Raw genomic sequence first — 72,089 nt, 5'->3', positions numbered from 1 at the left:
CACATCGAGATGCTTGATGACCTCACCACTGATGCCTTCATAAACGCCCTACCTGCATTCATCTCTATCAGAGGCGCAGTCCGCCAGATAAGATGTGATCGAGGCACAAATTTCATTGGTGCAAGAAATGAGTTTGTTGAAGCACTCAAAGAAATGGATCAAGGTAAGCTTGGAAACCTGGAAATTGAGTTTCTCATTAACACTCCTTCGTCAAGTCATATGGGTGGTGTCTGGGAAAGACAAATTTGCACTATAAGAAGTGTGCTAACTTCAATCTTGGAGCAATCAGCCAAACAACTTGACAGCTCCTCGCTAAGGACATTCCTGTATGAAGTCATGGCAGTGATAAACAGCAGGCCACTGACCACAGACCAACTTTGTGATCCATCAAGCCCGGAACCTTTGACGCCGAATCACATACTGACCATGAAATCCACAATCATTTCCCCACCCCCAGGAAAGTTTGTGCAGGAAGATCTTTATCTCCGCAAAAGGTGGCGTCGTGTTCAATTCCTCACCAATACATTCTGGACAAGGTGGAAAAGGGAGTATTTGTTGAATCTACAAGGCAGACAAAGGTGGATAAAGGAACATAGAAATGCCAAGATCAATGATATTGTTCTCCTACAAGATGAGATAGCCTCACGGAACCAGTGGAAGTTGGCAAAAATTATTGACGTGTATCCTGGAAAGGATGGAAAGGTGAGGAAAGTGAAGCTGCTTGTGAGTGCTGCAAACCTGGATGAAAAGGGAAAACGGATCTCCAAACCTGTTCATCTGGAGAGACCCATTCATAAGATGGTTGTTCTGTTAGAAGCTGATTAAAGATGCCCAACTTCACTGCCAAAATATAGGAATAAATAGTTCATATCTAATTTACTCATTTACTCAACTTAAAAACATAAAAGTTTAATTCATAAGCCATTCACTAGTTCATAAATAATAATTTGTTCTTTAAAAATCACAAGTGATTTGGTGGGAGTGTAACAGTCTATCTTTCTTTCCTTTACTTTTGTGCTATTAAGTGTTAAGGTAGACGGAACAATTATGTACATATTTTTTGGTTCCGCCCGACCCTTAATTGGCTGCGCACCAAGTTAGAAGAGGCGGCAACAGTGGCACCTGTAGCAGTTCTACAGATCTAATTCAGAGCAAGGAAGAACATTTAGTCCCTCGTGGATGTCAGCTCACGAGGTTTGTCCAAGTTTATTTGTGTACTTTCTATTTTATTGTTTTATTATTTCACAATGTTATGTTTTTGTTTTTTTTCCCAACATTATCTTTATTGAGTTTTCACAATTTTTCAATTACATAAATATACAGAAATAAGAGTGCCCTCACATCAAGAAAGACATCAGGGGTAGTTAAATTATTGTCCAGCATTTAAATTGTCCTTCCTTACAAGTCAGGTATTTATGAGGTAACACAGAGCAACACTTAAGTGAAAGTGTAAAGACAAAAGAAAAAAAAAAGGGATAACAACAACAACCCAAACAATGAAAACAATAAAAGTAAAAGTTTCTCTGCCTTATCAAGAGTTAGCCCAGGTTATTTCACTGTTGTGCGTGGATCAGACATACAGACTTAGAATACATTAGAAATCAAATATCAAAAAAAAAAAAAAATATTTTGGATCACTGCAAAGGACTACCAACAACTCCGCCTAATCAGCTTCATTCTCCACATTACTTAAATCCATACTCTCCATATATTCCATAAATTGACCCCAAATGTTTTGAAATAGTGGTAGTTTTCCTTTTATAATGTAAGTTATCTTCTCTATTGGTAAGGTTGTGGATATTTCCTTAACCCAGTTGATGAATTTTGGTTTACTGGTACTCCTCCATGAGAGTGCTATGACTCTTTTTGCAAGCAGTAAACATAAATCCAGGGCAGTGATTATTTTCCTAGACATGTGATGTCTATCAGGATATAACCCTAGAATAATTAATTTAGGGTCAAGTGCTAGTTTTATACCCAGTATAGTCTCTAAAGTTTGTTTAATCTCCCGCCAAAACTGTTGGACTTTACTGCATTCCCAAACAAAGTGAAAGAACGTCCCCTTCTCCTCTCCACACCTGAAACACAGGTCTGGCATAGTATCGTTATACTTACTAAGTTTTTCTGGTGTCACATATGTCCTCATTAACAAATTATATTGGAGTACTTTGAGACGAGTATTAGAAGTTTGTATTTGTGCTTCAGCACACACTTTTTCCCAGTCCTTGGAGGGCAAGTACTCCCGTAGATCTTCCCTCCAGGCATCAAGTTTCCTTAAAGAAGACTCAGGGGATCCCTCCGCAAACATGTTATACAATCTGTAGATAATTCCCTTTTCGCAGCACTCTTTTTTCATTTCCATTTCCAAAGTAGACAACGGAGGGATCGACAGACACTGGTTCTGAGATGATCTAATAAAGTTTCTCACCTGCAGATATTTAAAATGATGTTTGTTTGGGATATCATACCTGGTAATCAACTCTTCAAATGACATCAAAATCCCACCATCTGATCCCATGAGGTCCCTTATTATTTTTAAACCTTTTTCAGCCCATTTCCTAAAACCAGGGTCTGCTCTGCCTGAAGGGAAAAACTGGTTACCCCATATCGGACTGAAAAGTGACAGAGAGGGGGGTTCACCTAAATACTTCTTGACCTGATACCAAATTATAATCATATTTCTGAGTATAGGATTTTTTGTCTTTTTTTTCAAGATTTCGGCTTTTGCTGAGTAAATGTACTGAGGGAGAGGGAGAGGAACTGAGCAGTTTTCAATAGTCATCCAAGGTGGAGGGGGCTTATCTGTAAAATAATACATCATAGTCCTCAGTTGAGCTGCCCAATAATACCAAAGTGGATTGGGGCACTTGAGGCCTCCTCGATCATATGGTAGGTACAGGAGTGATAAACGTAGTCTCGGTCGTTATTATTCCACAAAAAGTGTACAAAATTTTTTTTTAAGAGTGGGAATAAATTAACAGGAGGTGGCAATGGGATGTTCTGAAACAGATACAGAAGTTTGGGCATTATATTTAATTTAAGAACATTAAATTAAATATAATTTAATTGAGGTGTCGAGAGGTCTGAGAGGAGGTGTCGAGAGGTCTGAGATGTGGTAGTATCGCGAGACTGCGCGAGATTGTGCAACCAAACCAAAACATGGCGGCGCGCGTCTAGCCCAAACATTGCCACACAGTATACTATCAAGAAGGAAAAATAAAGGAAAAAACTACTTGTCAGTCACATCTCCCTTTCTGCACGTGAAGAGGGCAAATACGGGAGATCTGGAGGACTACATCGACGAGTACTTTGAACGAGTCGTAATGGGGAAACCTAAACAACCAGCGGTTACCCCCTCCTCCAAACGCAGTCGCCCGGAAGACTCACCTGGAGCAGCCTCATCAGCTGACAGCGACTTCACGGAGATTCTTACCTCCATCAACGCGAAGCTGGACACCTTTGATGGCCGACTCTCTCTGGTAGAGATTCTGCACAAGGAATTCCAATCGCTGCGAGAATCTCTTGAGTTCAGCCAGCAACAGGTATCCCAGCTCGCGGCGGAAAATAACACACTTCAAGGGTCGGTTAAAACGCTCACTGAGGAAACGAGGCGCCTCAGAGAAGAAAATACTCACATAAAGAACTCAATTACTGATCTACAGGCACGCAGTATGAGAGACAATTTAGTTTTCTCTGGGATCCCGGAAAAAAACGAAGAAGACGCAGAAGCGACAGTTAAGAACTTCATTATAAAACAACTCAAACTCCCGGCAGACACTGTCAAAAACATTCCATTCCACCGGGCCCATCGTCTAGGAGGGAGATGACAGGAAGGTGACAGGAAGGCCAGAGACCACGTCCGATTGTTGTCAAATTCGAACAGTTTAAACAAAAGGAGTTGGTCAAGAGCCGAGGCAGGGAGCTGCGAGGAACGGACTTCAGCGCAAACGACCAGTTCCCGAAAGAAATCCTGGAGCGACGCAGGAGACTGTTCCCGGTGAGAAGAAAGTTTATTGACGGCGGATCCCGGGCAGTAATAGCAGTAGACAAGCTCTACGTCAACGGTCAGTTATACCGGGACAAAGAGGTAACCCCCTGGCTCTACTAAACACACGGTAAACCGATATATCGCTCACATTAAATCAATACAATAAAACCATAATTAAATCCACACTCACATTATTCCTTCGCTCCTTCATTTAATCCGCCACTAAATTCACAATCACTGCACATCTCTGTAGCGTACACCAAGGTAAAAAAGAAGACGGTAAGAATATTGTTGGACTTTGGTTGGTTATTTCTATCACTGTATCCCTCTATGTGTTTTTCATGTTTATGTTTTTATGTTTTTCTATGTTCATGTATTTCTAGAGTATACTATGTCACAATCGACAACATGTATCCTGTAATTAATGACCACATCAAAACGAGGCCCCTGCATACAACAGCACAAACGCATGCACTCTCTCTCTCACACACGCACATATACATGCATACACATGCTGAACACGTAAACTCACGCACATATGTACATCCACATACAAGCTGTAGTATTGCAGTTTATCAGACAGACAGACGCACACACATGCACATAATACACACACAAACACGTTACAAGCACGTAGACACATACACACACATCCACATACAGGCTGTAGTTTCGCACATAGGCTGTCAGACAAGCACACATGCACACACACACATGCATACACGCACACCCTATCCTAGACAACAGCACTCACACATAGGCGGTCAGACAGGCACACACACACACATACTTACATGGGAACACACACACCCTGTGTTGAACATCAGCTTGTGCACATGCACAGAAAACACACACAGGCTACACTAGATAAATAAATATGGTTAATAAGATGAATACACTCAGGCTTGTCACTTGGAATGTGCATGGAATTGGCTCGAAACATAAAAAACTTAAAGTCCTCAACCACCTAAATAGTCTCCAAGCGGACATTGTCTTACTACAAGAGACTCACTTAGCTAAGTCAGATTGCCAGCTCACCTCATCACAATTTCCCCACATATACACAGCAAGCTACAACTCTAGACAGAGAGGAGTCGCCATCATGATTAATAGAAAATTAAACTTCATACATAAGAACACTATGATAGACCCAGAAGGTAGATTTATAATACTTCACTAATTAATCAATAATACAAACTTCTGTATATCTAACATATATGGTCCTAATGTTGATGACCCCTCCTTTTTTCACACGTTCTTCTCCTCACTGTCCACTCACTTAGACACAACACTGATAATAGGAGGGGACTTCAACATGGTACTCAACCCAGAACTTGATAGGCTCAGTAAGGCAGGAACAACACGGAACTGGCAATCAACAGAAACACTTAAACAATACATGAGTGATTATGGTCTTTGTGATGCTTGGCGCTCCTGTCATCCAGCTGATAAAGAATACACCTTCTTCTCACCTGTACACAATTCCTACTCTAGAATTGACTTCTTTCTCACCAACAGCTCAATTCTATCAAACGTCACAGACACTTTGATTCACCCTATCACCATTAGTGACCATGCACCAGTTTCACTAAAGATAACTAATAAGGCCATCACACCACCAATCAGAAACTGGAGATTTAATACATCATTACTAGATGATCCAAATTTCATCAAATACTTTGAAAAAGAGTGGTTAATTTTTCTAGAAACAAACGACCTGCCAGAAACACAACCAGATGTCCTCTGGGAGGCAGCAAAAGCAGTTATGAGGGGTAGAATAATCTCATACTCCTCATTTAAAAAGAAGAAAGAAAACCTACTGGAATTAGAACTACAACATAAAATAAAAACATTAGAGACTGCCTATGCTGCATCCCAAGATGAGAACCTGCTGAATAATATAAGAAAATTAAAACTTGAATTAAACAAAATAATAGAAAGGAAAACGCAGTTCCAACTGGAGAGATTACGCTTGGAAAACTTTGAACATAACAATAAATCCAGTAAATACCTAGCTAACCAACTTAAATTAAACAAAGAAAAAACAACTATCCACTCTATAAAAGACCCAGACGGTAAACTAACCCATGCACCGGAAGAAATAAACAAAATTTTTAGAGATTTCTATAAAAACTTATACTCATCAAACAATAACTCATCAAGTACAGACATAAACACATTTTTAAACTCCATAGATCTATCAAAACTTAATAATTAACAGGTTCATTCTATGGAGTCCCATATCACAATAGCTGAACTAAATGACACCATATGCCAAACAGGAAAGCCCCAGGACCAGACGGATTCCCAGTGGAATTCTACAAAACATTCTGGTCCATACTAGCACCAACATTCTATAAAATGATAATAAAAATCAAGGAAACTAACACTCTCCCCACACACATAAATACAGCACATATCTGTCTCCACCTCAAACCTGAGAAAGACCAGTCACTCCCATCCAGCTATCGCCCCATCTCACTCATAAATGCAGATCTTAAAATCATCTGCAAAGCCTTAGCAAGGAGACTGGAAAAAATCACCCCCTTCATAATTCACCCAGATCAGACAGGATTCATTAAGGATAGACATTCAACTAATAATACACGCAGATTAGTAAATGTAATAGACTACTGCACAATCAATAAATTTAGAGCAGCAGTGGTTTCACTAGATGCAGAAAAAGCATTTGATAGAGTAAACTGGAAATTCCTAATTGCCACAATGGAAAAATTTGGATTCGGAGAAGAACTCATCTCCTGGATCAAAATTTTATACAGTTCTCCCATTGCCTCTGTCAGAACAAATGATCAAACTTCTCCAAGCTTCACTCTCCAGAGAGGCACCAGACAAGGCTGTCCACTCTCCCCATCGCTTTTTGCCATCTTTATCGAACCACTCGCAGCGGCTATTCGCACAAACAAAAATATCAAAGGTATTCAAACAACAAAACTACATCACAAAATAAGCCTCTATGCTGATGATGTATTACTTTTCCTCCAAAACTCACAAAGCTCTCTCTCTGAGACTATTACACTTCTTAATAAATTCTCAGCCATATCAGATTACTCGATAAACTGGGCAAAATCGATCATCCTACCAATCAACCACGACTTCAAATCATCACCATCCTGTCCTCTGAAATCTGGAAACATTAGATATTTGGGTGTAAATTTTTCCTCCAGGCTGTCAGATCTAGCACAATTAAACTATACCCCACTACTTAAATCAATAGAGGATGACCTCCTACGATGGAATTCCTTACCTATATCACTTATGGGAAGAGTTAACACCATGAAAATGATGATTTTACCAAAAATCAATTACCTGTTCTCAATGATTCCAACTAAACCCTCACCAATCTGGTTTAAATCCTTAGACTCTGCCACCACAAAATTCCTCTGGAAAACCAAACCAGCACGCATCAGTTTAAAAACACTCCAAAAAGCAAAAGCCTATGGTGGTCTGGAACTTCCAAACTTCCACAACTACTTTCTTGCAAATAGGCTTCACTATGTCCAAAAATGGTTTCAACCCAAACCACTGGACAGTCTGTGGCTAGACATCGAACAAACACTCTGTAATGAAATTAAAATCTCTGATCTACCATTTATAAGCAAAACCATTAAACGGCATCAGTGCTTTAAAAGCATAAATATAAATACCTCCTTGTCAGCCTGGTGGGAATTTATCAAACTCACTGGGTCCTCGCATATCCCATGTAAATATACCCCAATCTGGAATAATCCAGACATACTACGGAATAAAACAACACTAAAACTCAAATCATGGCAAGAAAAAGGTATAAGGCACCTGGAACAAATTCTTCAAGATAACAAATTCATCCCATTTCATAACTTAGTGGAACAATATGGCATTAACAGCAACACGTCCTTTGATTATCTACAAATAAAATCTGTAATCCAGACGAGGTTTAAAACCAGTAAATTGGATCTAGAACTACCTCCAATGATCAAACAATTTCTAAACCTTATGTCTCCCAAAATGGTGTCTAAAACACATGCACTATTGACTAAAAATGATTGCATAATCTCTTTACCAACCACAAAATGGGAGGCGGACCTATCCATCAGCCTAGATGAAAATTTCTGGTTACAGATATCATCTAACACATTCAAATTGATAAAAAATCCAGACCTACAACTAATACAATACAAAATCTTACACAGAACACACTACACAGGACAAAGGATGTTCAGAATGGGGCTCTCACAATCAAATATCTGCACAAACTGCAACGAAAACACAGCAGATAACTACATGCATGCTATATGGCTATGCACACCGGTGTATAACTTCTGGTGTAGGGTATGCGAGGACCTCTCAGCATGTCTCGAATACACCATACCACCTTCCCCCACGCTATGCATACTGGGTGATTTAAACGTAATACATATAAACATGGAAAAATCGCATGTATTAATCAATAGCCTAAGCATCGCCAAGAAAACTATCCTCTTGAACTGGAAAAACAAGAAAAACTTAAGTTTAAACCAATACAGAAATTTAATTTTAGATCACATCTCTATGGAGAGAATGTCTGCTTCCATAAAGAAACAATTACCTATATTTGATTTGACCTGGACACCTCTAATTGATTATATTTCCTAGGGCGGGTTGGTGACTGTGTCTTCCCTGGTCGGTCCGTGGTGTTGCGGGCCGTGCATCTGGGGTACTGGGGATGTCTGGTGGTCTGTATGGGTTGGTGGCCCTGGGTCTACCGTCCCTCGGTGGCTGTGGGTCTGCCCTACGGGGGTCGGGGTGGATTTGTGGGGGGGCTGCCACCTTGGCCTGGGGGGCCCGTGGGGGTTGGGGGTGGTGGGCCGTGGGCTGGGGCTGGGCTGGCGCCGCACTGCGGGTGGGGGTAGGGGGTCTGGGTCTCTGTACGCTGGGGCCTGCGGGGCGCTGGGGGGTGGGGTTGGCCCATAGTGGGGGGGGGGTGATCCTCCCTGGGTTCTGCCCTCCGGGGTGGCGGGGCGGTACACGCTGCTGTGCTCCTGCTGCGCTCTGGAGCGGACTTGTGCGTCCTCCGTCCCTTGGGGGGGGCATGGTGGGGGGCACGCGGGGGGGCGCCTTGCTTTGGGGACCCTTGGGGTGGGAGATGGGGTGGAGCGTGGGCCTGGTCTGGACTGTTCCTGGGCTGTGGGCGGGGCCGGGGTCTGAGGATTGCTGCCGTCAGTAGTGCCGTGATGGCCTGGGTGTGGGTGCTGCCTCGTCGGGGCTGGTGTGCTCACCGGGGTCCTACCTTCTGGTCGGGTGTGGGGGTATCTGGTCCTCCGCCTCGGCGGCGCTCATGGGTGCCATGGCGTGTCCCTGGCCTGGACGGGTTGCTCACTTCTAGGCCAGGGGTGGGTGGGATTGGGGCATATGGCCCTGCCAGTCAGGAAGCTGGCACCCTACTTGGGGGGGCACTCTTGCCCACCCCCTACGCCCCCCCCCACCGCAGATGATACATCTAAACACACACATCTAGGGCACCGGGGGGTGTGTGGCTGAGATGGTGGGGAGTCGGGGGGTGGGACCATCACATGATGGGGCCACTCTCCGTTCCCCCGATGATCTGCCACCCTTCCCCAAATTTTATCGCATGTTAGACATTAGGGCCTGGTGGGCGAGAGACACGTCGACGGTTCCACTGTCTGCCAACAGTGGGACGCCCGTGCCACATCTCCCATTTTAACTACACCCCAGATACCAACATACATCGTATCACACACCACACACATGCACACACCTCCAAATCAATCACCTGGCTGGGGTGGGGGGGGTGGTCGTAGGTGCACTCCTGAGCGCTCGATTCCTGCCCACCCCCTGGCCGTGTTGGGACTGGCGGTCTGGGTGGGGGCAGCAGTGGTGTCCATGAGGCGTCGCTGGACGTGGGGGATCGGGTCCCCTGCGCTCGGTCTGGGGGGTGTCCGGGAGGCATGGTTGTGGCTCATCATGACGCACCTCCCTGAAGGTGCGGTGGTGGGCGGCAGTCTGCCTACCCGGCGGGGGTCGTCGGCGGGCGCAGATGCTCCTGGATGTTGGGGGACCCCTCTCCGGGGCACCGCGGGGTTGGGTGCGGCGGGTCCTTGGACCATTGGCCCTGCCTCTACCTGGGGGGTCTGGACCGGCTCAGGAGTCTGCCTCTCTTCTGTCTCTGGGGGCCCCCTTGGCTGGTGGCCCTACGTGGACCTCCGCCTGTCCCTCCCTGGGCTGGGGGGCGTGCGGTCGGCTTCTGGGGGGCGGTGGGGGTGACGGTGGTGGGTATCTGGCCGTGCCTCCCTGGTGAGTCTATCGTGGGATTGTAGTTAGCCTCAACAATGTCTCTTATACATGGTACTATTTTAATCCCCAGATATGTAAAACAATCTACCTTTTTGAATTGAAAAGAGTTTTCGATATTATTCCTTTCTTCCGAGTTAAGTAACATTAATGAAGATTTGTCTTTGTTTACTTTATAACCTGATATCCTTCCGAATGTGTTTATTAGGTCTAACAAGGCTGGAATAGAATTTTTCAGTTTTTCCAAGAAGAGAATGACGTCATCAGCAAATAAGGCAATTCTATGTTCCTGTTGGCTTACTGATATACCAGTTATATATTCATGAGACCGCACCGCAATGGCTAACGGTTCAATTGCTAAAATAAATAACAAGGGGGACAAAGGACACCCTTGCCTACATCCCCGTTTGATTTTAAATGATTTAGATATCACTCCATTTGTTATTATTTCAGCATATGGTTCATTATATAAAAGTTTAACCCACCGACAGAAATGATCTCCACAGCCAAATCTTTTTAGTATTTCGAATTAATAAGGCCACTCAACTCTATGAAAGGCCTTTTCGGCATCCAATGATAGCAAAGCAGTATCTGGTTTTCCTTCTCGATTATGAAGAATATCTAACACGCGTCTCACATTATGAAATCCCTGTCTACCCACAATAAACCCATTCTGGTCACAGGCAATTATGTTTGGTAAAATTTGCTCCAGCCTTCTAGCCAAAATTTTGCAAAGTATTTTTAAATCAACATTAAGAAGACTTATTGGTCTCAGATTTCCACATTTGTTGCAAGATTTACCAGGTTTGGGTAGTAGAGTTATCAGAGCTCCTCTTAGTGAAACGGGGAGAATTTCTTTTTCAAATGAGTCCAAAAACATGTCAAAAAGAGGGGAGAGCAATTTGTCTTTAAATTTTTTATAAATTTCTATTGGCAGCCCATCTGGGCCAGGGGTTTTGCCTGTTTTCAAATGATCTATTGCTATAGATATTTCCTCCTTAGTTATAGCTGCCCCCAGATCTGCACTTATTAATCCTGGAATGTTGGGTATTTGGAGATTGTCTAAGAAAGTATTTTGTTCTTTTCCGATGTGCGTTATGTCTGAGCTATATAATTTCTCAAAAAATACCTTAAAAGTTTCACTGATTTCTAGTGGGTCAACAATAATCTGTTCGTCACTATTTTCAACTGAGGTAATGTTTTTCTCATTTTGTAATTGTTTGAGTCGCCAGGCCAAGAGTTTCCCGGGCTTCTCCCCCTGGTCATAAAATGCCTGCTTAAGACGCAAAAGATGTGAGGCTGCTTTAGAGGCAGAGAATTCGTTATACTGTGTTCTTAGTAGCAGAAGTTTTCGATGAGTGTTTGGACATAACTGTGGTGGTGGGGCTTGGTTAGAGCGACGGCTGCTGGAGGGAAGGAAGGAGTGGCTCAGCCGGTGATCAGACAGCTGGACAGAATCAGGTAATTAGTCAGCTATATAAGCATGTTGGTAACCTGGTTCTGGTCTCTTGCAGTAGGCTGGGTCCACATGGAGACACACAGAGAGAGAGACGGAGAGACACAGACAGTCAGAGCAGCGCAGCGCAGCAGAGCGCTGACATCGCAGCCACAGCTGACTCCTTTTGTTTTGTTTGCTTGATTGTTTTCATTGGTCAATAAACCGGTATATTTGCTCCCTCAACGCCGCCTCCTCGTCCTTCCCGAACCCCAGTGAGTGGGAAAAGCTCACAGTGGCACCTGAATAGAGACACATGGAGGGACAAACTCCGCTGTCGCTGGCCCTTCAGCACCTCGCTGCGATGCAGGAGAGCACCACCACGCTGCAGCAGCAGCAGTCCCAGCTTAAAATAAATTTCCAGAGCCACCACCGGATAATCGTGAATATCCCCATGCACACACCTCACCCTCACCCACGATGCCTCTAACAATGCCCCCGGTCGAACCAAGCGCTGATGGATCATGGTCTGTTTACAACCAGAATCCAGCAGAGCTTGATGTGTACCCCCTTGTATACATACCGGTATACGGTACGTCCCTTCCGAACCGGGGGAGGGGGCCGGCGGCCCGGCAACCCGAACCACTTGCCCCACTTCCATGAGCGGGCACTCCGCTCTGATGTGGCCGGGCTGCCCACACCGCCAGCACACCTGCCCTGGCGTCTGAGGAGCCCCCCGGGGTGCCAGGTGATCAGACGTGTAGGCTGGGCCCTGAGGGAAAGACGGCAGAGGGTAATTAGACGACCGGAGCGATGCATGCTCCGGCTGTGTGTGTGTGTGTGTGTGTGGGTGTGGTGCAGGAGCCGATGCCACTGGGAACCTCCTCCTCGGGGCTGGAGTGGGACGGCTGGCAGGGATCGTCGCTGGCCTGGTCTCCTCCCTCATGCTCCGCCGGGGAAGAGAGAGATGGTCCTCCGCGAGGACGATCGCTGCCTCGATGTTGGCCGGGCGGTGGCACTGGACCCAATTGGCTGTGGACGATGGTAACCCAGCGATGAACTGCTCCAGCGCCACCTGTCCAACGACGTCCTCAGCGGAGTGGGTCACCGGCTGGAGCCAGCGCCTTGCTGCGTCCAGGAGCGTATGCAAAGGGGGCGCCCGGCTTCTTCAAAGGAGAGCCCCCTGAACCGCCGCCGGTGTCCCTCCGACATACTGCCCAGCCGGTCCAGGATGACTCTCCTGGACCGGCAGGGGAAGAAGCCGAAGTGCTCTCTCCTCCACCACACGCCTCTGCCGTGCCCTCGAAGATGTCCAGGTATGCCTCCGGGTCATCTTCCGCGGTCATCCGCTGCAGGGCGACGGGCGGAGACCGTCCTCGACCGGGCTCCGGGTCGGCGCCGTGGGCAGCCGGGCGTTGCAGCAGCAGCAGTCCCAGCTCCTCGCGGACATTGCGGCGTCACAGCGGGACGATCGTGCTCTCCTGCGGGACCCGGAGGCATACCTGGACATCTTCGAGGGCACGGCAGAGGCGTGTGGTGGAGGAGAGAGCACTTCGGCTTCTTCCCCTGCTCACCGGCGTGGCGCAGCTGGCCGCGCACAGCCTGAGGAGAGTCATCCTGGACCGGCTGGGCAGTATGTCGGAGGGACACCGGCACCGTATACCGGTATGTATACAAGGGGGTACACATCAAGCTCTGCTGGATTCTGGTTGTGAACAGACCATGATCCATCAGCGCTTGGTTCGACCGGGGGCATTGTTAGAGGCATCGTGGGTGAGGGTGAGGTGTGTGCATGGGGATATTCACGATTATCCGGTGGTGGCTCTGGAAATTTATTTTAAAGGGAAAAAACATAGAGTAAAGGCTGGAGTTAGTACTCGCCTCACGCACCCTGTAATTTTGGTAACAAATTGGCCGGGGTTTACGAGCTTAGCAGGGGAAACCATGAGGGTGCGGTCACGTAAGTCAGGGAAATGTGAGTTATGTGCTGTCCTTAGTGGTGAGGCGGAGGTGCCGCATCCCGACGCTGCTGGGGGGGGGGCACAGATGGCGCCCATGGAAGATTTTCCCCTAGCACAGTCTCGGGATGAGACCCTCCGCCACGCCTTTGACCAAGTGATGGAAATTGATGGTTGTCCGGTTCACCCTAATGCAGCACTCTCTCACCCCTACTTTGTTGTCGTTAAAGACCGTGTATACAGAGTGAGTCGTGACGCTCGAACAGGGGAAGAGCTCTCCCAGTTGTTAGTCCCAAAAAGCCGCCGAGAAACGATTTTCCAGGCGGCTCACCACAACCCCATGGCGGGTCACCTCGGATATGATAAGACACTGAACCGGATCATGGCCCGATTTTACTGGCCGGGCATTCGGGCGGATGTAAGTCGGTGGTGTGCATCCTGCCGCGAATGTCAATTAGTCAACCCTCCGGCCACCCCAAAAGCGCCCTTGCGCCAATTACCATTAATGGAGGTCCCTTTTGATAGGCTTGCCATGGACCTCATCGGGCCATTAGACCGGAGCGCACGGGGATATCGCTTTGTATTAGTTCTAGTGGACTATGCAACGCGATATTCCGAGGCAGTACCCTTGCGCAACATCTCGGCGAAGAGTGTTGCACAGGCACTGTTTCAGGTCATCTCCCGAGTTGGGATCCCGAAAGAGATCCTGACTGACCAGGGCACATCGTTTATGTCACGTACACTACGCGAGCTATACGAATTACTGGACGTCCGCTCAATCCGGACTAGTGTGTACCATCCCCAGACTGATTGCCTGGTGGAGCGGTTTAACAAACGCTAAAGAACATGATTCGTAAGTTCGTACACGAGGATAGTCGTAATTGGGATAAATGGTTGGACCCTCTGTTGTTTGCAGTGCGGGAGGTGCCCCAGGCCTCCACGGGTTTTTCGCCGTTTGAACTCCTGTTCGGCAGGAAACCTCGGGGTGTCTTGGACCTGGTTAAGGAAAACTGGGAGGCGGGTCCAAGCACCAGTAAAAATGAGGTACAGCACGTACTGGACCTGCGAGCAAAACTCCATTCACTGGGTCAGTTATCACGGCAGAATTTGCTCCAGGCCCAGGAACGTCAACAGCGGCTGTACAACAGAGGGGCTAAACTTAGACAGTTTTCACCGGGAGATAAAGTGCTTCTATTGCTACCATCGTCTAGCTCCAAATTACTCGCCAAGTGGCAAGGACCCTTTGTGGTCACACGGCGAGTGGGGGATGTTGACTATGAGGTTGTGCGTTCTGACAGGGGTGGAGCAACACAGATTTACCACCTTAACCTCCTCAAAGCCTGGAGGGAGGTGGCGTCTGTTTCTCTGGCCACCACGGTGATCGAGAGAGATGAGCTGGGACCGGAGGTGACTAAATTAAACAGGTCGACGCCGGTCCCCGTTGACGATCATCTCTCGCCAGGCCAGAGAGCAGACGTGGCCTCGTTGCAGCGGCAGTTTGCCGACGTGTTCTCTCCCCTGCCGGGACGCACAAACCTCATACACCACCACATAGAAACTTCCCCGGGTGTGACAGTGCGTTCACGATCCTATCGCCTGCCGGAACATAAGAGGAAAACTGTTCAGGCTATGTTAGAGATGGGAGTAATAGAAGAGTTTCCCATCATTTGGAGGGAGAAGCAAGAGAAGAGATCAAGTTTCGCTCGGCTGCAGAGCGAGGAGACCCAAGTAGGGTATTCGCGATCTTACAGGAACTGTATGGCTGTGTTCAGCCTTATGTAACTTTGCAGCAGGCTTTCTTTTCTCGGCACCAACTTGAGGGGGAGACATTGCATGAATTTTCCTTAGCCCTTATGGCTTTAATGGCACAGGTCAAGCAGTGTGCACCTGATGGGGTACCAAATGCCGATGTCCTCCTTCGTGATCAATTTATTGAGCATGTACTTGACTGTTCTCTTCGGCGGGAGCTGAAACAATTTGTCCGCCGCTGGCCGACTGCCACCCTGTTGGAGCTACGCAGTGAGGCCATTCGATGGGAGAGGGAGGGTCTTCCAGGGGGTGCTAGGGGGCGTAGTGCTTCTCTGCCAGCAGCTTATGGCCTACAGTATAGGGTACAGGGCCACACCCAACCTACTGCTAATATCACACCACTTGGACCAGATCTCAGTGATCTGATGAATCTCTTGAAGAGACAGCAGGAGCAGCTTGATCAGTTGACTCATACTGTAGCCTCCCTGCAGGCCCCTCATTCCCAAGGTCAAAATTCACGTAGTGGCCCTTTAATCTGCAGAAGGTGCCAGCAGCCTGGCCATTTTGCTCGAGAATGTGATGGCGTACGGGCCTCCCATCGACGCCGTGCTAATTCACTAGCTGGTTTGAACCAAACACTCATTCTTCTCACCCGTCGGAAAACTGAAGCCCACTGAGCTGCTGAGCCACAGTTCAGTTGGGGAGTCCATAGGCTCACAGGGAGGTGCAGCGGTTGGCTTAATTGCTCCTTGCCTGAACATTGATGCCTCCGTGGGGGGAGTCTCTGTGTCATGCTTGGTGGACACTGGTTCCATGGTGTCCACCATTACGGAAAGTTTCTTCTTGGAGCAGTTTGCACCTTGGGGCTATGATCGCCTTCGTTCTTGTCACTGGCTACAGCTGCGAGCGGCTAATGGCTTAGCGATTCCATATATCAGCTATGTAGAGCTTGATGTGGAACTCTGTGGGAAGGTGATGCCCCACTGTGGGATCCTTGTTGTTAAGGACCCCCCTGGCATTGAGTCTTCTGTCCCGGGGATCCTTGGGATGAATGTGATTCGTCGATGCTACCGCGAACTGTTCGGTGCATATGGTCCTTCTCTTTTTGATTCTCCTTTCATTTCACAAGCACCTGGTCCGGTCGTTGCAGCCTTACAGAGGTGTCACCAGTCGTCCACTCATGGTCCTGGGGGCCCTACTGGCAGGGTGAGGGTGAGGGGAAAGCAGGTCGTGCGCATTCCTGGTGGGGTGATGAAGCTGGTTACTAGCACCTGCTCCCAGCAGTTTTCCGGTCAGAGTGTGTTATTCGAGCCCTCTGAGTCAGGTCTGCCAGCTGGGCTGTTAGTCTCTCCTTGCCTGGTACAGGTTGCTCAGGGTACTGCATATGTCCCTGTGGTCAATGTCGGGACAACTTAGGTCCTCCTTCACCCACGCACCAGCCTTGGCATCCTGAGCACTGCCCAAGTCGTCAGCCTACCTGCTGGTGTGACTGAAGTGGAGCCTACTTTGGTGACTATCTCTTCCCAAGCAGCTGCTCCTTCAGTACCAAGTAGGATCGAGTCTTTTGATTTGTCCACATTGCCTGAGCAAGAGCAGGCAGACGTAAAGTCTCTGCTGTACAAGTACCAGTCAGTCTTTTCAGCCCATGATGGTGACTTGGGCTGTACCAACCTAATTTCCCACGATATACCGCTCCTTGATGATGTCCCAGTCAGGCAGAGATATCGACGCATCCCTCCATCCGAGTACGAGGCAGTGAAGGCGCATATCAATCAGCTTCTTGAGTCTCAGGTCATTAGGGAGAGCTGTAGTCCCTACGCGGCTCCCATTGTCTTGGTGCGAAAAAAGGATGGGAGTTTGCGTATGTGTGTGGACTACCGCCCCCTAAATAGCAAGACAAGGAAGGACTCCTTCCCTTTGCCTCGCATTGAGGAGAGCTTAGATTCGCTTTTTGGGGCCCGCTGGTTCTCCACAATTGATCTGGCCAGTGGCTACAATCAGGTTCCGGTGGTGGAGAAGGACCGGCCCAAAACCGCCTTCTGTACACCGTTTGGCCTTTTCGAGTTTAATCGCATGCCTTTCGGTTTGTGTAATGCCCCAAGCACCTTCCAGCGGCTTATGCAGAGGATGTTTGGTGATCAGCAAGGTCAGTCCTTACTGCTCTATCTGGACGACATTGTTGTCTACTCCTCTTCTGTTGAGCAACATCTTCAGCGGCTGGAAATGGTGCTTGATCGGCTCCAAAAAGAGGGCCTTAAGGCAAAACTCGAGAAGTGTGTTTTTTTCAACAAGAGGTTGGTTATTTGGGCATGTCATTTCAAACCAGGGAGTTGCCACGGACCCCAAGAAGATTGAGCCTGTGGCTAACTGGCGGCGCCCCACTCACGTTTCTGAGTTGCGTTCCTTTCTGGGTTTTGCCAGCTACTACCGGCGTTTTGTAAGTGGCTTTGCTAAGCTGGCGGGTCCTCTGCATCAGCTGGTGGCTAAGTTAGCAGGCACAAGGTCAATGAAAGGGCCAGGCTCGGCTCTGGGTGCTGCATGGACCCCTCAGTGTGAGGAGAGCTTTGAGGCTTTGAAATCAAGGTTGGTCTCAGCTCCAGTGCTAACCTATGCTGACTTTTCACGGCCTTTTATTCTGGAAATTGATGCCAGCCATAGTGGCCTAGGGGCTGTCCTCTCACAGGAGACGGACAGCGGTGTGAGACCGGTGGCCTATGCCAGCAGAGGTCTTCGGCCCACTGAGCGCAATATGTCCAACTACAGCTCTATGAAGCTGGAATTTCTCGCGTTCAAGTGGGCCATGACAGAAAAGTTCAGAGAGTATCTGTTGGGGCATAAGTGTGTTGTCTTTACTGACAATAACCCATTAAGCTATCTTCAGTCTGCCAAACTGGGAGCCACTGAACACAGATGGGCTGCCCAACTTGCCGCTTTTGACTTTGATCTCAAGTATCGTTCAGGTCGCAGCAACAGAAATGCGGATGCACTGTCGCGGCAGTATGCACCCGGTTCCCACCAACTTTCAAACTCTTTGCTGGGTACTTTGGTCCCCAGCAGCCTCCAGCAGGATCCACCTCCAGCTCTTTTGGCATCAGCTACCCAGTCTGTGGTCTCAGTTCTCCCCCTCCAGTCTGCGGCTGACCTTCATTCATTGCAGGAGGCTGACCCCCTCCTGAAAGATGTACTTGTGTTCTGGCGGCGGAAGGCTCTACCCACCTCTGTGGAAAGGCGCCAGCTTCCCAAGTCAGCTTTGGCACTTTTCCGGCAGTGTGATCGCCTAGTAGAGAAAGATGGTGTTCTCTTTCATAGGGTTTTCCGTTCAGATGGGGGTGAAGAGGCTCTCCAGCTCATCTTGCCTGCCGCCCTTAAGCAGGAAACTTTGCGTCAGCTTCATCAAGAACATGGCCACCAGGGCATAGAGCGGACCACAGAGCTGGTCCGGCAACGTTGCTATTGGTCAGGAATGTCTTCGGACATAAAGCAGTGGGTGCCAGCGCTATCAAGTCGCTAAGGACTCTGGGCACGGGTCACATAGCTTTATGGGCCACTTGCTTGCTTCCCGACCTAACGAGATCTTGGCGATTGACTTCACGTTGTTGGAGCCCTCTCGGAATGGGTATGAGAACGTCCTGGTCATGACGGATGTGTTCAGCAAATTTACGATGGCCATCCCCACTCGGGATCAACGGGCTTCCACCGTGGCTCAGGTCTTGATCTCTGAATGGTTTTATAAGTTTGGTGTCCCGAGCCGCTTGCACTCAGACCAAGGAAGGAGTTTTGAGAGCTTGCTGATTCACCAGCTTTGCCTTTTGTATGGGGTTGTTAAATCCCGTACCACCCCGTACCATCCAGTGGGTAATGGTCAGTGCGAGCGGTTTAATCGAACTCTGCCTAACCTTCTTCGGACCATTCCGGCCTCCCGGAAACGGGATTGGGCTGCCTGCTTGCCACAGGTGCTCTATTGTTATAACACAACCCCTCATCAGGGCACAGGCGAGTCGCCATTCTTGCTTATGTTCGGCCAGGAACCTCGTCTTCCAATTGACTTTCTCCTGGGACGTGTCCAGGACCCAGTACCAGGCCAGGTGCAGGACTGGGTGGCTGAGCACCAGGCCAGACTCAGAGTTGCTTTTGAGGGTGCTCGTGAGAGGGTGTTGGCTGCTGCTGGCCGACGAAAAGAGCGGCATGATCAGCAGGTCCGGGAGGCTCCACTTTCAGTGGGGCAGCTGGTGTACTCGAGGGACCACAGTGTGAGGGGGTGCCAGAAAATACAAGATCTCTGGAGTTCGGTGGCCTATCAAGTTGTGAAGGCCCCTGCTGGTGAAGGAGCAGTTTATGCTGTGGCTCCTGTGAGTGATTTGCATAAAGTTCGTAATGTGCATCGGGACATGCTAAAGGCTATAATTCAGCCCGAAGCTGCTGACCCTCTATCAAAGATGTCCTCTCTGCCTGCCCTGGCAGCACTGGATGGTGAGTCCTCCAGTGACAGTGAACTGTGGTTCTTGGTTTCTGATTCGGCTTGTCCACCACCTGTAACTACTCCAGGTGCCTCCTGTTCTACAGGCCCTCTTGTTGTGACCCCTAGGGTGGTCAGTCTTGTTCCAGCAACATCTTCAGCACATGAAGGCGCTTCACCATCAGCCTCATTACTGTCCCCAACTGACCAGCCAAGTACCATTCAGCAAGCATTGCGTAGAACAGCCCGTGTTACAGCTGGCCACCATGCTAATGTCCATCATCTCCCTCAGCCTGCTAGCCGAAGTAATATTGCTAACAGAGGCCCAGCTCTTGTGTCAAATGCCCAGGTTGCCATTTTCAGGCCATGGAGTTAGTTCTCGTAGGTTTATTTTTCCTTTTCCATCGTCGAGCCGACGATGCAAAAGTGGGGGGTAGATGTGACAGGTCGTCTCCTTCCTTGCCACTATATGGCACTATGCCAACGCAAACGGCATACTGATTGAGGCACGGGGGAATGCGTCCTTATATATAGAGGTGCAGACACACCTGCCCCTCCTCTCTCTCTTCCGTTTCCCTCCGGTGATTGTGGCCTGTTCGGCGTGCTGGCGAGGCCGTTGTGGGCGCACAATCTTTGCCATTCAGCGCGATCGGCTGCTGGGGCTGTGGGAAACGCATCGCTCCACCAGAAGCATTTCCTGGATGCGCTTGCCCGCTTTCTTTCGCTGGGTGATTGGCACGCAGCACAGATAAATACTCCTCTGTCTCTCTGGGGCGTTACTGCAGATTGTTAGGTGCTGTGGCCCAGAGGCGGCAGTCTCGTCCTTGGTGGTGGTCCCCTTCACGATTTCCTTTTGCTTTGATGTGTGAGTGGAGTGTCACAGGTGTTTTAAATAACGGACCCTTCCACTTTTGATTTTTCCCTGCCGTCTGGTAAGCTCCAGCCCTTTCCCTTGATTTTTATTCTTGCTTGGTGCTTATTTTATGTGATTATTATTCTCATTATTATTGTTACTGACATGTTGGAACTTTGGTTAATTACTTATTTTGGTTTAATAAAGTATTTCTTTAAATTGAGACCATCTCTTGCCCCTGTGGTATTTTTGAACCTGTGTGTCTTATTGATGAACATTAAGTGTTTGAAGTTTAGAATTTCCTGCGGGTGAAACTACCGCGGGTGGCGTTGTCGCAACATCCCACCACACCACTGCCACAAAGGCAACATTAGAAATGAAGGGTTACCATACCAGTTTATTGAAATGTCCAGTAGTAGAAAATACAGCCAGTAAGTTGTGTGACACACAGTTGATGTGTGGGAGCTTCTGTTAAGCAGACCAAACTCCCCAGTGAATGGGAGCTCTGTCCCTTATATACAAGATATCCCACCAGAATACAGACACTTTACATTTACATATCCATTGTGATTTACTCAGGAATGCCATTTCCATCTGAGGACCTTTAATCACCATGGGGTATTTTCACATGACAGTTGAGCCACCTTGACTTGTCTACTTCCTGCACTGAGAACATCAGACCTACACACTTCAAATGAGACAGTGTTTACACTTCAGAGTGGTGGGACTGTCCCCAACTGATGAGGTTTGAACCTAGTTGATTAATTCATTTACCGATAATCAAAGAGCAGAATATACAGTGATGACGTTTCGTCTATTGTCTCCAGGGTGTGGTCTCACTGTCTTACATAACCATTGATGACATGTATAGCCGCATGTCGTCATTCAATCGCTGGCTGTCGAGGTGGTGTCCAGAAAACAACATTGGGTTTTTAGATAACTGGCAAAACTTCTGGGGGAAACCTGGTCTCCCCTCAGGAGAGACGGCGTCCATCTTATCTAGCAGTTTAGGGCATTTTATTAGAAACCCATGACAATCCTGAGTTGAGACCAGGACACAGAGTTGCAGTCTTTCATGCTTCTCTGTGCTTCTTTTCGAGCAGTCACCTATTAAAAACCCCATTGAGACTGTGTCTGCCCCTCGACCTACTGAAGTAAAAACTAAAGTAAATAAATCAATAACAAAGTTATATAGGAGTGGGATATTCTAACTTAGGGCCACACGGTGGTATAGTGGTTAGCACTCTCGCCTTGCAGTGAGAAGACCCGGGTTCGAGCCCCGGTTGGAACAAGGGCCTTTCTGCATGGAGTTTGCATGTTCTCCCCGTGTGTGTGTGGGTTCTCTCCGGGTACTCCGGCTTCCTCCCACAGTCCAAAAACATGCAATGTGGGGATTAGGTAAATTGGACACCAATTGACCATAGGAGTGAGTGTGAGAGTGAATGCTTGTTTGTCTCTAGTTGTGTGTGGCCCTGCGATGGACCGGCGAACTGTCCAGGGTGTACCCTGCCTATCGCCCGATGTAGCTGAGATTGGCACAGCACCCCCCGCGACCCTCTGGTGGAGGATAAAGCGGTTAGATGGATGACTGACTGACATTCTAACTTAATGAAGATTAATACCAACAATAAAATAGAGTCAAATAATACCACTTTCAAATGTGGACTATTAAATATAAGGTCTCTCTCCTCATAATCTGTTTTAATAAATGATCTTATCTCTGACAATTGTATTGATTTATTCTGTGTAACTGAAACTTGGTTACATGAAGACGATTACGTCAGTCTAAATGAGTCAACTCCACCCACTCATGCTAATACCCATATTCCTAGATGCTCAGGCCGAGGAGGAGGAGTAGCAGCCATTTTTAATACTAGATTATTAATCAAACCCAAACCAGGATATTCATCGTTTGAAAGCCTTATTCTTAATCTATCTCATCCAAGTTGTAAATCACAGAAACCAATTATGATAGTCACAGTTTCGTCCACCTGCACCTTATTCAGAGTTCCTATCAGAGTTCTCTGAGTTCTTATCTGAATTAGTGCTTAAAACAGATAAAATTGTAATTGTAGGGGATTTCAACATCCATGTAGATGTTGACCGTGATAGTCTTCGCTGCGCATTTAACTCGCTGTTGGAATCAATAGGTTTTATTCAACACGTTACTAAACCAACTCATTGCCTTAATCACACCCTCGACCTTGTTTTAACTTATGGTATTGATATTGATAACTTAAACATAGTTTCTCAAAACCCTCTCCTTACTGATCATTATTTACTCACATTTAATTGTACAATAATGAACTACAATAACATAAATAAGAAATACAGCTACAGCCGGTGCCTGTCTGATAATAATATTTATACATTCAAAGAGACAGTGCAACCTTTATTTAACTTGGTGCCATATGTCAGTACATCTGAAGGTACCTTTTGTGATTTTACTCCCATCCTCATAGATAATCTTGTTAATAGTACAGCAGCCTCACTGCGTACTACATTAGATTGTGAAAAAGAAAGTGGTGAATCAGATGAGACGAGCGCCATGGTTTAACTCCAATACGCGTGCTCTTAAACAGACGTTACGTAGATTAGAAAGAAAATGGCGTTCCAGTAACCTAGAGGAATTTCATATAGCCTGGAAAGATGGTTTTGTAGCTTACAAAAAAGCCCTACACAAAGCTAGAGTTGCCTATTATTCTTCTCTAATTGAAGAAAATAAGAATAATCATAGATTTCTTTTCAGCACTGTAGCCAAGCTGACACAGAGCCACACCTCCACTGAACCATCTATTCATTTAACACTGAGCAGTGATGACTTTATGAACTTTTTTGTGAATAAAATAACATCAATTAGAGAAAAAATTGATCAACTCCTCCCTCATATTGGGACTGACTCATCTTCTAGCACAAGAGCTTTAGAAGCACCAGGTGCACAGTTAGACAGTTTCTCCCCTATAGATCTCCCTGATTAAACATCATTAGTTTCATCATCTAAGCCATCAACCTGTCAGTTAGATCCTATCCCCACCAAACTGTTTAAAGATGTGTTTCCTTTAATTAACAACTCTATATTGACTCAAATTAATCTATCCTTTATTAACTGGATGTGCCCCAAACGTTTAAAGTAGCAGTTATTAAACCCCTTGACCCAGATATTTTAGGTAATTACCGACCTATATCTAATCTTCCCTTTGTCTCTAAAATCTTAGAAAAGGCAGTTGCTAATCAATTATGTGAATCTTTGCGCATTAATGGCCTGTTTAGATTTTCAGTCAGGTTTTAGATTAAACCATAGCACAGAAACAGCACTAGTTAAAGTTAGTAACGATCTTCTCTTGGCGTCAGATAATGGTCTAGTTTCTTTACTTGTCCTGTTAGATCTTAGTGCTGCATTTGACACAATTGATCATGATATTCTACTGCAGAGATTGGAGCAGACTCTTGGTATCACAGGTGCTGCCCTCTGCTGCTTTAAATCATACTTATCTGATAGATTCCATTTGTTCACGTTAATGATAAAGCCTCACTACAAACAAAAGTTAATTGTGGAGTTCCACAAGGCTCAGTGCTTGGGCCTATACTTTTTACCTTATATATGCTTCCTCTAGGGAACATTATTAGAAAGCACAACATACACTTTCATTGTTATGCAGATGACACACAGCTATATTTATCGATGAGGCCGGAGGAAATAAATCAGGTTGTTCAACTCCAGGAATGTCTCAGAGACATTAAGTCCTGGAAGACCTGAAACGTTCTACTTTTAAACTCAGAAAAAACTGAGGTCATTATACTTGGCCCTAAACACCTCAGAGAAAAACTTTCCGATCACATTGTCACTTTAGATGACATCACCCTGGCTTCCAGTTCCACTGTGAGGAACCTTGGAGTTACTTTTGACCAGGAAATGTCTTTTGATTCACACATAAAACTAATTTCCAGAACAGCCTTCTTCCACCTGCGGAACATTATGAAAATTAGAAACATTCTGTCTTTACAGGATGCTGAACAACTAGTTCATGCTTTTGTTTCCATCTAGATTAGATTACTGTAACTCCTTTCAGGATGTTTCAACAAGTCTGTTAGAACCCTTCAGTTAATTCAAAATGCTGCAGCACGAACTAGAAAGAGAGACCACATAACTCCAGTGTTAGCTTCTCTACACTGGCTCCCCGTACAGTTTAGAATTAAATTTAAAATCCTCCTCCTCACGTACAAAGCACTTAATGGTCAGGCCCCTTCATACCTGAAAGACCTAGTCTTACCCTATCACCCTAATAGATCACTTAGGTCACAAAATACAGGTTTACTTGTGGTTCCCAGAGTCTGTAAGAGTAGAATGGGAGGCAGATCCTTTAGTTACCAGGCTCCTCCTCTCCTGTGGAACCAGCTTCCAATGATAGTTCGGGAGGCGGACACTCTCTCTGTATTTAAAGTTAAACTTGAAACTTTCCTTTTTGATAAAGCTTATAGTTAGAGCTGGTTCATGGGAAACCTGGACCATCTCTTAGTTATGCTGCTATAGACCTAGACTGCTGGGGGATTTTCCTGTGGTACACGCACATTCACTCTCTCACACTCAGGATATGATTATGACTTTTTATATGTCATTAGCCTTGTCTCTTCCTAGTTTGTGTCTTTCCTTCCTTCCCTCTCTCTCTCTCTGTATTCTCATCATGCAGGTTGCAGGATCAAGATCCAGTTTTCGAGGCTACGCTTATCATCTCCATTATTATTATGTTATAATTAAAAAGTCGATATCAGTAACTGTATAAACTTGTAACCTGATACAGTTGTTGTGTATCTGCTGCTGGTCTCCCTCTCTCTCTTCTGTCTCTACCTCATCTCCCTCTTGTCCTTTCTCTCCCCCCATTTTCTGTCCCCCACCTCTCCACTGTCCCCCATTTTTCCTTTCACCCCAAATCGGTTGAGGCAGATGACTGCACATCTCTGAGCTGGGTTCTGTCAGAGATTTCTTCCTGTTAAGAGGGAGTTTTTTTCTCTCCACTGATGCCTAGTGCTTGCTCATTGTGTGAACTGTTGGGGTTCTCTGCCCTCTTTGATGTTGTCTATGTACAGTGCCTTGAGATAATGTATGTTATGATTTGACGCTATACAAATAAAATTGAATTGAATTGAATTGAAGGTACACAGTGGTGTAGTGGTTAGCACTCTCACCTTGCAGCGAGAAGACCCGGGTTCGAGCCCCGGTTGGAACAAGGGCCTTTCTGCATGGAGTTTGCATGTTCTCCCCGTGTGTGTGTGGGTTCTCTCCGGGTTCTCCGGCTTCCTCCCACAGTCCAAAAACATGCAATGTGGGGATAAGGTAAATTTGACACTCTAAATTGACCATAGGAGTGTGTTGGGGATCAGCTCATTCAAGATGGAGTCACATGCATCTTGGATGGAGAACACATGGCCCCTTGCTCAAAGACAAAGAGTGTCATAAAACTTGGTCAATAAAGATCCCTTATCTTCCACACATCAGTGGGAAACCCACCTCAGTGGTCACTTTGTGACATGTGACCCCATGTAACAGGCAATACAAAAGCCAGGTTTCCCCGCCTTCTTTCTCTTCTCTTCGCTCTTCTCTTCTCCACCTCACCGGAGGACACAGGCTCCTCTGCTCTCCCCTGCCCTTTTGGGGTGCAGGAAGGACACAGACGTCAGCTCTTCGACTGAAGACCCTTCAGCACAGAGCTTAACAAGCTTCCAGCAGTAAGAGACCCTCTCTGCTGATCTTCGAGCAGGCCCGCTCACAGCAGCCTGCTATCCTCCCATCAGAGGCAGCGACACCAGAGCCTGCCTAAGGATCAACCAAGGATCCAGAACCAAGTTAGCTCCAACTAGCTAACTTGTGAGGAGGAACCTGAGCCACAGACACCAGAAACACAGTCAACCATCTACTGTTCCTGGACCAACAGACAGCACCTCAAAAAGACACTTTTGCATCTTTTAAGGACTTGGTAACGTAACTGGGCCTAGCATAGCATTACACTACTTGGCTAAGCATAGATGAAATGTTGTACCGAGCTTACTTGCTCACACAAAGTGTTGTTGTAATGTCTAGATTTAGGTTAATATGATGTTAGTGATGTCCTTAGCTTTCAGCTCTAGATGTGCATGCTTCTAACCTCTCATCTAACCTGACATCTCACTTTGCAAAAGTAGTTAACCAAGAAACACAGCAGCCATGCGGTCAAGAAGCCATCTTTGATTCCGCCATCTTGTAGTTTCTTTGTCAACCGCCATCTTGAGTTGTAGTCTAACTCTATCTGACTTGACCATTGGACCTGCACACACACAGACGCTCTCTCTTTCACACACACACACTGTATATAGTTACATTTAGTAGATATTCTTGTTCAAATCTTTGATGTCTTTTTAATAAATGTTTTATAATATATACAGTCTGGTCTGATTAATATTGCATAAGTGTGTATATTGCCAACCTCTTCCCTGTAGAACTCCAATCCTTCAATTCACCTAACTATTGATGTAGTATTGTGATTTATCAATTATTAAGTTAATTATTAATCATAATCCAAATTGGTAGTCGGCTTAATTTATGAGACTGTTTTTGGAGGTTATGAATTAATGGTTCATTCAGAACCGATTGTTCTCCTCTGTTTGAGAGGAGTGGTGCCCCGATTTGAGTTTTACTCAACTTTTATAAGAAATTAATTATTCCATAATTAATTAATTATTAATATTCTAAATTCATAACCAATCACGCCCCTAATCCCAACAAGTGAGTGTGAGAGTGAATGGTTGTTTGTCTCTCGCTGTGTGTGGACCTGTGATGGACTGGTGAACTGTCCATGGTGTACCCCGCCTATCGCCCGATGTAGCTGAGATTAGCACAGCACCCCCCGTGACCCTCTGGTGGAGGATAAAGCGGTTAGATGATGACTGACTGACTGACTGAATTGAATTGAATTGAATGCGTAGAGCAGCATGTTTGGCCACGGGTGAGCCGAGAGGTGCAGTGATGTCCGACAGGGAAAAAAACGGTGGACAGCGGGTGTTTTCCCACGAGGCGGAGAGATCTACGATGGCTCGGCCGTATCTCTTCCAAATCTGGTCCACAACCTGTAGGTGCAGAGCCCATTCTCCGTACAGAGGATTCCCAAGAGACATCAAGTCCGCCCCTCTGTTCAGAACTCCCAGCATATGTGTTGCCCTGAGTGATAGGAGCCTGGTGCTGCTCCACAGTATCATCTCCCGAGCCAACTTGTGTAACCGTAGTGAGTGCCTCCCTGACGGTTGACATACCATAGTGGAGTTGTCTGTTTTCACCAGAACATGACAGCCTCAGAGAAATTGCAGGAAATGTTTCAGAGCTAGAAACACTGCCCAGAGCTCCAAAACATTTATGTGAATCTGGGCCATTTCTGGACCCCAGGAGCCATTCACTGCTCTGCCTGACATCATTGCTCCCCACCCTGACAGGGAAGCGTCCGTTGTCATGGTAACCCTGGACGTCACCGTCCCCAGCGGGACCCCCGTGATGAACGCCCCTGCATTCCTCCACTGATGGAGAGACTTCACACACGTCTGAGTCACTTTCACTCTGCGGTTGAGGTGACGGCACGGGCACAGGTGCAAAGCTGCAACCCACCGCTTAAAATCTCTCATCATCAACAGACCTAAATGCACTACGCCTATCACTGATGCCATCAGGCCGAACAGACGTAGGCATAGCCGGAACGACACCACTCTCCCCATCTGAAAGAGGGAGAGACACTGTGTGAGATATTTTATTCTCCCGTCTGATAGTGTGACGCGATATGACAGGGAGTTTATTTTTAGACCCAGATACTCTGTACACTGTACGGGCTCTATCTGACTTTTCGTCCAGTTTATTCTGAACTCAAGATCCCTGAGATGATTTATCACCACAGCGGAATCCATGACCGCCTGCTCGTGCGAGCCAGCGCATATCAGATAATCGTCTATGTACGAGAACATTCTGATGCCTTTGCATTGCCATTCTTGAACCACACATGACAGGGTCCTGGTGTCCCCCTCCATGACTCTTAACTTGACCCGGAGGGGGAGTGGGTGAAGCTGGGGTTGTTAGGACGCCAGCTTCTTCTTTCCGTCAGTTGGGTGAGACAGGCGGTTCTTTGCTGCCACTGCTGCAAAGGAGTGTTTGCCCCACGGTCTCTGGGCGTCAGACCTGGGCTGCTGGTTGCCCTGCTGACCAGTCTGCCTCTGAGGGCGGGCACTGACCTGACGTCTCCTCACTGCAGCAGCTGAGGCTGCAAAGGTGGGCTTGGCAGCCTAAGGGGGGCGAGGGGCTTGTCTCTTGGGCAGACAGAGATCAAACGCTTCTCCCTCCTGCTTTCTGAGGGTGCTGGTTTCCCTCATCCTCTCCAGAGCTGGGCCAAACAGACCTTTGGTGGGGTCGCACATGGCATCCATCACATCCGCCTTCTGTGCATCACTCAGGCCTGAGTGGTTCAGCCACAGGGCCCTCTCTCCTGAGACAGCGAGGCCCATAACATAACAGAGTCCAATTGGCAGCCCATCTCCAAAAGTGTAACTGCATTCAGAGAACAGACTGACTGAGCTGCATATTTATACATCCTCTGTGTAGCACCCTTGGTCCTAACTTTTTAGGTTAAGTGATACTCACATTGCGCTAGGTCCAGTAGGAGTTGCACAGGAAGTTACACACAAAGAGGAGTGGGTGCACAATTAATTAACATTGACAGCTTGGCTGTGCATTTACACAAAAGAAAATAAGGCGCCACCAAATAAAGAAAACCAAGGGTCCATTTAGTTTGAGCTTTCAACTCGAAGTCCCATTTCCAAAGAAAAGAGGAAAACAAATATATAAAAGAAAAGAGGGATCCCAAATGTGTGTGTGTGTAAGTGTTTTGTGTTTATGTCAAATGCTGCTACTACTACCCACGCAGGTGAGGAGTAAGTGTGTCTTATCTGTCTGAAGAATATGTAAGTAAGATGATCTGAAGTCTTAAAGGATTGTAGTTCAGATGATCTGGATTCGTCAAGGTAGGTTCTACGGCTGGCCACACCGCATCTCGAACTCTCTCTCTTTCTCAGAATCACTGGGCTGGCTCGCCATTGAAGTCTTCTCTTTCTGTTGCTTTGACAGTTGATCAAACTGGCAAAAAAAAAACAACCTACACAAGAAGTGTAAAAATTGTTTCTTGTAAAAAAAAAAGAAATCTGATTCTGTCTCAGTTCATTTATGAGATTTAAATATTTCCCAGTTCTATGCATGAAATATATTGCCAAGTGTCCATGGAAATACATATGCACGTTAAAAAAAGATTATTAGTAATTAAAACAATTAGTTTTAACCATAAACGTAACCAATTGTTCGTGAATTACAAAATAATTTTATGGTAACAAAACTGATACATAATTTATGCATCCTTTTTAACCTCTATTTGTCTTGTTTCATCAATTTTAAGCTTTTTTTTTAATCCATCCTTTTAATATTATATGCGCTGTATGTGACTGTATCAGACTGGTGACTCTATGCTCTGGAGCTGGCGATCAGTCACACACAGCGCCATTTTAGGCTGCTCGCCGCTTGCCGCTCGCCGCTGGCGATCAGTGGTGCTGTCCCCGCCGATCACCACCGCTGATCGCCAGCAGTGAGCTGCTGTATGAGACTGTATCAGACGGAGTCTGTGCTCCGGTCATGGAGGACGTACTGAGATCCATAATTAATCAATCCGCTGCAGCTGTAGATGAGCCTGAACCAGAGAGTCGCTCCACATACTCCTCAGCTTTTTTAGGGTCTGTGAAGGATGTCTGTGTACCACTGTGTGAGATCAGGAGTCTTGAGGGGTAAAGTAGGCCATACCTGACACTGGGCTTGTCGCGCAATAGCTCCCTGGCACGGTTGAATAGAGCCCGTCGCTTAGCCACAGGATAGTCGGGGAATATTTGAATCCTCTTGCCTCTGAAGTAAAGTTGCTTCACCGCGCTAGCTTTCCGTAGAATGTCCTCAAGCACATGATAATAGTGTAGCCTCAGGATGAAGGGTCTGGGGGGCTCTCGAGGGTCGGGGCTTCTCCGGAGGGTCCGATGCACTCGGTCAATAAGTGGCTTCTCATCCAAAGATGCCTGGGTTCCTCTACTCTCTCGGGAACTCCGATGATTCTAATGTTGTGCCTCCTGGATCTGCCCTCTAAATCCTCACATTTTTCAGTCAGTTTCCCCACTTCGGAATTCAGTTGTGTTACCTGGCATTGGAGAGCAGTAACATCGTCGGAGTGGAGTGAGGCTGACTTCTTCAGCTCTGTAATAGTCTTCTCGTGCGAGGCCATGGCTTCTTCAAGTGTTGAAATGGATGTTTGAATTTCCTTTTTAGTTGTAGCCAGCTCTTCTCTCAGGTCAGTGCAAACCGTTTGTATACATGCATCTATGGAGGCACATATATCGTTCTTGATCTGAGTGACTTCATTTCACAGATTAGCGATAGCAGCTAGTATTTCACGATTAGGTGGGTCCGCCTCGTCACTCATATCAACAGGTAGAGGTGTGTAACTTGGGCCCAAGGGCTGGTTGGGGCCTGTTTCTTGTTGATCGTTTTTCCTAGTTTTCACCTTTTTTGACATATTTTCCTTACATTGGTCTCTGTAATGCACTTGTGTGTATCTTCTTGCGTTGTTCCGAGGATCTTAAGAGCGGATTTACAAAAGTTTAGTGTTTTAATAAAGATAAAGTTATTAGAGCTCGCGTGAACACGTCTTACTCCTCCATCGCTCAACAGCGACCGTATTGTGTGACCGTATTTTCTATGGTAAAATTCTGGCAACCACAGCTGCCAGTATTTTACCGTAAATTCTACAGAATTTTTTTTTACAGCGTACAAGTGAGACACTATTTTCACAAAAATCTTAAAGCGGTGTTCAGGGCTCATGGAGGTATTTTTATCATTAACTAAACCCAGATCAGGCAACAAAATTATCTCCAAGTTATATAATGCCATACAATTATCTAAACAAGAGAATATAGAATACATAAAGAAGAAATGGCAAAAAGAAGTAAAGGTAATGATCACACAGGAGAGCTGGGAGAAAATATGCCAGCTACAATGGTTCTCGCCCGGGTCAAACACGAGTTCTGCTGGAAAAACAACGCAAGATTTTTTATTACACATTCAGAAAAGACATCAGGGGACGCTTGTTGGAGACTTTGTGGGTCGAATGAAGCCAACCACTTTCATATTTTTTGGGACTGTCAGGCAATAAGACTGGGAAGAGATCCACAAACATATAAAAAAATCTATTTAATGTAAACATTCCGTTTAAATGTGAAACAATGTATTTGGGTGATCTGTTGTTGGAAACATGGAACAATGGAGACAAAAAACTGCTGGCTATACTGTTGGCAGCCAGTAAGAAATCCGTTACGAGGAAATGGTTAAAAGTAGAACCACCCACCATTGATGAATGGATTGAAATTGTCTATGGGATTTATGTTATGGAGAAGATCTCTTTTTCCCTCAAAGTTGAAAAAGAAACATTATATAAGATGTGCTCCAAATGGACTGGGTATGTGAAACCAATCAGATCTGATTTCATTTGACTGTACACATCCCAAGCATGCACTGCAGTCCATTAATAACCCTCTGCCTTCTGTTCCACAGGGCCCAGCCTACATGTTTGATCACCTGGCACCCCGGGGGGCTCCTCAGATGCCAGGGCAGGTGAGTGCCCCCTCATGGAGGTGGGGCAAGTGGTTCGAGTTGCTGGGCTGTTGGCCCCCTCCCCTGGTTCAGAATGGACGTACCTCATACTGTATGTATACAGGGGGGTACACACCAGGCACTGCTGGATTCTGGTTGTGAACAGATCATAATCCACCAGCATCTCAGATCTGGTCCAGTGGACGGAGCCGTGTCAGCTGGCGTTTGAGAGGGTCAAGCGAGCCCTCTGTGGGGAACCACTTTTATACACTCCTAACTTTTCTCTCCCTTTCATCCTGCAGACCTACGCCTCGAACAGCAGGCAGGGGTCGTTTTGTCCTAGGAGGTTGACTGCCCCGTACTGTAAATTAGCCGAAAGAGTGCTTCGCTATACGGTGGGTGGTTGATGCCCTCCGCTACTACCTCCTGGGGTGCGCATTCACCCTCTGGTCGGACCATGCCCCACTCCAATGGCTCCACCGCAGATCACTCGCTGGTATCTGGCGTTACAGTCCTTCCGATTCAAGGTGATCCATAGGCCGGGTAACTGCATGGTCTTGGCTGACTTTCTCTCCCGCTGGGGCTGGGCTTGCGGCCAGCAGGATCCCGGCTTAAGTCAGACGGTGGAGGTACACTCAAAGAAATGAAACATCAGATTTACTTAACTCAGTAATGTCAACCGGTCCCACTAAACACAATTAATTAAGTGGGAGAATGACTATGTATGTAATTATTACTATTTACTTTTATGCATATTTCACTTATATTCACATATATTCTACATCATACAATTAAGTTGGATTTACTTAACACTATAATCTTAGATGTACTAAACTCAGTAATGATGAAATAATTTAACACTGTTATGTTGGATTTAATCAACATTGTCAAGTTGAATTTAATTAAATTGTGTTTATTTTAATAAAAAAATATGTTTTATGTCCTACACAGAAAAAGTCCTTTAACCTGCCTTTATTTTAAAATTAAATTCAGACAAGACTGACAAGTGCAGTCTGTTTACATCCCAGATATCCTAAAAACAAAATTGAGTTGTACCATTAAACAAATTTCTCAAAGCCCAAACTCAAACCTATTTTTGTCCACAGAACAAAAGATACTCAGTCAGTGTGTTTACACATGCACCAAAAACTTCCTCCCCGTTCTTTTCACCCTGAGGTATTGATTCAATACTAGCTTATAGAGAGATAGTGCCGACTTGGAGGCAGATCTGACGTATACGGCCAAAAATTACATTTTCTCCTCTGCATGTAGACTCTGACTCGATTAAAATGTATGGCCATAATTTTTTCTGAATGTTTTTTCTAACACTGTAATAAAACAGTGTTAAAATCAGTGGCCCTCCAAAGATACACCATTCAATACAAAGCAAAACCAATTATCATAATAATCATGGTGTCTTCAAGTAAAAATGCCAAAATTGAAACTTGGTGCTTGGTCATTATGACATTAAATTCAAAGCCTTTTGGTTTTGTAATAAACAAAAAACAAACCAAGCAGATAACTCTAAGGACAGAACTTTGGCACACATAAGGCAGAAAAACAGCCATTGCTGGTACAGAACAATATTACCTATACAATTATTTAGAAAACATTCACATACAGTAAAGCTGCTGTAATCACACCATGTGAAAGCAGTAAACATCTTAGACATTGCCTTGTGCAGTAAAGTTACTCGTGAAATTGTTTTTTCAAGACCTGCACCTATATATGCAGACATTCTGTTTCCATCCAAATCCAGCAGTAATTTTTGGACAAACTCAAAAGTGTGTCGTAGGTCTTTTGGATAGCTTAGATTTAAGCTGTAGATCAGGCCAAACAGGAGTGCACACCTATTTGCAAAATACCTGAGACCCTGAAGCACCTCAACTCCCTCTATAATGGTACCGACATCCTCAGGTGGATCAGTGTCTGCTGCTACCTCACACTGAATGACATAGACTCCTATCATCATTTCCTCCATTTCTCTCTTTGCACCAGGATCAAGATCCTAAATGTGGAAGAATGATAAAACAAAATACATAACTATATTAAATGTCACATCAAAATATTTATATAAACCCCAAAGTGTTGTCTTCATGTTATGTCTACCATTCCATGCCAGGCACCTCAGTTGACATGATTTAAGACAAAATGTCATTAAAAAATATAGGAATATTTGTTCAGAAATATATTTTATTATTTAACCTTCCTCATCTCCACAGGTAAATTTCACTAATGTTTGCTATTTTCCACTGGAAAGGAAGTGTTGAGATGAGTTGCAAGAGTCAATTGAAAGTTTAATTGTTTGTTAATTACAACAAACAATGAAGTTAAGTACATGCTATTTGACATTCTTCATTTGAACCCAAAACACAGAATTATTCAATCATTTCAGTTGAAATAACTCTTTAAGGCAAACAATGCCTGAGTTTCATTTCTTTGAGTATATGTGGCAGTGGGGTGTGGTTAGAGCAGCTGCTACTCCTTTTTAATTATATTGATTTCTTTGAATTTTTACCATGGACCCTTATTGCTTTCTTTTAACAATTAATATAAGCTTTCTGATTTTTCAGCTTCTTAAATGTGAATATTTTCTGATTTTTTTGCTCCATTTGACAACAAAATCATTAAAACTGAAAAGACATTTGAGAACATCATGATTTCCAGGTTTGTTAAACACTGATTGACATTTTTTCAACATTTAACCACATTTTATGGACAAAATAATAGTGAAAGAGTGTATATATTTTTAATGTGCTACTGTGCTTTATTTTAATTTTTGAAATGACACAATGTGCACATTTATCCTCTAGTCCTCTCATGTGTCTCCACATATCGTATAAATAATCATGGTGGGCTGCCAGAGCCACTTTTTGGTCCCAGTACAGCCCTATTCATAAGGGTAATATTTGGCATTTTATACTTCACCCTCTTCTTTAAACCTGTTGATATACCCTTGAATACCCATTTTAATCAATCAATATCAATAATCTCAAGTTTCCCTGAGCCAGCTTTAACTATAAGCTTTATCAAAAAGGAAGGTTTTAAGTCTAAATTTAAACACAGATGTCTAACTCCCAAACCATCAGTAGGAGCTGGTTCCACAGGAACAGACTTTGGGAACCACTTTTGGGACTGAAGTGATCTGTTGGGATGATATGGTAAAAATAGCTCCTTAAAGGATTAAGTCACTGCTGAAAAGATAAATGTTTATTAAAACTGGGTCATCTATGTCTATCCTGTAGTGTGAAATAATATGGAGTCTGTGCTCCGGTCATGGAGAAAGCACTGAATAAATGTTTTTAATTAACTGATTCTAGTGATTTGATTCAGTTACACTGAAAACAGCTGTGACTAGTCACTCTTTTGTGTGTGTCACGTCCAGGTGCGGGCTGCCCATAGGGAGGTTCGGGAGTATTCCCAAATGGCCAGTCTGATCCAGACTGAACCGGCCAGTGGTCAGAACATTGCAAAAGAAAACATTTCAGGAGAGAGTCTGTGTTCAAAGATAAAAAGATAATTATACATCCTGTTTTCCTGTTTTGTTTCTATATTAATGTAAAGCCATTTTATCAGCTCAAGAAAAATACACGGTGTGTATGTGCGCACACGAATGTGCACGTGTGGTGCAAAAGTGCTATATCGTTTATCATCAGGATAATGCCAGTCATAGGAGTAAGGAGGAGGAAGAGACAGCTGAGGAGGAACAGGAGATGGAAGAGATGGAAGAGAAGGAGGAGGAGGAGAAGGAAGAAAGTGGAGGTGCAGGACTGGGTTGGCAATAGGTCTTTGCATGGAATTATATTAAAAATTCATATGTTGACTCCAGTCACACAGAAACAATAAGCCTATCCACTCCTGCAGTTATGTCAGTGGCTTTCTGAATTAGATATCGGTTTTCTTTCCAGTGTAATGAGTTATTGCTAATCTTCATTATTACTGATGTTCTTTTCATGCAGATATAGCAGTACAAGAGGCACAGGAAAAGGCAGAGCCCAGCACAGAGAAACTGAGCCAGGGATACAACCAGTTCAAGATGAGGGTTTTGATTTTTATGCACACCCAGCCTCCAAAGATTTGGATCTCTTTTTTTCTTACCACCATCAACAACCCCCCAGAAAAGGGATATGACACACACACACACACACACAGTAGTTTTGATTGTTGAAAAAACAGTTTGAGTATGCATAGTATGTGTGAGCATATGTACTTCAATACACTCTATTGATTGACTAATCTGTGTGTTGTGTTTAATATCATTAGATTGTTTTTATACTGCAAATAAAGTATTTGTGTTAAAATTACAGTTCCACTTACCGGTACTATTTTTGTAGTGAAGATGCGACTTAAACTGTGCCGTGTCATGTCATTCCGTGTCGAGGTGAGCCAAGACCATAAAAGACCTGGGGGGCCCCTTGGACTCCTTTGAGTGGTCCCATCATCCATTCTGTTCACTTGTCCTCTGCTGCCCACTCATGGACACTACACTTACGTTCACTTTTTTAAACTTCTGACTTTAAAATCAGAGTTGAAAGTTGGAATTTCAAGTTTAAAGTCAGAATTATGAGAATAAAGTCAGAATTCTGAGTTTAAAGTCAAAACTCAAATATTTTTCCTTTGTGGCCCTAATCCTCTTCCGTACTACATAACAGGCTGCTGCTAAATCCTTTGGCACATCTCTGTGGATTAAAGAATGATTTTATATCCAATTCTCCTCCGTCCTCAACCTCATAGATTCCTAACCTGAATTTTCAGAAATCTTAGAATCATCTCCCAACATCATAAAGATTGAGCACAACTAAATAAGTTGTGTTATCTTTTAAAATATATTGTTTAGTTTATTTATCTTTAAATTGCACGTGTATCCTTTTGTTTGAAGTCAGAAAGCTATGCAGACATTAGGTTTCTGGTTATTATTATAGCGTTAACGATAGGGAAGATTAGAAGACTGCTGATTAGATTTACATTGTTTGTGAGAGAGATAATGTATTTAGTCGTTGTCATTTTGTCTTTGTCAATGTAACTTGTAACTGAGTGTAAAAATAAAAAATGTAAATAACTACCATAACTTCCATCCATCCATTGTCTACCGCTTTATCCTCCACAAGAGGGTCGCGGGGCTACTGTGCTAATCCCTGTTGACACACTGACACAGGACGAAAGGCGGGGTACATCCTGGACAGGTCGACAGCCAACATAGAGAGACTAATAATCAGTGAATGGTTATTAGTCACTTGACTCACACACTCACTCCTATGAGTAATTAAGAATGGGAAAAACAGGAATAGTCGTTCGATTGGGAAAACAGTTCATGAATACACGCGCAGCTCTGCCAAGTTATTACTGTCAGCAGGTTTTAACCCAGTACGCTTTTATTTTGAATTTGACTGTACCGGAAATATGCGGCTTATTTGCGTGAACTTGACGGAAGTGTGCGGCGCAACTCAGAGTTCGGTAGAGGAGAAACAGGATTCATCATGTCACCACTTGGACTGAAAGCAATTGTTGGAGAAAGTAAGTGTTTGATTAATTCATGATAAGACATTTATTTCTATTTAAATATTTAATTGGAGCATGTTGATTAAGGGAGAGTTATTCCAATTAAGTGAACTCTTGTTTTGTGAAGGCATAAATGACACGATTTTCAAGTGTTACGATTGTTGATACTGCAGCTCCTGGTGACAGCTTTAGTTTGTATTTCAATTCTAGTACATCCTACCTTTGATATGTACGTTTTCAACATATTGGCGTTGGTTTGAATATTAGAGCACAGAGTCCTGGCCCTGTGTAAATCCTCCCTCACTAATCTTTCTCTATGCGGATTAAGAGCTGTGACATAAATCCAAGGGGAGGGGGATGAAGGACAGATTCTTTGTCTTTGCTGTACACAGTAACCAGGAGCATTACAAGATATGTTTATAGGGCAAACTGTACAATCTTCCAAACGTACTGCTGTTAGCATTCAATGAAAATAAATTTTATTTAAAACAGAAGAGGTTAGTGAATGAAAAATTAAGTCATTACAGACTGAATAGAACGTGTTGAGGAGACAAGTGGAAGGAAAGACAAGAGGATAGGTTGGACAAGACATTTAACAAGATGTTATAATTTAATGACAATAACAATTTTAACAATAATATGAACAATGAACACCAATTTCAACAAGAACTGTAATAGTTAGAGGTGTTAGAGGTCCAAATCCTTATTCGATTTTAAGGACAAAATTCAATTCAGTTCCCAATTATTTTTCTCTCTCTTTTAGCGCAGATGGTCTCTGCCGTTTTCAGACTTGTCTAGTTTAGTCATCATTGTTTTTTTTGTCATGAATTTTTTAAATTCCCATTTTGATTGTCTACATAGTGTCATGAGTGATATAATGTCCATCATTTGTTTGCAATATACCATAGTAAGGCTTTATTCAGATAACTTATTAACAATGTAGATGTAACAAGAACCAGTAAATGCTTAAATCCAGGGTTGTCCACCACCCAATACGGTTGCATGTCTAATGCTGCAAACATTCCTACAGCACTAATAATTGCTTTAGTGCATGTCGAATTCTGAGGAAGTTTCGCTCCAAATGAGGACAGCAGAGTTGCTTGTGTTAACGGAGTTGTTCTTGTAGTCTACATCCTTATGATCTATGTGGAGATGTCCTGCACTGTGCAGCCGAGCATAACATAGCTTACACATCATGGTTTTCTTGTCAACAATGTCTAAAATGTTAGAGTAAGGTTCCAAAGACATTTGAGCCTGGGCAAGGCGAGCCACAGGTCACTTTGGACACTCTTGCCAGAAAACCTCAACTTCCGAAAAAGAACGGGCATTTTTCCATTTATGACTTCTAGTGATTTTAAATTTGTGATTATAACTAGAAAATGAAAAACAAATATTTTTTTTATATTTAGACAAAGGGGGGGTGCCAGTCTCAGCTACATCGGGCGATAGGTGGGGTACACCAGTCCATCGCAGGGCCACACACAGATAGAGACAAACAACCATTTGTTTGAGAGCCCGGAAAAAAAAACATGCAAACTCAATGCGGATAGGCACTTGTTCCAACAGGGGCTTGAACCCGGGTCTTGTGTTAACCACTACCACCGTGTGGCCCAAATAATGAATTCATTATGATTAAATTTATCGATTTGTATTACTATCGTATTGTTGAGCATAGGGATGTCACGATTACTTGATTTCACAATTAATCGCAATATGCCACGGTATATTAATTGTAACAGTATATCAATTGTAACGTTTCGTCAATACCGTCAGAAAAGATTGTGCTGGAAGCCCGGAACCATAGTAAGTAGTTCAGCGCAACTCAAACAGAACAAAAACAAAGTTACACTACAATCGTGTGTTACCGCTTGTGTTGCTTTGTTTTTGTTCCGTGCGAGTTGCAGAATAGAGCTGTTCCAGATTGTTAGAGTATAGCAGAGGAGTTATTCCCTCCAACAAAGTGCATGAAATCTGCAGTGAAATGTGAGTTATATGTCTCACCATCTGTGGGATAACCACCCGGCTATGTACACCAGAGTAAAGGTAAACGCACAGTAACTGGGTTAAAGTATGTTAATGTTCAACTAAGGTAACATTGAATTGGTAGGAACTCAAATTAAATGTTTGCGTGTCATTTGTAAGTAATTGTGTACGACACGTGTTGGGCTAACAGTGTAATGGTGTTCACTTAACGTTACGTTATACATAATGTGAGGTAATTGTAAATTTATTTGTGTCATTGTAATTTAAACATGAAATAAACAAACCACAAGAATAGATACGTTTTGTATCTGGCCACATACAAATAGATAAATGATTAAAATGATTAAAATAAACTTAAACATTTGGTATAGATGACAGTTGATGAATTAAATAATTTAAACATTAATAATTGGTCCTATATAATATAAACAGTGTTCATGTGATTTTACACATTCATAGTGTTGTGAAATCAGTTAACGCATAATAATTGTGATATCGTGATTAATTCTCTGAAAATAATCATACCAAAAAAAATCTATAATCGTGACATCGCTAGTTGAACAGTATGGAATTGAAAGCATCATTAAAAGCTTTTAAAACAACTAGATTGTTAATTAAAAATGTTAATTAAGGTCAAAATTGAAATATAAGCTTCTATTTTCAGTTCATATATTTGTACATCCGACTCCAGAGGAGTCAGTGCCTTCCCACTCACGAACCTCACCACATGTCACTGTCTCTCAGTTACCAGCACAATCCTTTTTTTAGTCATGTCTTATTTCCTCAAGGAGCTTTTAAAATGTGTAGTTACTGTGATAAAATGTTATATTCAGACATTAGATGTTTTCAAAAATCTATCTGGTGTTACAGGAGCAGCAGCGGCAGCAACCTGCTGTTGTTTATCCTTCCTGTGAAAGCTGCTTTGACCGTTTCTTCCACAACACCACTTAATCCTGCTGACTAATAGGATAATTCACTGATGTATATTCACCATTTACTGTCATCAAGGACATAGGTTTGGTTAAATCCGCTCGCTCATTTTGCTCTGCTCTCCCAGCATTCGCGCATACACATTGCCCTGTCACTACTATTGGTGGGGACAATCTGGCTTTGTCCAAATATTGCATCCATGCGCAAAGCTACACCCTTAACTGTCATTACCATGAGCATCCCTTAGACAGCAGGAATGCTAGCTGACAAGACACATATCTGGTCCTGCTTTAAAAAATGACAAAAATCATATTTGTTATTTACTGTGACAAAGTTAGTTTCTGTTCCATGTCATTCAAAGTAATTATCATTTTTTGCGAATGGTGGATGGGTAAGAGGATTGGGAGCAGATTAGAGCCAGTGATTGGAGTGGGACCTTTATGTTCAGTTTGACAGACTGGGCAGGAGTTAAACCCTCTCTGAGCAAAGTTGAGATGCTGCTTATCAGCACAATTGATTATTCTCTGTCCAAACGTTGTTCCATCACACCTGGAACTGACTCTTCACTGTTTTTATTATCTCTTACTTTCTCTTGTCCAGTTATACTGTGGTTGTCCAGTTGTACTGTGAATAAGTAATAACCTTTTCTTTTTCTTTATAGAGATAATGAATAATGTCATCAAGAAGGCAAGAGAAAAAGGGAAGTGGAAGGTAATGGTCTTGTTATTCTCAACAACTTCCCTGTGTATGAAACGACCCAAAAGATATGGCTATAAAAGGTATTCTAAAAGCTATTCATTGTGTGCAACTATGTTCTAGGTGCTGGTTGTGGATAAGCTGAGTATGAGGATGGTTTCCTCTTGTTGTAAAATGACAGACATCATGGCAGAGGGAATCACCAGTAAGTGCAACCACTCAGGTCACTTGATGTCACTTCACCTGTATCTGGGAATTCAGTTTAAACACATTTAGGGCCTACACTTTTAAATGACTTAACAAGTAAACATTCCATAATGAAAAACTGATCCACCATACATGCTGTAATTCAAGTCAACATTCAATTCAATTCAATTCAATTTTATTTGTATAGCGCCAAATCATAACTTCATTATCTCAAGGCACTGTGCATAGACAACATCAAGGAGAGCAGAGAACCCCAACAGTTCACACAATGAGCAAACACTAGGCATCAGTGAAGAGAAAAAACTCCCTCTTGACAGGAAGAAATCTCTGACAGAACCAGGCTCAGAGATGTGCGGCCATCTGCCTCGACCGGTTGGGGTGAAAGGAAAATGGGGGACAGAGGAGAGGTGGGGGATAGAAAGGGGGGAGAGAAAGGACAAGAGGGAGATGAGGTAGAGACATTAGAGAGAGAGAGACCAGGAGCAGATACACAACAACTGTATGAAGTTACAAGTTTATACAGTCAATGATATCAACTTTTAATTATAGCACAATAATAATGGTGATGATATGTATGATATGGATAGCCTCGAAAACTGGATCTGGATCCTGCAAGATGAGAATACAGAGAGAGAGAGAGAGGGAAGGAAGGATAGACACAAACTAGGGAGAGAAAGAGACAAGGTTAATTACATATAAAAAGTCATATTCATACCCTGAGTGTGAGAGAGTGAAAGTGCGTGCACCACAGGAAAATCCCCCAGCAGTCTAGGTCTATAGCAGCATAACTAAGAGATGGTCTAGGTTTCCCTGAACCATCTCTAACTATAAGCTTTATCAAAAAGGAAAGTTTTAAGTCTAACTTTAAATACAGAGAGAGGCTCCACCTCCCGAACTGTCATTGGAAGTTGGTTCCACAGGAGAGGAGCCTGATAACTGAAGGCTCTGCCTCCCATTCTGCTCTTACAGACTCTGGGAACCACAAGTAAACCTTTATTTTGTGACCTAAATGGTCTATTAGGGTGATATGGTAAGATTGACTTCTCCCTTTTCCACATGAGTTGTTTAGTGACCAGCAAGGATTTATATCCAGTCCAGAAAAATGATAAAATAAAATAAAAAGAAATTTGTATAGTGCCAAATCACAACATAGAATATCTCAATTAACTTTACATAGTAAGGCAGATTACTATGAACAGAAGAAAAACTATTATATTCTGGCCATAATTCTGCTGGTGTTGAATTAAGCAGGATTTACAGTGGGGACTGGGGCAGGGTTATCGTGGCCAACATTGACCAAAGCTGTGTGAGGAGTGATTTAAATTTCTAAGCATTTCATTTGGTAAGATATGTGCTCTGTATTTGCATAGTTATGATATCTATGTGAGCAGTTTCACTGTATCTACATGCACCATGTTACATACACATAAAAGTGCTTTATAAATTAGCTGGTGCTGCTGTAAAAAAATTATGAGACCACTCATCATTGAACAAACTAAAAACTCATATAGTTAAATTGAACTGTATTGACAAGTACTGGTTACTGCTCTTTTTCTCTCAGTTGTTGAAGACATAACCAAGCGGCGTGAGCCTCTACCTAGCATGGAAGCCATCTACCTGATTACACCTTCAGATGAGGTAAATGAAATCGCTCTTTTCACTCATCTTCTATCGCTTTATCCTCCACATGAGGGTCGTAGGGAAGCACTGGTGCCAATCTCAGCTGACATAGGGTGCAAGGCAGGGTACACCCTGGACAGGTCGTCCATCACATCAATCATCAGATGTAAAGGTTGTTGCCCCTGAATTGGGACAGTGCTATGGTTAGTTTGTGGGGCTGGGGTATGAAAGCAATATAAAACATCCCATTCCTTCCATGTTTTTCTTTGCACCAAGTTTGTAAACAGAACAATAAATGTCGAAATGTGTCAATTCATGAGTTGAGCCTTTGTTTTCTATTGTCCCAGTCTGTTGAAGGTCTGATTGACGACTTTAGAGATCCGAAGACTCCAAGATACCGAGCTGCTCATGTCTTCTTCACCGACAGTGAGTAAATGTTGATCACAACATCACATCATAAATGGAACACTTACAATCCCAAACTTTATCTAGACCTTCCTGGAATGTTCCTCTTTATACTGTAATACAAGATACAGATTTTTGTTAGATGCTGCTTTGGCTCAATTTTTACTGCTTTTAATTTTACTGATTTTAGCTGATCATTCTTCATGTGCTATATGGATGCCAGTCACTTCTAGAACACACAACCTCATATACTCTTCACAACAGACCAATTTAAGCAAATTAAAATATTCCATACTGACAAATTTTTTGACTCTTTTACCGTATATCAGACATTAATAATGTTTTCTGGGATTATTTGCAGCAATCCCAGACTCATTATTTGGACTGTTGACCAAATCCCGTGCCTCCAAATTCATGAAGGCCTTGACTGAGATTCACATCGCCTTCCTGCCCTATGAGTCACAGGTAGGGCACAACACAGCAGCCACTTATAACCGTCTACACCTGAACTGGAATAAATGAGGTTTGGGATGATTTCAGGTGTGTGGCATGTGTTAATCTGCAGAGAAACTGTTTTATTTGTTTTGGTGACACGAGTGTGGACAATTGACTTTATGTGTGGAATTGCTTGAGTTAGATCAGACCTGGGCATATTAAGGCCCGCGGGCCACATACAGCCCTTTGGGCATCCCTGTCCGGCCCACAGTATGTCAGTCATACACACAGACGAACAAGTATTTATGCTGCGCATGCAATACAACTGTGTTGCTTTTATTTTGAAAAGCCTGATGTATGGACGCACGTCTGTCTGCACAGTGACAGGTGATGCACCCACTACACTGTGGAAAACACATGGAAACTGGTGCAGATTCAGGTGTAAATATCACAGTAAGTCTGACGTGTGATACATGAAACGTGCGTATGCTATCCAATCCTGGATTACACCTGGTCAGCCTTTGTAGCTGAAAACGATCGTGATTTGAATACCATGCACCGATATATTCATAGTTTCGAGACCTCGCCACTTCAGTTTACGTCATTGAGATGCGTAATACCACGGAGAAGAGAAGCTTTGGAAGCTGAAATAACATTGGTGATTCTATTTGTCTGCCTGAAAAGGATCAAAGAAGCCAGAAAGCAACAGTGTGGAGAGAAATCACTGCTGTGGTCAACAGCGATGGTGTTGACAAGCTGAGTTTTTAATATATAATTCATCCATTCATGATATTGCACAAGTCATCATATATTTGAGCTTATTGCTTGATCAGACCTCAAAATCGCCACCTAAAAGCATGTGACTACACTTCAGCCAGACCTCATGTCACTGACCCAGACAGGCGGCGCTGAGGGCAGGGATTCTCCTTGAGTGTCACACGGCACAGACACACCACCTGAGTCTGAGCCACATTCACCTAAAGCACATATCTACGTTTTTTAATTCTTTTATGAATGAAGCTAGGTCATGCACTCAGAAACTACCTCACGATACCGCACAACCAAAGCTATTCAACCATGTAGTTAAATTTTCCATATTTATTGTATGCCAGTTTGTCAGTTTCAGTATTTGCTTTTTACCATACACAATAAAAATGTCAGTGAACATTTTCTGTGTAATAGTAACAGTGCGCACTCAAACACACCAAACCAACAATTACTTAAAAACACACACAAAAACAGAATTTGCATGGGCACTGCACTAGTTACCTAATAATATGATCATGAGGCCTCAGTTTTTCTGGCCTGACTTTATTTTAATATTTATGATCATTATGTTAATATAATATCAGTGTACGAATGATATTAATATAATAATGATAACAATAATAATAACAACAACAACAACAACAACAATAGTAATGATAACAATAATAATAATAATCATTGTGAGCTTTATATTATGTGAAAGCAACATTTGTGGACAATAACATTTTAGACATTTTTAAAATGAGTTTACCTGTTACAAGTTTTTTTTTTTTCTTTTAAACTTTTCGTTTATTAACAGTTTTTATAGTAAGCATACAAAAACATGAAGAAACAAACAGACAAACAAACATGGTTTCGAGGGGAACATAGCATACATATACATATCTCAAACATCGTACATACACCAGATATGTAGAAACTGTATCATTGGCACCATTTCCCCCACCTTTTTCTCCCAATTCTTTATGGAGTCGTATAGAGTAAGACATCTGTTCCAAAAGAGGTAAATGTTTGACAATATTGACAAAGAGACCAGGGGTGTATTCCATCAAGCAGGCTAAAGGCAAAGCCAAGCTTAAATGGCCAAGTCTGGCTAATATGAGTGAGAGTTCGGTTCCATCAAAGAGGCTGAGATTAGCCCCAACTCAGTAACCATGGAAACTATGACTCTGCCATAAGCCATAACTGTGGCTCAGGTTTCCGTTCCATCAATCTGAGCCTCAACCCTGTTCCACCAAGGTGGCTAATGTAAATGCCAGCCAAGTCTGTAGCAGCAAAAGTGAAGCTTAGCACCATCTATGATCAAAGAATGTCCAATAGACAGAAACAGAGACACACAACTGTCATGGAATGATAAAATAATATGTAAAACATAAACTATATAATAAAATGTATTAGAGAAATTATTTAGACTAATAATTATATATTATCTAAAAGTACATTAAAGAACATTATCACCAAAATAAAATATAATAAAAAATAAGACACAAATAAATACAAAATTAAACAAATTAGCAAAAAAATATAATAAAAGGAAATTTAATTATTCATTTGATGTAACAAGGGTTAGGGCCTCTGATTGATAGGAGATAGATGATTGATTTGCTGTCACCTACATTCACTTACTGTAATAGGGGTCCTCGTCACCATTGAATTGCTTGATTTGCTAAAATGATTATAGATAAATAATAACTTTTTTTTACAATCAATAGATCTGTCATGATTATTTCGTATAGAATGATAACCAACATTGCATTTCTTCATGTAATAATCTACCATCAATTGTATGATAATACAATAATATAATAATACATGTGATGAGTCATGTAAAATACTTTGATTAAATGTAGCCTATTATTATCAAATGTAGGCAAGGCAACTTTAAATAGTACATTTTAGCACAAGGTGATTCAAAGTGCTTTACATAAAATAAAATGAAAATACAACAATTCAACATATAGCATCTGGGACAAAATACAGCATGTAAAAATGACAGGCTTAAATGAAAATGATATCAATTCTATAGAATTGGCCATGCAGGAAATAAATGAAAGCTATCTCATCGATTTGCATAACATTCAGTTGATAAATGTGATGAATATTACTTTCTAACATAACTACTAGGGCTACCAAACAATATAATATGGGAAAATATGGGAAATTTTAGGGATTTGGTTGCATTAATAGGTCCACATAATTGATTAGTTTAAAACAAAAACCATCAAGAAATCAATTGGTAGATTATTGTCTACATATATTTTGTCCCTTTGATGGAGGATTTATATAACATGATGATGCTGAAATACTTCATTTTCTTTGTCACTTACGCATTCAGCCTGTCGGCAATATTCTGCCACACCACATCCCTCGCTTTATTGATTGCCGTGGTATTGCCCTTCTTTCGGATTATGTGGCTGTAATCCTCATATACCCCCATGAGGAGGGTTTGCTCCACTGCAGAGAACATCTCTGCACGCTCTTTTCCCTTGCTTTTCGGCATTTTTCACAGTTTCCGTGCTCGACTACAATGGGCTTTTTATTTTCCCTGTGGGCGTGCACAAGTTGAGGCTTAACAGTTGAGGCTTGACTAAGCGTCAGGTGGAGCCAGCTGATGTCACTTGATGAAACGGCTTGGAGCTAGATTGGGAGGTGGAGCTTAGTCAAGCTTCAAGCTTACACCTAAGTCTGGCAATTCTTAGCTACGTTGATGGAATACCCCCCAGCAGTGGGAAGCATTTTTTTGAAGCCAGAGTTTTGTAAAGGACTTTTTACTTGCGGCAAGGAAAATATTTAGGAGGTAAGTATCATCCTTACTTAGCCCATCCAGGATATGTCCAAGATAAAGATGTGAAAAGTTGTACTGACGCTCACAGTGCTTTTGAGATGATTGTTGCTATATCCTTCCAAAAAGTCTAAATGGAAGGGCAAGACCAGAAAACATGTGCGTGATCCACCATGGTCTCAGTTGGGCTGTTAAAAAAGCGGATCACGTTTTTCCAAGAGAAATCTCTCCAGGTCTGGGAGTTAGTGGAGGATGACTGTGTTTCCCATGCATTCAATTCAATGTTATTTGTATAGCGACAAATCATAACATACATTACCTCAAAGCACTGTACACACAATGAGCAAGCACTAGGCATCAGTAGAGAGAAAAAACTCTGACAGAACCAGGCTCAGAGATGTGCAGCCATCTGCCTCGGCCGATTAGGGTAAAGGAAAATGGGGGACAAAGGAGAGGTGGGGGAAAGAAAGGAGGGAGAGAAAGGACAAGAGGGAGATGAGGTAGAGACAGAAGAGAGAGACCAGGAGCAGATACACAACAACTGTATCAAGTTACAAGTTTATACAGTCAATGATGACATGTTTATAGCAATACAATGTAATTTATATAAGCAGCAGCAGAGAGTGTTGATAGAAATTATACTGATATTGACTTTTAATTATAGCATAATAATAATGGTGTTGATATGTATTATAGCAATAGCCTCAAAAACTGGATCTGGATCCTGCAACCTACAAGATGAGGATACATAGAGAGAGAGAGAGAGAGAGAGAGAGAGAGAGGAAAGGAAGGAAAGACACAAACTAGGGAGAGAAAGAAACAAGGTTAATGACATGAACCAGCGCTAACTATAAGCTTTATCAAAAAGGAAAGTTTTAAGTCTAAATTTAAATATAGAGTGTACAGTATGTCTGCCTCCCTGAACAGTCATTGGGAGCTGGTTCCACAGGAAACGAGCCTTGTAACTGAATGCTTTGCCTCCCATTCTGCTCTTACAGACTCTGGGAACCACAAGTAAACTTGTATTTTGGGACCTAAGTGATCTGTTAGGGTGATAAGGTAAAATGAGGTCTTTCAGGTATGAAGGGGCCTGACCATTAAGTTTATAAAGATTTATTCCGATTCCCCATTTAAACTAAATATTTACCTGTAGTGTGTGCACCACACTTGCATATTGCAACTTTTCTCGGCAGTTGAATGGCGTCTAATAGCTGCAAAAATGACATATTCATGTGTAATAGATTTTCCTGTGGACGTTATAATACCGTTATAATACCTATATTTCTTTTGGGCAAAGACATGAAGTGTTGAGAATGCATACTGGCTATCTGTGTACACAGTGATATCTTTGTTTTTTCCTATTTTGCATGCTTCTATAAGAGCAACTAGTTCTGCTGCCTGTGCAGAGAACTGCGATGGTAAGGAAACTTGACTTTAAAACCTTGGGAGGAAACAGAAGCACGGTTGTCGTGGCGGACTTACAGCTAAGCTAAAAGCTAACCCGTTCCGATCGCCGCTCCCCTCCATCCTGCTCGCCAACTTACGCTCCCTGGAAAGCCAACTGGACTATCTGAAGCTGGACTTAACCACCAAAAGGGAAACAAGAGACTGCTGCATCCTCATTTTCATTGAGACGTGGCTAAACTCATCTGTCCCTGAAGCAGCCATTAGACGGGCTAACAACATTCAGAGCCGACAGGAGTCACGTTCTCACAGGTAAAACGAGAGGGGGTGGAATTTGCATCTACACTAATAACAGCTGGTGTAACAACGCTACCCTGGTCTCCAGCCATTGCTCTGTGGACATTGAGTTTGTGACTGTGAGATGCAGACCCTTCTACCTGCCCAGGGAATTCACCACCGTCACCATTGTTGCTGTGTACATTCCATCCAGCGCTAACACCAAGCAAGCGCTAAGTACCCTCTACAGTGCCATCAGTGACATGCAATCCACACACCCGGAGGGCGTTTTCATTGTTGCTGGAGACTTTAACCAGGCCAACATGAAGACTGTCCTTCCAAAATTCCATCAGCATGTGGATTTTGCTACCAGAGGGGAAAACACACTGGACTTAGTCTACACCAACATCAAGCAGGCCTTCAGAGCAGCCCCCTGCCCCCACATTGGCTCCTCAGACCATCTCTCTGTGATGCTAATTCCAGCATATCGGCCCCTGCTCACCAGAGAAAAGCCTGCTGTGAAGAAGGTGAGAGTGTGGCCTGAGGGATCTATGTCTGCTCTGCAGGACTGTTTTGAGTGCACTGACTGGGACATGTTCAGAGAGGCTGCAACAGACAGTCAACATACAGATGTGGAGGAGTATGCTGCATCTGTGAACAGGCACTCAGGCTTGAAACCACTGCTGTACAGAGAGCCCTGAGAAAAGTTAACGCACGGAAAGCATCTGGCCCTGATAACATCCCAGGACGGCTGATCAAGGAGTGCACAGACCAGCTGGCCCGCGTGCTCACAGACATCTTCAACACGTCACTGATCCAGGCCGTTGTCCCCCCGTGCTTTAAGTCTGCCACGATCATCCCAGTGCCCAAGAAACCTACCATCACATGCCTTAATGACTTTCGCCCGGTTGCACTAACAACGACCATCATGAAGTGCTTTGAGCGGGTGGTTAAGGACCACATAATTTCCATATTGCCTCCGTCATACGACCCGCTCCAGTTTGCGTACCAACCTAACCGCTCCACTGAGGACGCCATCTCCACTGCTCTCCATCTGAGCCTGGAGCACCTGGATGACAAGAACACCCATGTGCGGATGCTGTTTCTGGACTTCAGCTCAGCATTCAACACGATCATCCCCCAGGACCTGGTACACAAACTGGGCCCCCTGGGCCTCAACACCCCCCTGTGCAACTGGCTGCTGGACTTCCTCACTGACAGAACCCAGTCTGTCCGTGTGGGTAACAACACCTCAAGTGTCATCTCCCTGAGCACCGGTTCCCCACAGGGCTGCATCCTGAGTCCCCTGCTGTTCACCCTGATGACCCACGACTGTCGTCCCAGGTACACCAACCACATCCTAAAATATGCGGACGACACAACAGTTGTGGGCCTCATTCAGGACAACAACTAACTGGCCTACAGAGAGGAAGTGCGACATCTGGTGGACTGGTGCAAGGTGAACAGCCTGCTCCTGAATGTCGACAAGACAAAACAGATCATCGTCGACTTCAGAAGATCCCGACCCAGCCACACACCACTCCTCATCAATGGCACAACGGTGGAGGTCGTCAGCAGTACCAAGTTCCTGGGGGTTCACATCACAGACAACCTCAGCTGGACACTTCACACTACCTCCCTGGTGAAGAAAGCCCAGCAGCGCCTACACTTCCTGCGACGGATGAGAAGGGTGTCTCTCCCCCCTCCCATCCTCTCCACCTTCTACAGAGGGACCATCGAGAGCCTGCTGACCAGTGGCATCTCTGTCTGGTCTGGGAGCTGCAAGGCCTCCGACTGGAAGTCTCTGCAGAGGGTGGTGAGAACAGCGGAGAAGATCATTGGGACTCCACTCCCACCCATCAAGGACATTGCACACAGGCGCTGCCTAACCAGGGCTCACCAGATCCTCACTGACCACACCCACCCCCACCATGGACTGTTCTCCCTGCTGACATTTGGCAGGAGGTTCCGCAGCATCCGCTGCAGAACAAACAGACTCAAGAACAGTTACTTTCCGCTGGCCATCAGACTGCTAAATTCCAAATAACAATTTATTTGGAAGTCTCAATATGGAGTTTCATACAATACATTTTGAGGAAAGGTGAGTACTGTACTCCCCTTTCCAGTTCTAGCCATGGTTCACCTGACTCCTCTTCGCGTTGTACTATGCAACCTAAATCTGTCCACTGTGTGTCTGCGCTTATGGCACATGACACATGTGGTGTGCTGATCAATTGAAACATTTGTTGATCAGGTTCAGGTAATTTTACTGCTGCTGCACAATTTCCCTTTTTATCCCAATATAGGTTTGTGAGCGTCAAGTGTATGTTTGGCTCTTTGAGAAATGTAACTTCATAGAGTGTAGCTCAACCCTGACAAGGATTATAGTGCATTGTACAGTGCAGTTCTTTTGACAAGACGGAACAGCGAGGACTCAGACGCAGAGGCCTTTTAATAGTCTTTATTGACACTCTTAACAAATCTCAAGGAAGGTCCTCTTTACTGAGGAAAAACAAAGCGTGGCTATGAAAACCTATAACAAATGGTGAGCGCAACGCTCTACAAGAGAAGCGTTGCGGAACTATAAACGCGGAACAAAAAATCACTCCGAAGAGGAAACAAACTTAGACTAAGGGTATTATGTAAAACTTAAACAGAAAACTCTCCAAACGGAGGAAACACGGCTCTACACACTTCAAAACGAAAGCTAACTCAAAAGCGCAATCCTAATGATTGGCGATCCTTAACTAAGAATGGAATCAAAAACAAAACGCAATCTAAATGATTGGATCTAAATAGTAAAAGGTAAGTCACAATCCTAGTGATTGGAATTCCTAAAAGGCTGTGACAATTAACAAACAAAAATCTCTCCCAAGGAGGAAAACAAAAGGGGCTATAAATCTGAACTAAGGAATCAGCTAACAGGCTATGATAAGAAAACTTACAAAATAAAACGTCGCTCACAAAGAGGATCAAAAACTTGAGGATTCTGTGGCTGTGACGAGGAGCTCGGGTGATCAGGCATGAGCGATAACACACTGGCACTGATGCTGGGGAACAGAGAGTTTTTAAAGTGCACATGGCTTAATTGTCAGCAGGTGTGTGTAATCAGGGCCAGCAGAGGAGGGGGCGGGGCAAACTGCCGGAGTGACATCTTTTGGATCTTGTAACACTGTGCCTGGCGGTATTTTCACTTTTGCTTCAGCGATCAACTTGTCTGTTACCAAACTAGGTCCACTTGTAACCAAGTCCAGACCGTACCAGTAATGCAATTCCTCTCCCTCAACCATGTACTGGTTTGTACCTTTCATTTCTTCATCACTGTTATTTATTATTATGTATTTTTGTCATCCTGCAAGCTTTCATACAAAAATCGGACCACGACGGAATGTTAAACGTTTAATAATAACCGCATAACTTGTTAGCACATGGCTACTCAATAATAACAGAAAGGTGAAGGTTACCCATCATTCACCGGGTGCATGCCAACTACGGGTCCTATTATAACCCAAAATACACAACAACCACCTTGACAGCCAGCGATTGAATGACAACATGCGGCTATACATGTCATCACTGGTCACATTGGGCAAAGGGCCAGAAAAAATTACTTTGTACGACATAGATTTCGCGTACCCACACACAGACTCAACATTAACTTTTGTGTCATTACTGCTGACATAATTAATAACTTTACTAAATTATCTTTAGCCAGCAGTTTCAGATGAGACTCTATGTCGCCCGCTCTGGCCCCGGGAAAACACCTGACTGTGGTCGCTGGTGTCGCTATTTTCACGTTCCTCTTAGGCTTAACACTACGCCTCTTATTACCCAGCTGCCTGGTTTGTCTCCCGGCTGCACGGGAGTTGCTGAGGGAACTAATGCTGTATAATAATGTGATTCGCACCGACTACAGGGGACTGGCTAACTGACTTAGCTTTTATTGTGCAAAGCCAAGTTTCTACCTCACTAAGCCTCGCCTCCATCCTAGCCAATAAGCTACACTTTTTTTTTTACACAGTATTTTTATCGCTAAAGGAGGCAGAGGAGTAACTAAACATGTGGCACACAACACAGGAGAGAGTAGGAGAGGGAAAGAGAGAAGCCATCGCTGCTAAGTTAACTTGTTACGCTAGCAAAGAAAAAAACACTGTACGTGAACGATAGAGTTTAAGCAAAAGTAGCGGATGAAAGTATTAGTCAATTCAACAAAACGAGTGCTTGTTCAGTTAATCGATCGTTACAGTAGACTGAAAACCACAGAGAGAGCAGGAGACACACAGCATAACACCAGTGGAAGAACAGGAAGTGACACAATACGTTATCGCCCCGCCACATTCAGCCACATACAGTATCTTCAGTTACAATACAAAAATACAAAACATGGCCTGATACTAGGCCTGTCGCGATACACAATAAATCAATTAATCACACAATAAATAAAATGAGCATGATCATTTTTCCCATCGCGATAATTTCCATTTGCATGCTTGTTTGTTTTCCTCGTCTCTCTCTCTAGCAAAGACAGTGATGCCACTCTGGTGCATCAGTGACCCCTCTCGATTCCTTAGCGTAATGAGGAGTCAACCCTCTTGTCAGTCACTTGTTAGCCGCATGTTCTCTGTGTGAGGGGGCGGCACTCCTGGCGTAGCATACCACAGAATGCAGCAACAGAGCTGCGTGAGGAGTAGCCAGACGCTAATTGAGAGTTGGAGGAAGATGGAATTGGTTGCAAAGCCAAACATGACAGCTGCAATGTAAGAGCATTTTGGATTCAAAGTGAATGACCGTGGTTAACCACTTAACCTGAGCAGGTCGGTATGTTGCATTTGTTGTAAACAGTAGCAACTAAATGTGGCAAGTTTAGCACAGCTGGCAACATTGCTACTCCTGAGAGATCCTGCATTAAGCCACACAAAGTCAACATGTTGGTATTTCTTGCTCGGAATCTGCCATGCCGTGCCATGCCAGTGTCCTGGTTAGGTTCGGCTGAGCCTAATCTCCAACCCCTACCAGAGAAAAACGCAATGCCGGGGACCCAGAGGGTTGCAATCCATTCATCACAAACTGTTCAATCCTCTTTGCTCTGCAGCCCTACACCTTCGCCTCTGAGGAAGGCTGTGGGGAACAGCCGAGTGGGAACGCCACACACCGGCCTGCTCCTCCTGGTGGTGTAGCATCCATAGGTCTTGACACTTCCGGGGGTCTCCTGGGTCTCGGACAGGAATCCTGTGACTGACTACGCCATTGACTTCTGCATCCGCAACTTGTCATCAGGTCTGTCTTAAGCAAGCCACCACTTCCCAGTCTTATACCTGTTCCGGTCCTGTTCCATATATGTTGGGGGTTCCCGCCTAATACCTAGACTTCTGAGAGGTCTTCAGCAAAGCCAAAGCAACCTCTCTTCCCCCTCATAGACCCTACGACTGCGCCATCGACCTCCAGCCCAGTTCTGCTCCACCTAGAGGCCGCCTGTACTCAATTTCTGCCTCTGAGAGAGGGGCCATGGACAGTTACATTAATTACTCTTTGGCCGCAGGCATCATCCGACCCTCGTCATCGCCAGCAAGGGCGGGCAAGCCGCTCTGCCCTTGTATTGACCATCAAGGACTGAATAACATTACAGTGAAAAAACGTTATCCCCTGCCCCTCATCGCCTCAGCATTTGTGCTCCTGGAGAGAGCAACAGTCTTCACCAAACTCGATCAACGCAACGCCTACCACCTGGTCCAGATCCGAGAGAAAGACGAATGAAAGACGGTGTTCAACAACCACACCGGCCACAACGAGTACCTGGTGATGCCTTTTGGCCCCACCAATGTTCCTGCTATCTTCCAGGCCCTTGTCCATCCGGTTGTCTTTGGCTGCTAATGAGGATTTCCAGTCCCTAAAGACTAATTTTACATGTTGTTGAAGTTGCCAGAGGCAGAGGTAGACTCCTCAAAGGTGTGATCAGTCGCTTGGAAGCCACTATTAACTTGGAATGGAATCTGTGGAATTTGATGCCTGCTTTGAATAGCCAAGATTTAATCTCCCTGAATGTCCCTCTGTGTCGGGCAAGGTCAGGGGATAGATCTGGGAAGATTTGGATAGCTGAGTTGTTAAATGAAAGCTTTCCTTGTTGGTTACAAGCAAGGAGGTTGATCACTGGGCGTCGGGATAGTGAGCAGTGAGTAGCATCCAGTTACCACGGAAAACACCAGTTCTGCGTCAGTGACATGAGGCACTGGAAGTCACGCCCATAATTCATGCAAGATATCTGTCTCCACCTCATCTCCCCCTTGTCCTTTCTCTCCCCCCTTTCTATCCCCCACCTCTCCTCTGTCCCCCATTTTCCTTTCACCCCAACCGGTCTTGGCAGATGACTGCACATCTCTGAGCCGGGAGTTTTTTTCTCTCCACTGATGCCTAGTGCTTGGTCATTGTGTGAACTGTTCACTGGGGTTCTCTGCTCTCCTTGATGTTGTCTATGTACAGTGCCTTGAGATAATGCATGTTATGATTTGGTGCTATACAAATAAAATTGAATTGAATTGAATATCATGGGCCATAAGAATAAGGTGGATAGGTTTATACTTTATTGGCCGAGTTTGTGCACACAAACAAATTTGCTTTGGCATAAAGTGAACATAACTCATAACGGGAAAAATCATACTATATGCTCTGAAAAATGTAAATGGGAATGAGAGTGGTGTATTAAAAACTTGTGTGGACACTATGACCGAAATAATATATGACTTAGAATTAGGTCAGTGATGAAATTATTGATATCGTCATAGACGTAGTCTGTTTTATAGCATAAAGGCTGGGAACCTCACCGTCGAACATTGTCACAGCATTCAAACAATGCAAGAGACTGCCTTGCAAAACCTGCAAAGCTCTCTAATTAACTCACTCAGTTTGTTTGTGTCCGTATGAAAATGATACATATGCCAAATAACAAGCCAGCCTAAACAAATAAAGGCCAGTAGCTCATAGGGGGCAGCATAGGTAAAACAAACACTGGGAGGGATGCATTTTATTTCAACAGTGAGTGGCTCACATTATATGTACAGCAGGCTACTGCTCTCCACAGCATTAAATACATGAAAACAACAAAGTCAGCGTTACGACCGAGCACAACAACAACAACAAATTTATTGTGATGATGATGATGATGACGATCATTATTATTATTATTATTATTCTTGTTAATAATAAATCATATATATACCTGTAGCGTCCATATTTATTTTCTTTGCTCTCTTAACAAAATTAGGCTACCACCAATTACATGTCAACATTGAAAGCCTCTCAACAAAAGCAAAGCTGAAACACTATTCATTTGTTGAGTTGCATTCATGGTGACAGAAGATTGGTCAGCGGAAATTGGTTACAAGAAATAAATAGGGTCATTTGTTATGTGAAAGCAACATGTCTAGAGGAAAGACAAATTATAATTATCTTGTACATAACGTACATAATATTGAATTGATAGAATATCAGGTATAGTTTTTGATTAACTGGAAATCGGGGAACATCATATAATCGAAATCATGCCCCTAAGTAACGACTCAGTTCTGTTTGCTTTTAGAAGTAAATAAAGGCCAGAGACCACTATTTAATCATTTTCTTGGCAAGTCACTTCCTGGCTTCTTGTTGTTATAGTGACGTTGCCAGGACACCAGCAGACTCCACACTGCAATGGATTTAACAACATACACAAACACAAACACACATCACTCTTAAGTACGAGGTCATTCATCTTAAGGAATGTATGGACTCTTTCACTTCACTTTCAGCAAAACAATTATGGAAAAAAACATTTCCTGAAATGTCAAACTATGCCTTTGTGCCTCTGAGCGTCTTACTAGTTATAGTCAAAGTCATAGTGAATCCTTGTGAAAGCAGAGAGATGCCAGGTGCAGTCACAGAATGCAAGGTCCAAGTAAATCAAATATACAAAGATCTGTGGTTGGAAATGCTGGAAAATAATTGCACAGCCAGAAGCCACTGCAATATGACTTTTTGTGTATATGCACACATTTACACATGAAGTTAGATTTCATCTTAATATGTTTTTTCTTCTATTTTCCCCAATTGTATTTTTATTTTTACTTTCCTATTCCTTTTTCTTTATTTTAGTTTGCAGCGATGACGTGATTCCAGAGTGAGCCTGCAGAGCATCAGTGTAAACAATGAGTCACAGTCTCCATAAGGGCCCTCATGTGATGACCACTCTGTGCCGCTAAGTTTAGAGTGCGGCTTCAACCAACACACACACACACACACACAGCAGATGAATATTTACGAACCTCTCTGCTGACGTGAAGCATGTAGTTGAAGTCAGAATCCTAAAAGCCACACCCTTTAAAAAATATATATTTCACAAAGCTACGACAAAAAGGTTGCGTGCAAAACATTTTTTTTAGCTGAAGACACATGGTTGGAGGTTTCTAACTTGCAGGTTTCCTAATGTGTGAAATATCGGACTGATTATTCTCCGTGACACGTTCACACGGCTATTCTTGATTTTATTTTTGCATAAATATGTACTTGAAGTATTTATTTGACTCTCGCTTCATTTCAGTTTATAAATTCTACTTCAGGAGGGCCACACGGTAGGTGTAGTGGTTAGCACCCTTGCCTTTGCAGCAAGGAGACCCAGTATTTCAGTATGTTGCCCCACCTAGCAGAAGTTTAATCATTGCACTAGCACTCAAAGTAAATAAAGTCAGAGCACGTGGATGCAGTTTGACAGCCCTCTTGCTGTTTAGTGGTGGCTTTTCAGCATATCAGTGCGGTACATCATAGTAAGCATTTACATCATTAAATTATTATGAACAACAACAGAGGATAGGACAGACCTTTGGCCACCAACATCTAATCCGTTGATCCATGAGTTTAAACCAGTGTACAACATTCTGTCATGACATTCCTAAGATATTGGAGAGGCAGAAAACTTAATGGCTGCACCCACATCTGTCATCTGTGGAGAGGCACAACACATTAAAACTTTATGTAGAGTAATTGCAACACAGCAGACGCATTAAGTCAGCAGCTAAAGAGAGAGAAAACATGTTCCTCAAGAGTTGACAGAGGCGTAAAACAGCGGTGAATGTTAGAGTGGGACACAAACATGGATTCAAATGAATAAGGCTGCTACTTGTGCAAGAAAAGCAGGTTCACCCTTAAACACTATAGACATTATTGCATGAAAGACAGCACAGAGGTACTAATCACATCCGCAAAAGAACAGGCACTCGGCACAGGATCAGTCGAAGCTGAGGTTTAACACATCAGACAGGACCCCAGGTGCAGACTGTGCAAAGATGCCCCTGAAAACAGTGCAGCACATAATAGCAGGGATCCAGAATGACCTCCAGATCCAGACTGACAACGTGGTGACGGTTTACCAACTAGACAACATGTGGGTGAACAAACAACAGAAGAAGAAGGCAGTGGTAATAGATGCAGTAATCTCATGTGACAGCACCATAAAGACAAAGTAGGAGAAGCGAAAAGGAAGAGTGTCACCGGTGTCACGTGTTGATTCCAGGTAATATTTAAGATGCCCTGGCCAGAAGAACACAGTACTACAAACAGCTAAGATGCTGTTCAGAACCCTCAAACGACCAGGCCTCTGGTAAAAGAGCCAAGCTTGAGGCACACACACACACATGCTGGTATTTTGAGATACTCCGAGTTTTGCTGTTACAATTTATTTTAGCTTGCAGCTCCAGTGACACTGTGTTTTACATTTTAAACACCACTGCTCCAGGTTGTGTCAAGATTGGTTTAAATGTATACAAATTCAGAACTAACTCTTTGGACACACTAATTAAGTATTCATGCAAGACGTGAATCGAATACTAATTCAGAGGTGTTTAATTTCTCTCTTGATTGTTAAAATGAGAAGGTAATTGGTGCAGGAAAGAAGCAGCACAGGGGAGAAGCGGGAACCTTTTGCTCTGGTTACAGCCCAGTCCGAGAGGCTGCCTGTGTGAAAAGACCTGGCTTTGAATTCTCCACTGAGATGGGCTGAGTCCAGAGGGACCACGAACCAATCTCCAGCCTGCTCTCCTACCTGGGAACAGCTGCAGTCTCCATCTGCTATGCTCTTCTTGATGGCTACCTGAGGGAAGCACACACACCAGCCCTCTATTTCAGGGAAGAGGCTCTTTTGCTGTGACAGAGAAGGATTTCAGTGTTTGATGAAATCAGTAAGGGGTCCTTCAGTGCTTGTCCGACAGTACGTATTTTCTGATAAAATGCACATAATCAGATTAAGCGCATCGTATCATGTCCTTCAGATGGGATTTTGATGGGAATAAGACAAAGACTGGAGTGAGCAGAGCCCATATGGCAGTCTACTCTTCCCAGTTAATGGGGCATGTGAATGCCTCTGTCACATTTTTGTCTGTTCAGAACACGAGAAGCATGTTGGTCAACAGATCCACTTACATGCATGTCTAAGCAAACACCATGGTGCTCACAGTGGATTACTCACTGAGTCTAAGAACTGCGTCATTTCCAACACTGAAGTGAAAAACATTGCTTTGGGCTTATTTACTCTCACTCACTCTCACTCTCGTGTGTGCTGAGTTGTTATATGTGATATGTTTTGACGTACATGCGATCTGTGACATATAGTGTCCTGATTTACCACTTGATTTTTTAAATATTTCTCCTGATATTTTGCTTTCCAATGTTTCAGAATTGTATTGGATGTGCAGCATGCTGCTCATCGTGCTGTTCTTCGTTTTTAACACAAGGAAAAATATACTCTACTATAATGCTCATGAATGTAACAAAGGCTCTTTTGTTTTTCACTTTAAGGAAAGGGGGCGCACAGACAGGACATTTTGGTGAGCAGGCTCGTAACAGGTTTGGCATTCAAGCAGAAGCAGTTCATTCAATTCATCCAATTCATTTTATACTGTATACTCCAACCTACCTTCTATTTGTAGTCAATGATCACAGTGAAGCTTTGTTTTGCTAGGTTGCTAAGTTGCTAGGACAACCTGGTTTCCCAGACACTGTTGTTATATTGCATTGTCTTAACAAAGCTTAAATATTACACTTTGGCAAACGGTTTCATACATCAACATTTCAATGTTGAGAGGACACTGTAGTGAAGTGTTATGGAGAAGATGTTATGACGCCAAGGTCTATATCCAATGAATGCAGGCACCTGGTGGTGGAGGAGGAAGCAGCCTAATGTGCCAGAGCAGTCTTCCAAACCCAGCAAGGCTACTGGATGAGGTGGGATAGTTTAGTGTGATGCAAAACCACATGGAGCAAGGTGTGCAACATGGAAACAAATGAGTTTCATCATCAGGGCCACATAAAATGTGCTGCCTTCACCAACACAACTACATCTTTGGTTAAGAGATGATCCAACCTGTCACCAGTGTGTGTCCTGGTGGGTTGAAAGAATAGCTTATTCCAAGAAATCTGGTGCCATAACCAAGTACTGGGGTGTTTGGCCTCAACATTAGAGTGCAATAGACTCAACCAATGCCATCCACCTTGGGGGAGAAACAGCGCACCCAGTTCTCACCTCTCAACTAACCCTTGCACCACTGTGCACCCAGTTCTGGTTCTCTGGCATAGTGTCTACATCTGAACCTGGGAAGATGCCATTAATGAGGCAGATGAAAGGAAAAAAAGCTTCAGTATTCCAAACTGGCAGCCGAGTGTGCTGGAATGTGAGGGTGCATCCAGTAGAGTTGGGCTACAGGGCAGTTTGTAGCCAATTTTGCAAAACACTTGCTAAAAGACGTGGGTATCAGAGGGCAGGTCCAGAGTAAGGCAAGTAAGGGACTTCATATTGTCATAAAAAGGAGCAGTCACAAACTGGTTGAAATACATTAATACAATTATTCACCATGACATACACGGCCAGGACTGATCAGTGTCACACCACTAAATCTCCAACTGAACATCACCAACTTCACTCAAGGCAAGTGCTGTGCTGAATTTGTATGGGTTTTTTCCAACACCAAATTTTATTGAACAAATTGTAAATTGTTGTATGTTAAGACGATAAGACAATGTTTTTTTGTTTTTTTTTATTACTTATTTTTGTCCAGTAATTTAGTGCAAATTAGCCACGACAGGCTAGAGCATAAAGTGCCATTGTGGCACCCTCCAGAGTTACTAGTGTGACTACTGTCCTGTCCTAATGTACTTTAGCAGTGGGCCATGAGTTGCCATTGGAAAGATACAACAGGTCAGTGAGAACCAGCAGACTTTGAAAACAAAACCTAGACTTTGTCCTTATGTCATTGACTGACAATGGCCAAAATAGTGTCATTGGCAAGAATACATTTTAGTCAGACACCAGCACTGAGAAAATACTCAGTTAAGACAAGAACAACATCTATTTCTTTAAGTGTGAATGTTCTTGGATCACAGTGACAGACAAATTACATGGCACGCACCCAAGTATGATGCAGCAAGGGATAACAAAACATCAAGGACACTGCAAGAGCTTTAAAGCTACAGTGACACAGACGTCCTTCCTACCATTTAATTAGCTGGCGAGTCAACATTTCCAACTACGGTTTTCCTGTTTTCTTTTATCATTACAGATATATGATGGCAGTATCTGTGTATCACCACCTATATTGTTCAGTCAAATTCAACATTCAACATGTTGGCATTTCCTGAATATTCTGTCTACTATTTCAATTTCATTCTAATTCGTATGCTTTTATTTGAAATATTTAACATAAACAGCGTGAGCACACAGACATTTAGAGATGGAGAAGAGAGACACATTTTTACTAAAGGGATGAGCTTTCCATGTGAAAAGAAGACATTATTTGTTAAAGCAATCTATCACTGCAGAGCACTGTAACCCTTAGTACAGGCAATGACTCTTTAAATAATGATTTTAAGGTCGTTAGTAAAATGTAAAATGAGCCAATGTCTGTTAGTCTGTTAAAATAATCTGGCAAGAAAATACACAGCACTACACTTCTACATTAAAGAGATTAAAAGTCCAAATGTTTTCTGTATCTTCTTTAAAAAAGCTCCTTTTTTACCCACTACTGGCAGGAAATGCAGCCAGGCACTGCATCTTATTCTCCTGGACCTCTGGGTTTTTCCCATAATCCACTAGTGTCCTGTTTGATAATTCTTACAGTTTGTGGTCCCCTCTCGTTGGTGTGTCATTGTTGGTGTGTCTGTGTCCTGCTCTCTTGCTTTTTCACAAACCTTCTGCTTTGGTCCTTTGCTTGTTTTGTATTCACCCCCTGGAGCCCCTGCCCCAAGCCACTGTTTGGTAAGTGTCTTTTCTTGCATCCCAAATTAGAATATTAAATCATATACAATGTATATTTCACCCAAAATATAAAATAAGACAATAAATACATTCAAGCACCGAAACACACCATTTAAAAAACAACAACAACATACATATTTAAGTATTGCAATTATAATACTTCAATAAAAAATTTATATGGCTAGTAAAACATGAACACAGACTGAGGAGTTTCCAACATGGCAACTGTTACTGTAATATCCCCAGTGTCGAAAATGTGTTAGTAATATGTAGCATCATCTGCCTCCTCTACTTGGAGACAAAATCCGACTCATATTTTTGCCTAGACTACCATTCATGACGGGTTGTGGTGACATTCCTTACCTTAATGAGTCACCGCTAATTGCTGTGAATTACCCATGTGTTTGATACATTAGTGTAGCCTCGGCGCACACAGCTCTGAATTCTGTTAAGTTGACCAACCCTGAGGAATTGGAGAACAAAGTTAACTGTGTTTTTATAGGTCCGGTGTGACATAGACATGTGACAAGTATTGTCTGGTGTGCACATACACATGAACAGGATTTTTAGTTCTACTTGTTTTAGCTCCATTTATATTGGACTGCATAATTCATACTGCCATTTTGTTTCTGGGGAATTAATTACCTTCTTTTAAAAATGTCTGACTCAGGACCAGCGCACTTAGTACCTGCTGTGGCACAGTCCTTCAAACCAGACACATATAGACACTTTCACACTAAATAATTGTCAGTGTAATTTTTCAATTGCCTATGAGTTTTGAAAATGACAAAAAATTGCACATGCCCACCTGCAAAAAAAAAAAAAGATATGTTCAGGACTTTAATGGCAGGGGGACAAAGGAATTTTTGAAAAGGTTGTGCCTGCTTAGGGGGCATTTTTACCGTCTGCCCGAGGGGAGGAGCTGAAACTCTACATGAGCCCTGCACACCAGATTGTGGTCCACATGGATGCCCAGATCCCTGTAGGAGTCCACCTGCACTATGGTTTTGGATGACCACTGATGAATGATCTCCAGAAAACTTGGAGATCATTCAACACTCCTCTGTTTTTTGTTTTAGTCGAGGATAAGACGGTCATTGTCATACCAACTGTATAAAGTTATGATCACCAGACAGTCTTAGAATGGTAGTGACATCAGCATATTTAAAGGTGTATACATTGTCAGTGTGACGTGTACATTGGTTTGTTGAGAAGGAACTGCACAGGTGAACTAACATACCCCTGCTATGTTCTGTTGCCTCTGACTTATTGGGTGAACTTAATGAAAATTAATGACACCATCTGATGATGAACAAGTTGACACTGAGCTTTAACAGTTTGAATAATACACTCACCGTTCCACTTTATTAGACGCACCGGCTCAATTGCTTAACACAAATATTTAATCACATGGCAGCAGTGTATAGCATTTAAGCATTTAGTAACGGTCAACACGACCACCTGAAGTTCAAACCAAGCATTAGAATGGAGAAGAGAGGTGATAAGTGACTGGAAATGACATGCTCGACTGAGGATTTGAGAAACTCACTGAAAGAGCCAAGGTATGATGATGACCATCTCTTAATGCGCAACATGTCAAACGTTGAAGCAGATGGACCACAGGAGCAGAAAACCACATGGGATGCCACACCTACCACTTCCTGTCCTGCATACGTTATAAAGTGGCCGGTGAGAGTACGTATGGCCACAAGATGATAGAAGCAGAGCTAAAATCAACAAACGTTAGTCTATAGACCTCTTTCTTCAGGTATTCAATAACCATATGTACTAAGCCACTTTTGTGATTGAAGTCACTAAGGATATATATGTAGAAAATGAACTAGGACACATACAGGTGGATTATAGAACTAACAGAATTTTGCTTTACTTATTGTGAAACATATTTTGTGACCATGGAGAACAAACTGTTATTACAAGTTCCATGAAGTGGTTTAAGTTATGCTTTTAGCTGCAACCTTCACCAATGGATGCAGATTCTAAATGCTTAATTGCCCAATGTTGTGAAAATACATATTTGCATTATGTCATTTTCTCATTGAAACGTCAACGATTAGCACTGTCATTAAGTTGCACTGCTCAGGGACAAAGACTGCGTTAAGAAAAAGTAGCAGGAGGGTGTGTATGCATGAGACTTTGTTGCTAATGCATGCAATGGAAGTTATAACCATTATTACAGCAATGACCTCCCTCTCTACTTGAGCTTTGCGTTTACAATAATACAACCCCATAATACAGACCCTTCTCTTTAAATAATAAATGTTCCCTGTCCTGGTTGTGAGAGGCACCGGTTCAATATCTGAGTGACTCACTTTCATGATCTACATAAACATGGGAGATTTCATCATCACTTCAAGCTGCATGACATTGTTTTGCATTTTCATTTTGTCATTATTTCCTGACATATTCCTTTCCACGGCACCAACTTAATAATCATGTTACTGCTTTTGTTTTGCATGCGTCAACATCTGTGACAGATATTCTTTTCATTTGACAATGGGTGAAGGAAGCCTCTGTTTCGTAATACCAGCATATGCACATAAAAGGGAAATCTTTTATCGTTTGTCAGCATGGTATTTTAGTTACAACGATGTAATAACAAAACTGGGCAATGTCTCAAGCTATGTAATTAATTATTAGATACTGAGGTGACTAATCAAATATAAAGCTAACACATTAATAAATGAGAATTTATTGTCATGAAATTAAAAGTATTTTAAAGACAACATCAACCATGAGATACTGCTTCCCTGACCAGAACCTGCCCACCACACCAAGGGTAAATGGCTCCCAATCAGCTGTATACAAACAGCAGTGCTTTATTGCTTTTTGGTTGTTTAATACCACAAACAGCACTGGGGTGGATTAAACAACATGATGGATAATGAAACTACGACCAATCACTGGGGGGGATACAGCGACCTCCTGTGACACCCATGACATACACTGAGATGTAGAAGAGTGTGTGTCTCATAGTTGCAGTGGGAGATGTCACCAATTGCATGGGTAAACAAGTACTTTATGTATAGTGTGATAAAGCTGAACCGTAAAGCAGCAAAAAAAAATAAAATATATAAAGAGTCAATAAATGCTTGTTTCAACTTGAAAGTGAAAGTCTGGTCACTTTTTTGCCATTTTCCTCTACAGAGCATAACTACAGTCAAGCAAATTGCGAAAAAGGCAAAGTGTGTCTACTTTTTAGATAGGTTGGTGCATACAGGGGAAGACACCCAGGAAAAACTATCGATCTAAATGGCATAACAACGGGGTTTTTATTCCACCCTGGGTTGTGTTTTATTTGCATTTTTAGTTTATTTTAAAGTTAAAATAGAGTTTTTACTTTTTGACTCTATACTTTCACTCTTCCTTCCACCCTGTGTTGTGTTTTATTGTTGTATTTGCTTTTTCAATTTTATTTTCCTTTTATTGTGTAGCACTTTGAGCAGCAATCCTTGTATTAAAGGTGCTATACAAATAAAGTTTACTATTATTATTATTATTATTATTGTTGTTGTTGCTATTATATTACTAATGATGATGATAACCAAATGTTGGGCAGTAAGTCTTCTCAAAGTTGCAGGATGTAAAAAAAAGTTAACACCCACAGGATAACAGGCTAATAAGCATTGTGTGGTGTCTCGGTGCGATACATGAACAAATCAGGTGAGGTCTGAGGCTCCAAAGCCATCTCTTTGGTGTTTGTTGGTGTACTGGCTGTAGTTAGGCATGGAGGAGCTGCAGGCACCGAGACTCTGTTAGAGTATCAGCTGAGGAGAGCAGAGTATGCAGGTTTGTACAGAGTTATTTAAGGCTGACAGTAGGTTTGGTAACATGCAGTTTAAATGGCGAGTAGGCGGGAGAGGGTGAAAGCTTTTGTCAGTGTCAGATATGGAGTGTGGGCATATGGGTTTTTCATAGAGGCAGTTTGAACCAGTGTAAACTCAACTTGGTACAACAGGGCCTTATGTTGCTGCTGATGTTTACCGTGATAACAAATGCAGATTAGAAAGATTTGCTCTATTATTTGAAACAGTGAGCCTTGATCTCACATAATTAAGTAAAAGCTTCTCATTTCCTGTTGAAAAAAAAACCAATGAGTCATTGAAAAAAAAAAAGGATAGGAAATGATTTGTATTTGTGTTGATCTCACAGTTAATTAACAGCGATTTGTATATAGTAGGAACCTTTCTTGTCATGGTCAGATGTTTTAGTTGAAAGGGGAAAACTGTTTTTTACAACTTATGCTGCAGGTAACTTACACATCTGTGGAAATTATGCCGAGCAAATAGACAATCATGCTCTGTGAATTAAATACATTGATTTATGATGTCCAAATTGATGCATCAGACACAATGTGTTTTTTTTTAGCTTGTCAGTTTGTTAATTCAGGTGCTTGGAATTAGAAAGAGATAAAAAACTGTACAATGAGCAAGCAAAACATGTAGATCTCAGTGGAGCACATCAGAGATGGATGCATTGTTTAGGCCCATTGGTTACATATAAAGCATGTGCATCTATTCATTCATTTGGAGGGAGGGGCTTGGGCAGAGCCATATTAATATTTACTTTCTAGGGATCCTGCTTACTGCAGCTTTAAATATTCATAGGTATTCTTAAGATGAGCTCATAATTACCATGATTTAAAACATTGTTTTCTACAGATATCCTACTAGATATTATTGGTAGTGCAGTAGATACTGTAAATTAGGAGTAATGATGCCACATCCTTTTGATTTAATAAATGTATTAAATGAATTTAACCGTATGTATCTAACCAGTATTTGTCAATGAATAAGCATGTGTCTGCTAATACTTCCATCATGGTTTCCAGCTAAAGCTTTTCAAAATACAAGGTCACAAACCCTGAGCACCAGACCAAACCTAAACTAAATGGTGAGGTGTCTGAGTCATACCTCATTAATGACACCAGCCTCCCTCAGCTTCAATCTCAACCTTCACAGTGGAGGCCGAGAGATCTTTACTCGGCGCTGAAACATTCTTCTAATTTACGTCTGCCAGCAGCAGGAAATTGAAGTCAAAGGTTGACTGCATCTTGTGCCGCAAAAAATGATCTTCTCAGGACCAATGTGTAAAGGACACAGGGCAAATTAAGCTGGATGATTTTAATGGGACACAAAGGGCTGAGGGAGGTTTAAAAATGTATGAAACATGGTGAATTACTGGTAAAGTGGCTGCAAGTGGTGGGTGGGGGGTGGATGATTAAAGCCCAATGATTTCTCAGGTGTAATGTATTGTGGCATGTTGTTATGTTTATATATTTCTATGCGCTTTCCTGGTGCAACTCGTACAGCTGTCATCCTCCCGCTTCTGCTGCTCCCATGAGAGCCGCCACTACAGCACAGGTATACTGATAATATTTCCAACTCTCTGAAAAGAGACTTGTCAACAAGAAAATCATCAGAGGGAATTGCAAGACAAACACATAACATTTCATCTGCTTTGTTGTATAATGTTGTACTAATGTAATGTAACACTAGACTGAATACAGTTAATGAAAAGCTCTTACTGTAAAAGGAGAGAAGATACTCTTTTGGTTTACTGGCAAAAGTCAAACATTAAATGTAATGAGTGGCAACAGAAACTAAAAATAAAAAATACATTAACGAGTACATGTTACAAAAAACTTGACGTTCATTCCACAATTAAGAGACTTAAATAGTGGACAAAACCTGGGGTGATAATTTATGTTTATATACCTCCGCCTATTCCTTCATTCCGAGGCCTTCCTAGATTGGAGCTCGCAAATTTAATGGAATACCCCCCGACTGAAATATCCATGTGTGGAGACACACTGCCATTCATCATGCGCCTGGTAACACAGCAGAGGCTGCAGCGCTGACATCCAGGTGTGTTTTAATGCAAATATCCTACTCCTGACTCAACAGCACAACTTCACAGGCACAACGTTTACATTATAACTTTATAACTGGACTGAAAAAAACAAAACAATCTGTATACTTACAAATGACGAACAAAGACAACTTCGACCACATATGTTTCTATAGAAATGATTGTTGGCCATCAACTGTCAATCACTGTCAGTGACAAACTGAGCCTTCCCAACTCAGTCCTGTCAATCCAACCATCTGAGGAGGGAGGGGGGTGGAATAAAAGTTTAATATTTCTCTGGAAGACAACTCAAATGTACAAAACACAAACCCGTCCAAACTACTTTTGCCTGGCCAGTACAAAAAAACAACAACACAAACACCTACTATAGGATCTAAACAATCTCATCGATAGAAGACTTTAGGTTTATCACAGAGGGTTAAGTCCAGAAAGGCTAACATGCGTAACTTATAAAAAATATATAAACACATTTCAGACATGAATTCTGCTGGTTAAAAAGAAGCCTTTTGTTTAGCAGGTAGACGGGATGAATGCTTCTTGCCCTCACTCACCCCTGTGCTGCCACTGTATACACCCAAATGCTCCGATAGTATTGCCCGACAGAGCCCGTTTTCAGATCAAGGAGGCAGCATACAAATAATGTGACATCTTTTTTGCACAAAAAGACCAAACAGAGGCAGAATAATAACACAAATCACCAAAACGGTACACACTGCAGCTTTACCAATACAGTATTTTAGGTATAAACACACAAAAGAGTCTCTTGAGTGTAGTGAGAATAGTAAATGTTTTTATGACAAATGTTTATTCATAATTCTTGCTGGACAGCGTGTGTTAGTGACTTGTGATCTCAGCTCTCTGAGGTTCAGTGAATTGCCACACACACACCCAGAGACAGCCAGCTCAATCACTAGGAGATTATTGGACCTTTTTGATGATGTCAGCAGCAACAGCCACAGCTGAGGCAGTCACTGAATTCAGAGAATCCCACAGCTTTAACACCTACCACATGCTCCTTCCATCAATCATAGACAGCAGCCAGGGACAATAATGATGCTCAGGAAGGTAGTGATGTGTGTTATGTTTACACGCTTTGATATTTAACCTGCTGAGACATGACTGACAGGTTGTTTTTTTTTTTCTTCTTTGAAACTGCCTGAGCAGCTTAAACCATTCTTCTGTACCTGGATGGATGAACTCAACATGCTGCTCACTGGTCTGTCATAGGTGGACAAACGGTGTTGAATCTCATAAGTGGATTTTTGAATTATCATTTGGTGAGATTTAAGTCAAACGCATGCTAGAAGATCCTGATTTCCCCATGTTTAGCTAATTTTCCACACAGGTTTGGTGTCGAGCTGCTGCAAATTTGAATATTATTCAAATTCAAAATGCAACTTAGCTCACCATCACTGTTATCATCCCATCAACCTGCTTGCCTTAATTGGTCATGCCTGTCCAATTCACTGTCAAGATGTTGTTGTTTTTTGTCCAGGTAGATGTTTTCACAAAACTGGAATCAAAGGTAGTGAAGCTGAAAAAAGTAACAAAGGAAAAGTAAAAAATCCTGCTCAATCTGCTGGCATCCAGTGTGTTCAATTACTACTAAGCCTGTTATTGGGTGGTTGGTGATGGGTGGTGCAAGAGGCCAAAGAAAAACAAACCAAAACATGAACACAGTTTGCAGCCTTTGTTATCAGTGAAGCCAGCATTTCAATTTCCCTTGATTGCCGACGTGTCTCATATATTAAAAGGAAAACGCAAAATGAATGCTTAGTGCAGTCTACATAATAATAATACATTATAATACATATGCATTCATGCTGTGTATCACACTGCACTAGTGTCCTGCCTGTGTTTCTACCTGAATATTTTCCTCAGCAACAGCATACAATTAGGAATCTTCTCTTTTTTTTCTGACCACCACTTGAGATGTGGCTCATAGTTGCATCGGATAAAAATACTTCCTTTCTGGCTCTGCAATTTTTAGATTTAATTTCATACCTTTCCAAAATAGTAAGACTTTTGCTTTATGCAGCACATCTCCACTACCCTTTTCTTATTGGCCCCCCAAATAGAACGGATTACAGGGGAAAATGCTGCAGATACTCTGGCATTAAAAAAAGTCATTTTGAGACATTTTGAGACAAATTATTGGATAGATTACTCCCCCAATGATGAGTATATTCCTGTGCATATGTTCAACCTATTCCACACAAATGTGACGATTTTGTTTAGTTTATGCCCAAATATTTGCAAAGTAGATGCATTACTAGCTGTGCTTATTGTTTAGTGCTATGTTGTAAAAGTTAATATGGCGACTGAATAAATCCTGCTCAGTTTTATTTATATGGAAGAAACTCGTGGGATTATCTGAAGGCACTTAAAAGAAGAAAGTCACCAATTTACAATGTTAGAAAAAAACCCTTTAGTCTCTACAGTGAGCCAGAACCTGACTGAGGGTGACTGAGTAAGGGATACAAATGGAAAGAGACGCTTAGAATTACGTTCTTGTAGTGAAAGGTATAGGTTTGATAGTGATAATAACAAGAACAATGATACTTACGGAACTTATTTTTGCAGGTTCGGAGTCATGGCGGAATGGCGTATAGAAACACACACATCAGTCAAACTTCATTTGCAGGGATGGTGCCCACCTTCAGAACCCAAATCGGACAGGAGAGGAGTCTGGTTGCTGCAGGCTCTGCTTCACATTCTACATTTAGGAGAAGAAAAAAAACAAACAAACCCTCCTTCAGAACACGTACAGCCTCACAGTGATGTGCTTTTACGTTCTGCAGTTTTCACACCTCATTTTCATCAATCACCACCTTGACACTTTAAAGCTTGGCTTATATATATTTATTTAAACACTGGATAGGATGACTTTCCTGTTTTCTCAGATCCCCGCAGAACATTTATTGACAGAGAAGCTGAGAGTGACTCATTCACATAAGTTGATAACAATTGCTTGAGAGGAATTTCATTCAGCAAGTTTGTAAAGCAAATGACACCATTACATTCTTGACACTACAAATATATTATAGTTTGCCCCTTTCGTGAAGAGCATCAACTATGCGGGTATTTGGCCAGCATATGGAAAATATCATCGCCTCTGGCAGTGTAAAAAATATCAGTTATTCAGTTTATTTTCTAATGTCTCAAAGATATTCAGCCTGCAAGGTCCTTTATTCTCCTTCTTATAGTTCAATATCAGTTGGAAAATATTCAGCAATTTGAAAACTTTTTAAAGAAAGTCAGTGTAAAGGAAGGAACAAGATTACGCACGGTCTGCGATCAATCATATTTAAAGTAGTTACATTGTAGCCACTGACTTCCTGGCAAGTGTTGTGATTCATAGAGTACTTTGTGCCAGGCAATCCCTCTGAAACCAAGCATCTTTTCACACATTCATTGAATGCAGACATCATAAGACATACGAAGAAGCGATACAGTGAACGGGCCGTGCACAAGAGAAGACTGCAGCTTTTAAAGCAGCAACGCAGTGTGCTGATGAT

The 72,089-nt window shown here is 43.1% G+C and overlaps 2 protein-coding genes across 2 annotated transcripts; both read left to right on the top strand.

Annotated features, from left to right (window-relative positions):
- Positions 1 to 12,578: 12,578 nt before the first annotated feature.
- LOC122769465 lies at positions 12,579 to 20,042 on the top strand. Its single transcript, XM_044025997.1, is given in 9 exon segments — positions 12,579 to 12,755; positions 12,807 to 13,495; positions 13,709 to 14,401; positions 14,881 to 15,397; positions 16,319 to 16,630; positions 16,835 to 17,715; positions 17,717 to 18,904; positions 18,906 to 19,950; positions 20,004 to 20,042. Coding segments are annotated over 9 exon segments (5,541 nt in total).
- Positions 20,043 to 37,832: 17,790 nt separating this feature from the next.
- LOC122769955 (syntaxin-binding protein 1-like) lies at positions 37,833 to 45,316 on the top strand. The gene is made up of 6 exons (XM_044026874.1): positions 37,833 to 37,921; positions 41,481 to 41,530; positions 41,639 to 41,720; positions 43,284 to 43,360; positions 43,690 to 43,768; positions 44,109 to 45,316. The coding sequence occupies exons 1-6, from the start codon at positions 37,885 to 37,887 to the stop codon at positions 44,267 to 44,269; spliced, it is 486 nt and encodes a 161-aa protein (XP_043882809.1). The 5' UTR covers positions 37,833 to 37,884; the 3' UTR covers positions 44,270 to 45,316.
- The last annotated feature ends 26,773 nt before the right edge of the window (positions 45,317 to 72,089 follow it).

Source organism: Solea senegalensis, linkage group LG5 (genome assembly GCF_019176455.1).
Source record: "Solea senegalensis isolate Sse05_10M linkage group LG5, IFAPA_SoseM_1, whole genome shotgun sequence".
NCBI classification, from domain to species: Eukaryota; Metazoa; Chordata; class Actinopteri; order Pleuronectiformes; family Soleidae; genus Solea; species Solea senegalensis.
This window is presented reverse-complemented; position numbering and strand designations above follow the sequence as displayed.

What these genes read in the sequence shown, in the direction of transcription:
- LOC122769955 (XM_044026874.1), top strand. Translation starts at nt 37,885, where the DNA reads ATGTCACCACTTGGACTGAAAGCAATTGTTGGAGAAA. An exon ending in GAAAGCAATTGTTGGAGAAA is followed by an intron (nt 37,922 to 41,480) that starts GTAAGTGTTTGA and finishes TTTTCTTTATAG; the next exon opens with AGATAATGAATAATGTCATC. An exon ending in CATGGCAGAGGGAATCACCA is followed by an intron (nt 41,721 to 43,283) that starts GTAAGTGCAACC and finishes TTTTTCTCTCAG; the next exon opens with TTGTTGAAGACATAACCAAG.